The sequence below is a fragment of the Artibeus jamaicensis genome, unplaced genomic scaffold (assembly GCF_021234435.1).
Source record: "Artibeus jamaicensis isolate MK-2021 breed Jamaican fruit bat unplaced genomic scaffold, CSHL_Jam_final contig_384, whole genome shotgun sequence".
Classification (NCBI taxonomy): domain Eukaryota; kingdom Metazoa; phylum Chordata; class Mammalia; order Chiroptera; family Phyllostomidae; genus Artibeus; species Artibeus jamaicensis.
The window spans coordinates 4,490,085-4,562,173 of NW_026521810.1; positions in this window are offsets into that span (position 1 = coordinate 4,490,085).

Consider the following 72,089-nt stretch of genomic DNA (forward strand, 5'->3'; position numbering starts at 1 on the left):
TTTTGTTTAGAAATCAGCTGATAGCCTTATTGGAGCCTCATTGTTTATTACTAGGTATTTCTCCCTTGATACCTTTAGGATTCCCTCTTTGTCTTTAATTTTGCCATTTTTATTGTATCTCTTGCAGTGGGCTACTTTAGGTTCATCTTGATTAGTACCCTCTGTACTTCATAAACTCTCATGACTTTTCCCCTCACCAACTTAGGGAAGTTTTCTGTCATTATTTTTTCAAACAGCTTTTTTATCACTTACACCTTTTTTTCACTGTCAGGTATCCCTATAATGCTCATATTGATACATTTCATGTTGTCCTGCAGCTCCTTTAAACTATCTTAATTCTTTTTCTGGGTTTTTGTTTGTTTGTTTCTGTATTGCTCTGACTGGGTGCTTCTTTCTGCCTTGCCTTCCAACTTGCTGATTCATTCTTCTGCTTCCTCTAGCCTGTTCTTAATTTACTCTAGTATATTCTTCATTTCAGATATTTTATTCTTCATCTCTACTTGATTCTTATTCATAGATTTGATGTCTTTTTTCTGCTTCGACTCCATGTCTTCATGGGGTGCCCACTGTGGTAAGAGTCCTGTAGGACTTAGTTGTGCAGTCTCCTTGATCTTCTATGTTGTTTTACAGGTACGGACAGAAAAAACAAAACAGCACAGAAAACAAAACCCACACCAGCAAAAATTACCCCCACAACAACTGCAGTATCAACAACAAATGAACAGAGATTAATAAGGTGGAAAGTGAATTGTAATATCTCAAGAAAAGTAAAAAAGTATAGGGAGCAACTAAATGGAAGAAAATACTTTTGAGAGGGTAGAGGGAGGAGAAACAATAAGAGTACAAAATCGAAACAATAAAAAAGCGAAAATAAAACCTAAAATGTTAATAATTGAGGGAAGGAAGAAAGCAACAGAGCAAGAAAAGAGGAGAGTAACATATGAGGTTTGAAATAATAATTTTTAAAAAAGAAAATTATTTAAAAATAGGAACAAAATTGAGAAAAAACAATAGCCACAGCAATATCAATGACAAATGAATGTAGGTCAGCTAAGGTGGAGAATAAGAATATTATAAGACAGAAAAAAAATATGAGATGACCAAACAAAATAGAAATTATTTTGAGAGAAGAAATTAAAGGGAAATAATAAGAGTAAGGAATAGAAACAAGGCAAAGGAAGGGAAAAATAAAAGTGAAACTGAAATTAAAAAAGGAAGAAGGCAAGATAGAGAAATACAAGGGAAGAGTAAACTATGAGATATGAAATTAAAAAAGCTAGTGTACTAATAGAAACAAAACTGAAGAAAAAGAAAAATGTTAAAAAACTGCGAGAGAAAAAACATGTAAACAATGAAAAAGAACAAGATAAAATTGTTCTCAGCAGTCCAGAGCTTGGCTACAGGTCTCTCCTTCTGGATTTGATTTGGGCAATGTCAGACATCCTCCTTGTCTAGCTCTATGTAGCCTGTTTGAGGCTACAAGTGATCCACAGTCTGTGGCTGTCTCCTACAGGCTTCATTGCATCTGGGAAGGTCCTCACTTTCTGTGCCCTGCTGGCTTTTCATTAGCACAAGGTTCAGGTCATCCAATGTCTGCATGTACCTCAGTTACCACCTCCACCTGTCTCTATCTATGATCCTGCCATTAGTGTTAACCTCACCACTGCCCTATCTGTTTCTGAGAGAAATTCTGGTGCAATTGGGAAAATGGGGCCCCTGGATGTGCCCTTGAATATGTTGTTCAGACACCAGAGAAGATGCTGGAGCCACGCATCTTGATCTGTCCCAGGTTATTTCCAATAATATATAGTTTCTGATGAGTTAGTTGTCCATTTTATGTGAGGGGGAAATCTGGGCAATGGAGTCAGCTCTTTCCTGCCTGGCACTGATGTGAGAACTACATAAGAGCCAAGGCAGGGTGGGGACCTAAATTGCCCTTGTTATGCCAATTTCTGTACTCTTTACCCAGCTGGTTTCAATGGAATAGGGCCCAAGGAACCAGCATGTCCTGTTGCAACTGAGAAAGTTTCAGAAAGGCTCCTTGGCAGCTCCCTTTTCTTCCCCTGTGGATATGTGCCCAGCAGGGGGCTCCTGAGCCTGGCTGTACTATTTTACAGGGGCAGGGGCATGAGTACACCTTTCCCTTCCTAGATGGTTTTACTCCATGGAGGGGTGGGGATCTGCCTGGCTGCAATGACTCTCTGGTACTCAACTCTTGCCTGTCTGACTCCTGTGTTCTGCAACCCTCTCCTCCTGCTAGCCAAGCTGGATGGGGCCCAGCAAACCCCTTGTTGAGTATCTCACTGAACTCCCTGCCCAGCTGATTTCAGTGGAAACAAACTGCACTTTTAGTCTGGTCTCTTTGCCAGACAAGCAGCTGCATGCAGGACTTTGCCCAGCCACGTTTCAGCTCCTTTCTAAAAAGACTCTATGTAGTACCCATACCACAGTACTGAGTCACAATCTGGTTCTCTGCACATATCCCCTCCCCAAAAAGCAAAATGTTTTTCTTGGTCATGGCTGGCTGCAGTCTGCCAGTGCCTCTGACAGACCCAGATGTGGCAAGCTGATTGTTTTAGGAGATTGAGTCCCTATTTTGAATTCTCCAGGTTGGCACTACCATTGTGGATGTGTTGCTCACTCTGTGTTTATAGTCTGGGTTTCCCAGAATCTGTATGTCCTCCCAAGTCTCTCCCGATTAGGATTGGGTATCCCTGTGCAGGATTAGGACCCCCTGTTCCAAGACAGGAGGGAGCTCCTAAGTTTTGATTTCTGTCTATTCTCTCCACTGCTGCAGGTGCCATGCACAAAGTATTTCTCCTTCAACTTACTGGGTGGTACAAAGTGTCTTCTGTACTCCTTAACTTCTAAATTCTATATCAGCTAAGGTTCTGTTGATTGTTGGGGTTGTGGGAAGATCAGCTGAAAATCCAAGTTGGGAGCTAGAGCAAGCAGACTTGGCTTCCACCTATTCAGCCACCACCTTCAACCCTCGGCTGTTAATTTTGATGAGCTGTGTCTTGTTACTCTTTGTACTCCAGGGCCCAGCACATAATCCAGCACACAGAAGGTGCTTAATAAAGATTTTCTCAGTAAATTGATTAAATGTAAAAAAAAAAGAGAGAGAGACAGAGGAAAGAAAAGAAAAATGAATACCACCCGAATCATAGGAAAGAACCATTCATGTTTAAAAATGTGACCTTCATCAGGGATGTGAGGATGAAGATAAAATTCAAGAAACGAGTGAGGGCTCTAAAGTAAAACAGTGTTTAAGTGAACTAGGTATTAAGTTACTATGGGAAAAAATGAATTCATTTGAAGAAAAATGAGAAGGGTATAAAGAAGATTAATTAAATTTTAGTTTATCAGATTTTTCTCAAGAGATTGGCAATTTAGTCAGGAAAATCTTATTTAAGTGCCTAAGTATATTTTAGCTTCTAAGTGCAATGCATGATAAAATGAAAACAGAGAATACCAGTGTATGTTAATTAATTAGAGTTTGGGAATTTGATATGCTCTGAAATTCTAAATCTAGAAAATAAAAGTGTTAGAGTAAAAGTATGCAACTATCTCAATATGACAATTTTTTTTAAATACCAAATGCATGAGGTCACTGGTGACTCTTGTGTTCCCAAAGCTGACCTATTCATCTTGATATTTATCATACTTATCTCTCTAGGTGCTTGTGGGACTATTCATCTGTCAGAAGCATTTCTTTCTCATTTTTTCCTCTTAGTCTGTCATGGTTTTCCTCTTGGTCTCTGACCAGTCATTTTTTATTTTGTTTTCTCCGACCAGTCATTTTTTAATGGCTCCTCCTTTAACCCATTTCTAAACGTTAAATTTCTGAAGAAGCAGCGTTGGTCCCCCTTGTCTTCTTTATTCATATCCTCCCTGAGAGATCTGACCCTCTGCCCCAGTTTAACTCATATATCTGTGTCAAGAGCTGCTATCTGTGTGCCCCATTCAATTGAGGTAGTTAGGGCACAATGGAGAGTGTAGGCTCTCAAGTAAATGGCCTGGTTTTCAATATTGCTTTTGCCACTTTTGCCTCAGGACCCACATCAGTGAAATGAGGATTATCAATAATAACACAAGAACATGTAGGAGTTAACCCAGAATGGCAGAACCTGGCACAAGGTAAAAGCTTGATGAAATTTGGCCAGTAGTGTCACCAAGCTTCTCTGGATGCTGTGACTTATCTCCTCTCCCATTGATCTGTGGTGACAGTACCTAACTGTCCCACTCCTTTTTCTTGGCCCTTTTCACCAGGAAACATTCTCCACAAACTGGACAAGTTATGTTAACCAGAGTGCAGGTCAAGTTCCTCACCTGCCCAAATCCCTGCCAGGCTACTTACTTTTTCAGAAGAAAGCCCGGGAGTCTTCCCATCTGTTGACCTACCAGATCCACCCTTCTCCCCTCATCCTTCCATTTCCATGTTCTAGCTCTCCTTCCCTTTTTCCAGTTTGTTCAGGAATATCTGCCCCTGCCTCCTGCACCTAGAGACTTCATACAGCTGTCCATGCTGGTCCTTGGGTCTCAGCCCATCTCTCCCCACCTCTACCCACCTACAATGCTCAGGCTCCCCTTCACTCAGTGTTTCCCACACTAACACTGTGCCTGATGCAGAGAGAAAGTAACTGAAGCACCCACACTCCTGCAGCACCCATGGAGTGGAGACATCACTTGAAAACAGAGCACTGATACATAGTCTCAAGCCCTAATCAGCCCTTCGAAGTAAAAGTATAGAGCACTTTAAATGTGTTTCATAGTGATTGGAGGGGCCCTAGTTTTGTCTTACGATTTATTGCAGCTCTTAGGGAGGAGATGAGACAGGAAGGTAGGATGGAGTTTTCTCAGGAAAGATACTTGGGCTGGTACTGGATATCCAGGGCTGTCAGCCACAAGATCTGCTCCTGAAAGGGAATCCAAGTGGTGAAAATGGTCATGAATATTTTTGAGTAGATGAGTACAAACAATGAAATAATCACCAAATCTGAATATGGCATTCAAAATCATTCGTGTCATTTTGCCAAGAAAGGCAAAGCGAAAGGTTCTTTTACCTTCAATTTAAAATCCAAATTCTGGGGAAATAAGGATAAAGTAAGGAGATCACAATAAGCTTCACTAGTAGTATGCTGAAGTCTGCTCTCACCCAGGACACAGCCTCCAATATCCCACCTTGCTGAAATGGAGTCTTATGTTATCTAAAAAATTTTAAGTTTAGTTTTCAGGGTTCACATACAGTAGTAAGTGGTCAATTCATATGAAATGATCAATTTGAATTAATGCTTTTCCTGGTGACCTGAATGTCTCTGAAATTGCAGGATCATTATGAGTACCTAACAATGATCTTCGATGATGACTGAAATTTAAAACTGAATTTGTATGGAGGAAGGTTGCCTTTGTGAAGTGGTATCAGTAACAAGGACATGATAGAATAAGTGCTACAAAATATATTAAATGTGCTATTTTCTAAATGGTAGTAGAATGGTCCATTATGCAGATAGCTTTAGTGTTCTTGGAGAAAGTAAGAAAAATACTGTCTGGCATATGATGTCATTTACAATAAGGAGGGCCAACCAACATTTGTCAGTGCTTCCTTTTGTGCCAGGCACTGCTCTGATCATTTGGGCTGTGATTCTCTAATCAAGACCATGTGATGGGAGCCAGATCACCAGCAAAGGAAGATAAGCAGCTCCCACCTAGTGCAAAGACTATAGGTAAAAAGCTGAACAGAAAATCCAAAAGCCTAAAAAAAAATTTTTAATTCCAACACCAGTAGGATGTCTATGACTTCAAACATATCAGATAACTTGTCTTTTAGCTCCATTTCTCCTTGTAATTAGGGCTATAGAATAAAAATTATCTTGATGGGACACACAAGGGGAATGAAGGAAAGAGTGAGATTCTACTGAGGACTAAATTTTTTTCTCCACAAAAATATCAGGTTGCTCCTAAATACATAAATCCTGGAGGGGCAATAAGATATGGTTTATGGAAAGAGAGGCTGACTGGTTTACTCATCAGGAAAGCAAAAGCAAAGCCTGGCCAGTATTCATTGTAGCTTGACCTCTACAGGGTGTTGAAAAAAATTTTTTTCCAAGAAGGGCAAAAACCATAATAAGTGGCCACTAGGTCTTTGTTTCAGCTGAATTCCTTGGTAACACTAGAGGTTCTGTATAAAACATACCTTGGAAAGTCCTCCTCCCTATCTGAGGAATTTTTCCCACTGGAAATTCAGGGTTTTAAAAACTATTATGACTAGGTTTTTACCCAATCAGCAATGGAGGCTGTGTCTTCTCCCTTTCTGCAGATCATGCACAATCACACTTCAATACACACACTGCTATGAATCATGTCCCTAGTCATCTATCAGTCAGAAAACACTGAGCACAAAACTGTATATACTATATGAAAAATTCCCAACACTCCAAGCCCTTTATGACTTGATAGGTGTATATATATATATATATATATATATACTCATCATTGAATTATTGTCTTTAGCTTGAAGATGAAAAAGAGATCTTGATTTAGACTTTATAATCCATATATTTTCCTTAGGATCTCAAAAGTAAACCCTCAAATCATATTTCAAGCACTTCAGGGAGGAGGTAAGGTGTTAAATGCATTATTGCAATGAAGAATATTTTTTCCACTACCTCCACCTAGAGAACACAGCACAAATATTCCAACCATTCCATGAACATTAAACACATTTTGAAAACAAATAACAACAATGTGCTCTTTGTGCTAATTAAGAGCCAAATGGAGATGATTTGGTATGATTCTGGGTCAATATTTTAAAATAATTTCCTCCACTGTAGTTATTGAAAGATTAATAGAAAGATAAGATTTTTATTTACATTAATACACTAATAGACTCAACAAATATTTATTGAATGCCTGTGGAGTGCTGAACCCTGATTTGGGCATTGCATGAGCAGTGAAAGAATGTGGCTCAATTGCTCTCCTTTCCCTGACAACACTTAGAGATAGTCATTTGTTTAACTATCTCATCTATTTATTTCCCAAGAAGATGGCTCTACACAGTAACTTTTTTTATCCTCTCCCAAGGACATTTTTTATTACTTTTAGAGAGAGAGGAAGGGGAAGTGAAAGAGAGAGAAAGCAAAAGAGAGAGAGAGAGAGAGAGAAACATTGATGTGAGAGAGAAACATAGATTTGTTGCCTTCTTGTACTTGCAAAACCCAGGACCAAATCTGCAACCTGGGTATGTGACCTTGACAAACCCTCAACATTTCAGTTTAAGGGACCTTGCTCTAATAAAGCGTGCCACAGTGGCCAGGACTACACAGTAACTTTTAATACAAGGTGTGTCAGTATAAAAAGGAGCATGTAATTATTCAATTTTCTTCTACTTAAATTTTAATGACCATACTTACTTATTCATTCAATTTTGCAACTTTTACCCCATCTATGCTTAAGTAGTGGTTTGAGACCTGAGATTCTCCCAGATTAACTCTGAGTGATCAAGACTAGTTGGACCACTAATTATTTTGTAATAGATAGGTTTTCCTCAAAATGACCTTCCACTTGCATGGCCAATATTCAGAATAATTACCAAGCATGTGACCCATAATTTTATATTTAGAGAGTTTTAAAAATTCAAGAATTTTTTTACTATATATATCTCCTAAGGAACCTGACAAAATGAAATGATGAATGATTCCTGCCACAGGTTTGGCTTAACTAGCAGTCAAGTTAACAGTAATCTCAGACCTTGGCTATGAATAGAACTGGAGCCCAGAAGATCCCTTATAGTCAACCTGAGAATGTAAAAAACAGTTGAACAGGTTCCAGCTTCCTTCTCTCAACTGTGCTTTCAAATATATATTCATGTAATTGTTTTCATTTTTACAGGAAAAAGATTATGATTTAGGGCATCTCCATGTATAAATGAGCAGTTACCTACGTAATACAGATGCATTCAGTTTGGTGCTGTATAAAAAACAATACAGACTTTGGTTCCACAGCAGGAGTCATTGCTTCCACCTGTTTGTTTGCCAAGATATATTTCGGACTTTATTTTAGACCATTAGATCACAGCACATTCATCCTATCAAAATCCAACATGCTTTGTTCAACTTACTTTCTATCAGAACTCAGTAAAGAAACCATAACCATAAATACAGTTCTTTATTTAAAAGAACACATGTTAACTGAACAAAAAAATTACCAATGGTTAATACCTACTGATTAGATTATTTAACTTTATAGTTATTGTGGAAATAACTCTGAGTGAAAGAAAAGGTGACATGGGCAGAAAAGGTGAGTCAGGATATGCAGAGTCAAAGCAAGTGTCTTACAAAGACTGTAATTTACCTAACGCATGACTTTGACTCCAAAGATGCCTTTTCTTACCACATGGTCTTGCTATTATAAGAACAATGCTAGGTACAGACTGGGCACCTCTAAGGATCTTACATACAGAAGATCTGAATCCTCTAGGTCTGATTCAACTTCTGCCCTGGATTTGCCCATGTTTAATACAACATTGTATTATAGTTAGGATATAGTCAGGATAGGCTATGTTTTGCTGTAGGGACAAAAAACTCCAAAATATTTGTGAAAATACAAAAAAAATAGATCACACACACATATATATTACATATCTAGTGAAATGGCAGTAGGAAGGTCTTGCTTATTAGAGATCCTTGAGGTCCTGGTCTACTGGAGGTTTCAGGTACATGTATTGTTCTATAATCACCTTGACATGAAAATGTGAATATAGTAAATTGCACAATCGCTCTTAAAAATTCCCTCCCAAAGTGAGATAATTGTTGACTAAATCATGGACATAGTTTTGGTGGCTAAGTGTGCATGTCAGAGCCATTAGGTGCCTAGATATTTGCTCAAACATTGTAGTGAGTATATATGTAAGGATGTTTTTGGATAAGATTAACATTTAAATCAGTTGACTGAGTAAAGCACATTTCCTTCCCCAATGTGAGTGGATCTCATCCAATCAGGTGAAGGCCTGAGTAGAACAAAAGGCCAACCCTTTCCTGAGTAAGAAAGTATTCTTCTGCCTAATGGCCTTTTAATTGAGACATCAGCTTTTCTTGCTTTCAAACTGAAACTGAAACATCAGTTCTTCATGAGTCTCGATGCTGCTGGTTTTAAGATTAAAACTACAGTATCTGCTCTCCTGGGTCTAGGGTTTACTGGTTCATCCTTCAGATCTCAGTACTTGTCAGCCTTCATAATTGTGGCAGTCAATTCTTTGTGAAAAATTATGTGTGCACATGTGTGTATTTTATACCTACACACACATACATGCATCATTTTGGTTCTTCTTCTCTGGGAAACCTATGTATACCTGATTCAAAGAAGTATGGAAATACAATTCTACAACGTGCCCCAAAGAAGAACTAAGAGTATTTGCTGAATGGTAATAATGATTTTCGAAACATCAATAGGAGGATGAGTTGAATACATTTTGAATTGGAATGCATTCTAATATCATAAACTGACAATAAGTGAAAAATAATACAACAGATACAGCTGAACAAGACCACTCCTGCTACAGCCTCCATTTATGCTTTGCTTTATAATCCATATTAGAAGACTGAGTACAGGAGGATGGACTGGGGTGGATTACCTTAGAGGTACAAAGTGTTATAAATGACAAAGTTTCTCCCTGTCCTCTCCAAAGTCAAATTAGTGGGTCTATAAGAAAAATCAATGGTTGAATTGAGAGTGCTTGCAAGAAAGGATCACCAGTGTTTTACTTCCCAGCTGAAAGTATGCTGAGTCATTGAAAAGGTAAGCATGTATTTGAGCCACCACTAGAGAGAAGCCAATAAGAGTGTCCTCAAGAAAACTTGATATGAGTATCCTGGTTGTTATTGACCAGTATAGAGAATATCAAAACTGGTGTGTACAATTGACCTAGCCATTTCTGAGAAGGGGAGAAAGACTATAGGAGTAGCCTTTGGCAGCATAGTAGGCATGAGGTATGTCCTTCCCTAGTCCTCTGGACATCAAAAAGAAAAAAAAAGTGGAATCTAGCAATGGGCATGGCTTCATGGAAGGAGCACAGAGAAAAAAGGAGAGAATACTCTTCTGAGAGAGGGAGTGGGGGGCACATACCCCTGAAGGGACCCAAGAGACTGCCTTTCTCTGGAGGAGTCCACAGCTGAGCATCACTCTAAGAAACTCCTACACGTTCTATGCAGAGGCCAGTGCATTAAAAAAAGGAATACCAACATCAGATGAAATAAGACCAAGTGAGAGAGACTGAGGCCACCTCATCAATACCAACAGACAACTAACTATGTAAAAATATCTCTGACACTGATTCCCCACTCTGCCCCAAACTCAGAAGAGCTAGACCCAAAGCAGTGACAGGAGCAGAGGTACGGCAGAGCTGGACTCACTCCATGGAACTGGCATGTTGTGGAGTAAAAAAGCAAGAGTTTTCTATTTTATCTCTTTCCCCATCTTTCATAATTTTTAACATAACATGATTATTATGACATTATTAAATTGTAGTAAAATGCCCAGTCACAGCCACTTACCATTGACATTTAGTAATAGGCAAGGCCTTCTCTCTAATTCTAAACCACTCCCCTTTCAAATCTTCAACACTGGCCATGGCACTAAAAAGCCTGAAAAAATTGCTGTTGTAAACAGTACACATTTACTTCTGTTTTGAGTTCATTCCTATCACATTATATGAGTTCAAAAATATGGTGATAGTCTTACACCAGTGTAAATGCAGACTTTGATTAATCTCTAAATGGGCAAGTTCAATAGCATTGCACGGAGCAAAGAGATGAAGCAAGAAAATAATGGTAGTACTTCTGTTTATCAAAAAAAGTTTGCCAAGAATTTTACATTCTTAGTGATAAAAGGAAAATACCTATACTGTCTAATATTCATCAAATACATCCAGGTTCTTTCTACAACATAGAAAAATTACTAGATCCGGGCTCAAAAATGCAGACCTTGAATATTTTAATTGGGATTCACACAATCACACATATACTATATTAGATTATTTTTCCAGGAAAATTTATTACCTGAACCAACAATAGAGCTCTCCAAATATTTCAGCAAATGTCCAGGTGCTATTCTTCTATTTCATACACTTTGCAATTCATATGTTACATTGAAGGTTTCTTGCTGTGTTGAGTAGAAAATAAGGTCAGATATACATTTTTAGCCTGGGAAACGAATTTAAAATTTCTTTCAAAGTAACATTGAACATCTTGTGATCTATCAAATTCTGCTGTCATTTGTTTTGGTTCCTTCTACATTTTTACCCTTGTTCTATTTACTAGGGGGGAAATATTTTAGAAAATAATATTGTTCAGAATAAAGTCTTCCTAAAACACAAAGATAAAAGGTTACAATAGAACAAAAAGAAAAGAGCTCAACTGAATTGCATTTCCTTTTAGTCCTATCACCTGAATTCCCTAGAGCAGCACATCCAATAGAACATAATATAGGCATACTTCATTTTAGTTTGCTTCACTTTATTGTGCTTTCTGGCCATTGTGGTTTTTGAACAAATTGAAGGTTTGTGACAACGTGCACAGATCTATGAGCACCGCTTTTAAAACATAACTTGCTCACTTTGTGTCTCTGCATTACATTTTGATAATTCTTGCAGTATTCCAAAGTTTCCATTATTATTACACTTGTTATGGCACTCAGTAATCAATGATTTTTGATGTTACTACTGTAATTGTTTTGGAGCACCACAAATGGGGCCCATATAAGATGAAAAACTTAGTCCATAAATGTTGTGTGTGTTCTGACTGCTCCACCAACTGCTTGTCCCTCATCTCTTTCCCTTTCCTCAAGCCTCCCTAATCCCTGAGATACAACAATATTGAAGTTAGGCTAATTTATAACCCTCCAATGACCTCTAAGTGTTCTAGTGAAAGTAAGAGTTGCATGTCTCTCACTTTAAATCAAAAGAGAGAAATTATTGAGGTTAGTGAGGAAGGCATGTCAAAAGCTGAAATAGGCTGAAACCTAGATCTTTTGCATCAAACATTAGTCACATTGTGAATGCAAGGAAAAGTTCTTAAAGGAATTTATAAGTACTATTCTAGTGAACATAAACAATAAGAAAGTAAAACAGCATTATTGCTATTGAGAAAGTTTTAATGGTCTGACTATGAAGTCAGAATAGCCACATTTCCTTAAACTAAAGCCTAATCCAGAGCAAGGCCCCAACTCTCTTCAATTCTAGGAAGGCTGAGAGTGGGGAGGAAGCTACAGAAGAAAAGTTTGAAGCTAACAGCAGTTGACTCCTGAGATTTAAGGAAATAAGCCATCTCTATAACATAAAAGCACAACGTGAAGCAGAAAGTGCTATTGTAGAAGCTGCAGCAAATTATCCAGAAGATCAAGCTAATATAATTAAAGAGGTGGCTACATTAACAACAGATCATCAATGCAGTCAAAATAGCCTTATATTGGAAGAATATGCCATCTAGGTTTTTCATAAATAGAGAGAAGTCAATGTCTGATTTCAAAACTTCAAAGCACAGACTGACTCTCTTGCTAGGAGATAACACAGCTGGTGACTGCAAGTTGAAGCCGATGTTTGTCTAACATTCAGGAAATCTTAGGAACCTTAAGAAATGATGCTAACTCTATTTTGCCTGTGCTCCATACGTGGAACAACAAGGTCTGGATGATGAAACATCTGTTTACATTATTTACTAAATATTTTAAGCCTACTGTTCAGAAAAGTTTCCTTTGAAAATATTACTGCTCATTGACATTGCACCTGGTCACTCAAGAGTTCCGATGGAGATGTACAATGAGATTGATATTGTTTCAATGGCTGCTAGCACCATAACTATACTGCTAGTTAATAGATCAAAAAGTAATTTTGTGTTTCAAATCTCATAATTTTAGAAATACATTTCATAAGGCTATAATTGCCATAGGTAGTGGTTCTTTCTGCTGATGGATCTGGGCAAAGTAAACTGAAAACGTCTGGAAAGTATTTACCACTTTAAATGCCATTAGAAACATTTATGATTCATGAGAACATGTCAAAAGACCAACATTAACAGGAGTTTGAAAGATATTTATTCCAATTGTCATATATGACTTGGAAGGATTCAAGACTTTAGTGGAGGAAGTAACAACAGACGTAGTGGAAATAGCAAGAGAACTACAATTAGAAGTGGAGCCTGAAGATGTGACTGAATTATAGCAATCTCATGATAAAACTCTAATCAATGAAGAGTTGCTTCCTATTTTGATGAGATCCCATTTGTTTATTCTTTCCTTTATATTCCTTGCTCTAGGGGACATATCAGTAAAAATGTTGCTGCGTGAAATATCTGAGATTTTCTTGCCAATGTTCTCCTTTAGGACTTTAATGGTGTCATGGCTTATATTTAAGTCTTTTATCCACCTTAAATTTATTTTGGTATATGGTGTAATTTGGTGCTCGAGTTTCATTTTTTTGCACATAGCTGTCCAGTTCTCCCAACAGCATTTGTTGAAGAGGCTATCTTTACTCCATTCTATATTACTGCCCCCTTTGTCGAATATTAATTGACTGTAGAGAGTTGGGTTTATTTCTGGGCTCTCCGTTCTAATCTATTGGTCTATGTGCCTGTTTTTATGCCAGTACCAGGCTTAAATGAATAGATCAAAAAATTTTGATACATATACACAATGGAATTCTATGCAGCAGAGAGAAAGAAGGAGCTACTACCCTTTGCAACAACAGGGATGGAACTGGAAAGCAGTATGACAAGTGAAATAGGCCAGGTGTTGAAAGACAAATACCATATGATCTCACCTTTAACAGGAAGCTAAACAACAAAACAAACAAGCAAGCAGGAAAAAAAAAACAAAGACACTGAAGTAGAGAATAAGGGGACAGTGACCAGAGGGGAGAGGGAAGGGAATTTAAGGAGAAAAAGGGGGAGGGATTTGGAGGAACAAATAGGAAGGACACAGGGATGAGAACTAAGGGGGGTGGAAATGGGAGGGAGGTGGGAAGCAAGGGGCGGGGGAGGATGGGATGGGAGAAATAGACAAAAAACTGTACTTGTAAAATAACTAAATAAATTTTTTAAAAAAAGAGTTGCTTCCTATGGATAAGCAAAAAGAAGAAGAAGAAGACAAAGATGAAGAAGGTGTTTGGTTTTTTTTGGATGAATCTACTCCTGGTGAAGATTTTGTGAAAATTTTTGAAATGACAACAAACGATTTAGATCATTACATAAACTGAGTTGATAAACCAGCAGCTGGAATAGAGAGGATTGACTCCAATTTTGAAAGTTCTACTTGTGGGTAAAATGCAATCAAACAGCATTACATGCCACAGAGAAACAGTCTGTGAAAGGAAGAGTCAATCGGTTAGGAAACTTCATTAGCAAACTTTTTTAAAGAAATTGCCGCATCCTTCCCAACCTTGGGCCAGCACCATTCTGATGGGTGAGCAGCCATTAACATCAAAGTAAGCCCTCCACCTGTAAAAAGATTACAATTCACTGAAAGTTCATGATGGTTAGAATTTTTTAGCAATGAAGTATTTTTAATTAAGATAGATGCATTTTTAGACATAACATTATTGCATACTTAATAGGCTACAGTGTAGCGTAAATATACATTTTATACACACTGCGAAACCAAAAAATTCATGTGACACTCTTTACTGCACTGTTCACTCACTGGAGCGGCCTGGAAGTAAACCCTCACTGTCTCTAAGCTGAGCCTGTGTAAGCATAGGTATGAATCCCATTTTTAATTTTTAATTTTCTAACAGCTCCATTCAATTTAAGTAAAAAGACACAGGTGGAATGTTCAAGTTATTACCATTTTAATGTGTAACAATGTAAAATTATTGATACTTTACATTCTTATTTTCATATAATAGCTTCAAAATCTAGTGTGTATTTTACATATATAGCACATAACATTTGAAGTGCTCAATAGTCACCTCAGGTTACTGGCTACCTGAGGCCATCACGGCATTAAAGAATATTTTTTTAAAAACTGTATAAAAGATCTGATAATATGTGTAAAAGTAGCCTATGTATGGTGGTATAATGATGCGGGAAACTTTGAAAAACCTTTTGTTCTCTCAAACCCCAAGTACCCTGGGAAGAGCAATAAGGCCATTTGGGAAAGCTAACAACAGGATGTTCTCAAGGACTAAGATAACCCCCCCCCCCCAGTCAGAACTAACTTCTGCATTTGGCCTTTGTACTCTGCTTCTGCCACGTAGGCATAGGGAGCCCTGTAGCCAGAACTAACTTCCGCATTCCACTTCTGTATCCCGCTTTGCGGCGTAGACAGGAAGACCCTGCAGACTATATAAACCCCAAGAGCCCTTTGTTCGGGCCCAGAATTTGGAGTCTAACTCTTTTGGGTCCGCGCGCGTGAAAACAAACTTCCACTCCATATACCGGAAAGCAGCTGAGTTGTTTTCTGTAACAATAATACTTACGTTAATAGTAATAACTATACTAATGATAGTATTAGAACACCACTTACTAATCCCTGTTATGATTGAAGCTCGATGACAGATTTTCACAACAGTGTCTATAAGGTAATAAACACTGTTATATAAAATTTACAAATGAGGAAACTGAGGTTCAGAACTTTCTCAGTGGCACTGATTTTGGAAAAGCTCTGTAGCTGGGGTTTAATCTAGATCTAACCCCACAGCTGTATTCTTTCCAACACACCAATCTGATCCTCTTCCCTGATGTGGTCCTGAATGTGACCAGGAGATGGCCAGGTTTGGCAGTCAGAAACTTAGCCCTTGGGTAAAACCAGCCCTTGGCTTTGTGCAGAAGATACTCAAGAATTTCTCATAATAATCACAAACTAAGTGATATTATGGCTTCCTTCGGGAATTTAATCATCTCTGATGGAATTCCTGAAAGTCTGGATTAAGAGTGTCCTTTTTCTGAAAATCTCAGGAATCACTAGGGATTTTGACCCATTGGTACACTTAGCGCACTCAGTAATTTGACTTGTCTGATGTAACACAGATGATAAATGCAAGAGCTGGATATCACCCATGCCTGTCTGCATGTGCACTCTGTTGGGCAGCCCCTTATACATCTCTTATGATGTGCACCTCAGAAAATCATACAATATGCTTGTTAATTTGGTGTGGACTCCAGCCCACAGTGTCCGCGTCATTATGGATGAAATGAGACATTTTTACAGACTACGGAGTCCTGTGGAGGAAAAGGGTTGGCACAGCTTTTCTCTCAAGAGGAGCAAAAGCCGTAGCCCTTGCTGTGACCGGCCTTTATTGGGTTTCTGGCACCTTAGTAATGGTCCTCATTTACTATGCACAGGTTTGCTTTAGGTGGTTCCTTTTACAGAAAACAAAGGAGCCAATACTGCTAATCACATCACACAAGAAAGATATTTGCAAATGAAAAGGCAAAAGTGGTTGAACCCGGTTCAACTTGTCCTTGGAAGGTTTAGTATAGATTTTAGGAAGTTACTTTGCAGTAAATGTTTGCCACTGGAGGCTGGGCCCACACCAGGAAGAATGGTCTCCTACATTAATTTTCACCTCAAAAAAAATCCTAATGCACTATAAATGATCCCCTCATCCATGCAATTTCTTTGTTCAAGTGACATAAGAAAGAACACCTCAAAATGAATTGAGACTAGTCTCATAGGAGATATCATACCGACCACAAAGCATAGTTCATTGGATGCAGGGCATGTCCCAGCATCTATGTGGGGCTAGGAGGTGGAATTTATTGACACAAGAGCTGGAGAGGCCTATAGGGATATTATAGGGAAGGTGTCTTCTGGGATGTGATAAGAATGAAAGGCCATCTTGATACAGGGTGCAGCCAGGGGGCCCCCCCAAAAAAAATATTTGGAATGGTGTCCAGAATTCAAAGTGTATAGGAATAATGGAGAGACATGTAAGATGTCCTCACCCCACCCCCACAGGTGTGAGTTGGGGGGGAAGGGACAGTTTTGTATAGCCACAGCCTCGCAGCTAATCCATGGCATTGTCTTTTAACATATCTATAGCCTCTGGCGGTCACTTGGATATGTTAAATGGCTGTGGCCAGGCTTGGAGCTAGGGGGATGAAGTCACTTCCCCCCAAAGATGTAACTGGGGGCAGGTCCCCCAAGTTACAGCGCCTGCGTAGGGGCTTGGAGAAGATTGGCTCGAGGACATGGGATGATTACTACCCAGACTAACGATGGCAGCCCAGTAAACTTGTATTAATACAGAAATACTGGCAGGTGTAACTGATCTTGGGAGGAGTCGGAAATAGGGGTACAGAGGAAGATGGGTGCTGGGATTTAAGAGCCAGGCACGGCAGCCATTGGGAGAGAGAGCCACGCGGTTTCAGCAGAGTGAGGACCCCCTCTTGGTGAGGTGAAAGAGGGAGCCACGTGGTTTTGGCAGGGTGCGGACCCCCTCTTTCCCAGGTGAAAGGGAAAAACTACGCAGCTTTGCCAGAATGGAGATCCCTGCAGCCCAGCGAAGAAGAAAGCCACATGCTTTTGGTGGAGTGTGGACCCCTGCAGATTTGGTAGAAGAGGCCCACGCGGCTTTGGGGTGCCCCCTTTGGCTACGGGGCCTGGGAAAGCAAGAGAGACTTTGACTGCAACTGGGTACAAAGGACTCTTGCCAGTGGACCATGAGAGGGTACCACAGTACTTTGGATTAACTGGAGATCCCTGCACAGTGACACAGCTGACGGTGCCAGCGGCCTGCAACACAGACGTGTGCTCTTTTCCTGATTTACGGTACCCGGAGTTGGGACAGTGGGAGAAGGGAGCGCTGTGTGGGTGTAGGTGTATACCAGGGTGGAGGCATAGGGCCCCCGAAAAGCATTAATAGACATGTTGTGTCCATTTCACAAGTGTCTGGGAATAATGGAGATGACGTTTCCAATTGTCGTCGGACAGAAGGCCCAGAAATTGTAGTATTTGTTTTGGGGAGGGGCCAGTGTTGTACAGCACAGTTTTGGGCACCCTAGGTGGCCAAATATTGTATTGCCCTCTCCTTCAGACCTCCTCTTGTTTGGTACAGTCTCTGGCGACCCAGATGGGACGATAATTGTCCGTGGCACCGACCCCTCGGTGCGAGAGAGTGAAGCTTTGGAATTTTCCCAGCTCTGAGATTTTTGTACTCTGGGGGCAGGTCGCCTAATCACGCCTGGACGTGAAAAGAAACAAAGGGAAGGGAGCAGAGACGTGAAAGTGTTTTGGCTTGAAAGACATGGTATCTACTGCTCCTTGCAATAATGGCAGCCGGAACTTGTGATCAGTACAGGGGAATACCTGGCTGTAGATCTGTATTCTTTGGCTCTGAACTATGTTTACTTAGTTGGAACTGTGGGTAGTCTGGCGGTCTAAGTGGAGTCCACTGGGCAGAATCCTTAGAGATTGGGAGAGCCACGCGGTTTCAGCAGAGTGAGGACCCCCTGTTGGTGGGGTGAAAGAGGGAGCCACGTGGTTTTGGTGGAGTGTGGACCCCCTCTTTCCCAGGTGAAAGGGAAAAACCACGCAGTTTGGCCGGAATGGAGATCCCTGCAGCCAGGTGAAGAAGACAGCCACATGCTTTTGGTGGAGTGCGGACTCCTGCAGCTTTGGTAGAAGAGGCCCACGCGGCTTTGGGGTGCCCCCTTTGGCCGCGGGGCCTGAAAAGCAACAGAGACTTTGACTGGAACTGGGTACAAAGGACTCTTGCCAGTGGACCATGAGAGGGTACCACAGTACTTTGGATTAACTCGAGATCCTGCACAGTGACACAGCTGACGGTGCCAGCGGCCTGCAACACAGACGTGTGCTCTTTTCCTGATTTACGGTACCCGGAGTTGGGACAGTGGGAGAAGGGGAGCGCTGTGTGGGTGTAGGTGTACAACCTAAAGGACTTTGATATTTTAGTGGAGGCATTAGGCCTGAATAGCATTAAATAAACATTTTGTTTCCTTTTCACAAATCTCTGGCATTAAGAGATGTGTTTCCAATTGTCGGCGGACAGAAGGGCCCAGTAGATTTTAGTATTTTGGTTTTTGGGAGGGGCCCCTGTTGTACAGCAGTTTTGGGCATCCCTAGGTGGGCCGAATATTGTATTGCCCCTCCCTCGGACCACCTCCTCCTCTTGTTCGGTAACAGGTGTACAACCTAAAGGACTTTGATATTTTAGTGGAGGCATTAGGCCTGAATAGCATTAAATAAACATTTTGTTTCCTTTTCACAAATCTCTGGCTTTAAGAGATGTCTTTCCAATTGGTGGCGGACAGAAGAGCCCAGTAGATTTTAGTATTTTGTTTTTTTTGGGAGGGGCCCCTGTTGTATAGCAGTTTTGCGCATCCCTAGGTGGGCCAAATATTGTATTGCCCCTCCCTCGGACCTCTTGTTCGGTAACAATCTGAGCAGAGTACGGTGTTTGATACTCAGTGTTCCTCCTGCTCAGTCCTCATTAACTTCTGATCAAAACCGAGGGTGCAGGGTTTCAAAGTAGAAACCTAAAAAAGCAGCTGCACTAAACCTCCATAGGCACTGACAATGTAGCAGCTTTGACAGGAGAATCATTTTCAAGCCCAATGCAGGCATTGCTCCCACCAAAGCAGGCACAGTCTTCAGGAGCCAGGCCCTCCAAGGAGCTTCCAGGGACTTTATCACAGAAAGTAAGATCAGGAAAGGAACAAAGAGGTCCAAAGCTGAAGGGGAGAAAAGGGAAAGGAGGGAAGGGCAGGGGAGGGGAGGTGAATAGAAAAAAAAGCAGCGATTCCTTGGAACCCCTTAATGACAAGAGGGAATTTCAGGGAGACAGGGGCAGAGATAAAGCTTCTTGCTTTCTGAGTATATTAGATTAGATTTGACAGATTAAGCAAAAAAAAAAAGTACAGGACACTCAGCTACATTTAAATTTAATATAAGCAATAAATATTTTTAGTATAACTATGTCCCATGCAACATACTACTGAAGATACAACTAATTACTTGTTACTAATTACTAATTACTTATTTATCTGAAATTCAAATTTAATCAATGTCCTCGATTTTATCTGGAAGCTGTAATCTGACCTCCAGGCTAGTATGTATACAAGATATGAGTTTCTGATTCTTTCATTGTGAAACTTGGATGCAAGATAGCATGGTATTTAAAGGGTTCGGCCTGGATTCAGAGAGCCCATGTAAGAAATAAGCTCTGACACACAAGACGTGGCCCACACAGACAGAATCGTTTCTCTCAGCCAGTGTCCTCATCTGTAAAAAGGAGATCATATCTCTTCCTCTGGCTTTAAATTAGGATCTGATAAAATAATAAGTGCTCAGTAAATGGAAGAAATAATTGTTCCAGAAACAATGTCCCCTTTAACTGCTATGGGCTCTTCCTAACTGCCTTTGAATCTTAGTAATTTTTTTAATTGATAAAAGTGGGAATACTTTTAAGTGACTTTATATATTAAAATATTCAATATTGGCTCCAGCTGGTGTAGCTCAGTGGATTGAGCCTGTGGAGCAAAGGGTCACCAGTTCGATTCCCAGTTGAGGCACATGCCTGGGTTGCAGGCCAGGTCCCCAGTAGGGGGCGTACAACAGGCAACCACACAGTGATGTTTCTCTCCCACTCTTTCCCCTTCCCGTCCCCTCTCTCTAAAAATAAATAAAATATTTTTAAAAAAGATTTAATATTGACTACCTTAAAAACTTTAGAAAAGTTAATTAATTGATCTAGTAATAAAGATAACATTATGTCTATTTTTACAATAAAATATACTACTTACATTTAAAACAATACAAAACATTTTATTATTTACAAGAGCCTCCTGTAATGAAAATACTATACTATGGAAAATATTTTTTCAGCATTTATAAACTACATGAACTGCTCACTTAATTCTAGACACATCTGTAGTATGTGCTCAGTGTTCTGACAAGTTCAGTTGCTGATACAATCATTTATAAATTAGACCCAAACATAAGTCACCTCTAGTGTCTAAACACATACACACACATAGAGAAACACAAATAGTACATACACATACAAATGTACTTTTTTAAGCCATAGAGAATGTTAGAATTCTGAAAGGGAGAAGATGTGCCTCTATTTGACAGCCACACTTGGCAATGGTTCTGAGAGATTGAGGAGAAGCCAATCTCAGTGGTAAAGCCCTTTCATGGGGCACTTGGCTGGGACATTCCAAGAGGAATGCAGTGCACAGGGGAAGCGGGCTTGATGACAACCCGAGTCAAGCTTCATTCTGTTTATTCCTGCCGTCTGTAACTGTGCTTCTGGATGCATATACATCGTACCAGGCGTGTGCTGCTTCATGAAGCACAAACCCGGAACAAGGCGAGCACGACTGGAGAAAGGAGACGTGAGTCAGTCCTCCCTTTTAATGTCCGTTTTCAGAAAACTTTGAATTCCCCAAATGGTTTTAGTTTTACCAATATTGAGTACCTACTATATAGCAAGTATTATGTTAAGCATTTCCCCCCCATGTGCAAAACGCAAATAATAACTATATCTGTTTCATAGGGATGCTATGGTGATGTCATGAGAGAATGCCTAAAAATTGCTTGTCATGGGGTCTGGCATGGAGTAAACATTCAATAACTGTTAAGCCTAAAACTGAATAGTAGGTGTAGAGCATTATAATTATTGAACAGTTAGTCAGTGCAGATCCAGGATTCAAACCAGGCAGCCTGTCTCCAGAGCCGGCCCTCTTAATCACTATCTTGCACCGTCGCCATTAATTATCCATTAATTTTCATAGAACATTTGATAATGCATCATTGTGGTTATTCTTAATATTGATAAAATGAGGTGCACAGAATTTGAATGGGTTGGCTAAGATTTTAATGGAATGGAAGCTTCGGCGAACAGCTATGATTCTTCATAGTAGTTCAATAAATAAGCCTTAATAAAGGTTTCAACACACAGAATATTTGTAGAAAGTATTGTAGAAAAACTATAAAAGAAGTTGAAGACATGGTCCACTCTTTGAGTGGGTTTATATTCCAATCAAGAAGAAGGAGCAGACACCAAATGACTCAAAAAGAAATCAATGAATAGAAATCTATGCCAAGTGAACACACCAATGTGAAATGTGCATAAAGGATTGAAAAGAGGATATTGAGAGGGAACAGTCCCAGAAGCTTCCAGGAAAAGGGAGATTTAGAGCCAAGTTTAGGAAGAAAAGAGGAGTATGGGTTGGCAGAGCCAGCTCTAGCCATGCTGCCAGTCAACAAATCCACTCTACCCCAGAGCAGTTTCCAAAGCAAACTATCATGGCCTGTGTCCACAGCTTCATCCTGAAGCAGTCCCAGCAAGTTCCAGCATGACAGGTCATTGCTGACTCAGAGAATGGCCACTGAGAAATAGCAAAAAAAAATTATATATATTCCCAGTAAGGTAAAAGGTCACCTATTCAAAGGAAAGGAAAAAAAAGAAACTTTATAAAGATAATTGGAGTCCTGTAAAATTCCCAACTTGTTTTTTGTTTATTTGTTTATTTGTTTGGGTTTTTGCCATTGTAAATTATTATCTTACTAGTCTATGAACACAGACTGGCTTTTCATACTTTAATATCTGGATTTAAACATGCTCCACTATTGTTCACATTTATTACCCTCTGCCTTTTATGCTCTTATTCTCATCCAATCCTCTTCCCATATCATCCCAAAAGACAAATGAAAATAAAACAAACAAACAAATATGTGAAACTTTGTTCTTGGAATGGTTCAAAAGTCTCTATACTATTAAGACACTGAGTAATGATTGGCTCCTTTCCAGGTGCCTCTGCAGTCTGCTAAATAGCTCAATTAGCAAGCAGCTCTCTCTCACTCTTGCACTTGTTCTCTCTCCCTCCCTCTTCCTCTCCTCTCTCTCTTCTTCACCCCCTCCCTCTCCGCCTCCCTCCTTCTATTCCTATTTCCCTTCCTCTCTCTGTCTCTCCCACTCTCTGTCCCCCCTCTCTTTTCCTCTCCTCCCTCTTTCTTATTGAATTTGCCAAGTACACGCTGCATTGTTGGAAGAGGCCAAATTACCTTAGCAACATCCCTTTATAGCCCTGATGTCTAGGACACCTGAGAACAGCAGAGAAATTACTGTCTCCTGGCCCTGTGGGAACTACAAGGCAACAGAGAGCATTGTGGCAGGACAGTTTTTCCTTCTAAAGGGTGGCTAATGAGCAGTGTAGGTGAGGACCCTCAGGAGGCACCTGGGCATCCTGCCCACTCACATAGAAAAAAGCCATGTGATGATGGCAGCTGGAGCCTGAGCTGGAGCCCGAGCTGGAGCCCACAACCAGAGACAGAGGCAGACAAGAAGACCAGGGGAAAGTGCGCAGGCCAAAAAAACAAAGGTTCTGCCAATTCATTTGCGACTGAGTGGTGTTAAGTAAGGCCTGAATCCCTTTTTAAAGAAATGCAATTCTCAAGAATACATAAGCCCAAATGTCAGCACAATGTAAATCAGCTGTGGGCCCTTGGCATAGTTTATTCTAGTGCTCTGCCATTGAGTTCTCATTCCCTCTTCTCATGAGAAAAGGTTTAGGTACACACTCTTGACTAACAAACACACAGAAAGGGAGCCCTCAAATCTGTGCTGTATTTATGTCTATTTGTGGCTCAACCAGACATAAACAGTGTCAGAAGAACAAATGAGAAAGCTACATTCCACATAGAGCCCACAAGCCCAACATAACTCACAGTTCCTCAGTTCAAACTTCTTGCAGTGCTCAGAAAATCCATACAGAAAGCAGAGCATTCGCATCATAAGGTAAACATATAGAGTCTGTTGTCTGTTTCAGCAACACTTTTATTGGTATGGGTGATGTGATACCAATGTATTCATTACATCCTGGCATTTACAATATACAGTATTTCTTTCTGACTCATTACAGCCTTCATACCAATTAGGTGAAAGAAAATATTGGCTGCAAAAATACTTCTAGGGGATTACATTTATTCTGGAATATGTTGTATCACAATTTTAGAAGCATTAAGTCCCAGCATTTACATATAATTATTATGGTTATACCCTAGAGAAGATATTTAAATGTCTTTTCCCTATCTGGTGAGTATGTGTTTTCCTTAGAAGGAGAACCCTGTCAAACAATTACACTACTGAAATAAGAGAAAATATTCTCGGTTGCTAAATTGAAGAAAATTTGCCCCAAGATAAAAATTCTTAATGTAAAATTATAGTTTGATTTGGGTGGTTTATTTTTGTTATAACATTATGGGAATTTTTTAAAATTTTAAACATGAAATCAGGCAACTCAATTATCAAGATATTTGCATCTGAGAAAACCAAATACTGAAATTAGACTCAGATTTTTTTGTGGACTCAAATCTGTTTCTTTGTAATTTTAGTGGGTACTTAGAAATGTTTGGCCATGAATGCTAATATGCTTTGTGTTGTAAATAGTGTTTCTCCACATGCCAAAATAGACAGACAAACGAGCTGGAGACACAGGTGAATCTTTTTGTGGAATTCTGCTAAAGGAACCAATAAAGGAAGGTCTTTCAAAAATGGGTCCTCTAAATGTATCTTGCTTCAGATCAAAAGACAGTGTACCAGTGACTTTCTGCCTTTCTTTTAGCTGGCTATATACCTTAATAAAGAAAAAAACATTAATTTTAATAGCAGGTCCTCACTATCTTAGCACACACCCACATTTTTTAAAGCACAGATCAAAGGTAACGTCGATACCTGTGTAAGTCACTAGTAAAATTCTGCATTAGGATAACCTGTCATCCATTTCCATCTTTTTATGAGAAAAAAAAGAAAGAAAACGAGAGAAAGAAAGCAAGCATAATCAAAAGCCTAAATGACAAAGAGTTGACAGTCAGATTCTGTGGTAAATGATTCCATATCGCTGGCCTGCGGAGACGCTGAGGAAGTCCCCAGCAGACCTGATTAATTCCAGTCTCTCCAGCTGCCAGGGGAGCAGAGGGTAAGCAGTTTCGCAGAGAGGAGCCTATTACCACGACTAGGCTGAAATAGATCTAATCAACTCACAGCCGCTCAAAAGAAAACTTTACAGGTTTAGCTCACTAAGGCAGCGCTTTAAAATGATGACTACAAAGGATCATGGGAGTCTGAAAGCATTTAGTCTTTATTGCAGCTCAAGGAAATTTTCTGCTGTGGTTAGGCCATGCTAATTTACTGAACATGACAAAGCCTCCTAGACTGTGTGACATCATTTGTTTAAAGGCCCCAATGCTCAAACTGGAGTATTTCAAATATTACTTATTTTTCTTCAGAAACAGTTAATTTGTTGATATTTCAAAGGTGTTTGAGCTAATTACATGCACCATTATAAATGTCTGGACTAACCTACGTTAACATTTAATTTAAACAACAATGCTCTCTAATTTGTCTTGGTGCTCACAAAGTGGTAAATATTGCAACTTTGTTTTCTAAGCAATCAATATTTTATCAGTGCATCTTAAGAGAAAATTTCTGACAAGAGGGAGACCCTGAGAAACCAATGTAGTATTCACATCCCCAGCTTCAAAATTCAACTAAGTTATATGGCAATTTGTATCATAAATAATAATAGAATCTGGATTAAAAATGGTATGAACTAATGCACACTGTCAAAGAAAGTTCTGGATCTTTATAAATATCCACATTGCATTGTATAACCATCTCTTTTTAATGGAAAATAAACAGAGGAAAATTATTAAGGGCAAAAAGATGCACATGTTACATTGAAACCAAATAACCATTTGTCTGGTTTTTTCTTTGGTTGTGAGACATCTTTGTAAAGTTTTGCAGAGGTAAAATCTGCTTTTGTTTAAATAATCAAGATTTGGAAACTCTGGATGACTTACATGATAATGTTGAAAGCACTGTATGTGATAGCAAATGTGCACAGACACACATATTAACTATATTGATTACTAATGAATTCACCGATCATAACCACCAAAAGAAATAAAAGGGATTACTAAATCATTGAATTTAAGTTAACTACAGATGATACTCTGCAAACTGTTTCCTTCAGAAATTTTATGTGGAAGGAAAATACAGTAGACACAGAAGATGAACAGTGGAGAAGCAGAGATGAGATTAGTGATGGATACTGTAGAATTTTTCTTCTGAGTGTCTCTGTTAGGCATTATTTCAAGCATAGTCCTTTGAGTAAGGGTATGTTATCAGGGGGAAAGGGGCAGTGAAGCATGGAAGGCTGCTGGACACACCGCAATTTTAGAAAAAGCAAAATGCAGTCATATGATATTCTAAAAAAACTTCTACAATTTATTTGGAATCTGACTTCTAGATTTGGAAAAATACCCTAGCCTACTGAGCATTTGCAAAAACCTTATCATAACAATACCTAGTTGCTTTTTATAGCACTATTATATTGTCTGAATTATAGTTAAGTTATTCAGATACTTAGAGCCCTTGATGATCAGGTTTCCTTCTTGAAATGGGATTTTAAGTTATTTATGCCTAGCTTATAGAGAAACCAAAATGATGCCTGGGTTCTCCTTCACATGGAGTTCAAGATAGCATCACAGACATCTATATCTAAATATGATTTGTAAATTTCTCTCATAAGAATAGTATCTTTGGTTGTATAATATTATTATGTGGTTGAATTGCACTACAGGAAGTTAAACTGGATTTGTGTTTTAGATCAAAGCAACATTTTCTTTTCTGAGGTTTTCCAATTTTATATCATTTGGGTAATGTTAAGCTACTTAAAATTTCAATACAAAGAATCCAGCAGCACCCCTAAAATAGATACAAATGCCTCTGGAACTGTAAAACTGAAGAGGTCAATCCCCAGCAGAACTATGAGTTCATCATAGAATCTCAAAGGCTGGATTTACTTCTGGCTCTTTCAGTGACAGTTTCTAGTGTCCTCAAATGTGCAAGCAATTAGACAGCTGTACATATAATTGGTTTACGCGCCTGTTTTCTTCTCCCAGACAGAGAAACTACCTTTAAAAATTCCGTGGGTGAATTGTTGACTATATAGATAACATTTAAAAATGTTTTGTGATTCTGCAAGTACATGAGAAAAAGTCAGATGAAACTATGAGAATTTTAGAGAGTGTTGGATGCATATGGCACCTGTGATTGGATAGCTCCATGAACAGAGGACTCTGCATTTGTGACCCAGGTCATGAACACTCTTATCAAACCAGCCCCGTTTGTTTCAGTTTGTTACAAAGCCTAATGACATCAAAATGCATAAAAAGTAACAGCTGAGGAGGACAGGCTGACCAGGTAAGAGAAACACAAAACAGTATAAATCCATCTGGAAAAAGAACTCAAAGCAAAGAGTCTGCTACTAATCAGTAGCATAATTTTCACCTACAAAGCAGGGGCTCTTGGAATTTCCACTATTATTTATAAAAGAAACCCCAAATTACTAATAATTACAATCTTCAAATTAGAGAGCTTTAAGTGTAAAAAAAAGAAAAATATATTCATGAAGTTAGAATATTGAAGAAATGCAAGTGTGTTAAATGATGATAGATAGAAAACCCCTGAATAAAGTGAATATTTTATTGATTACATGTGACTTTATAACTTTAAGAAGATTGAGCTACTGGCCATCAAATGGCAGAAACACTAAAAGGCATCAAGATTGACAAGTTCAAAAACTGTTTTGAGCAGTGAAAAAAAGTCTCAATAGGTATATTGCATCAAATGGAGAATACTCTGAAGGTGACTGAAGTTTAAGCAAGTAAGAATACATACGCAATTTTTTATAAATAAATTCCATTTTGGGGAGTCTCTACTTGCATATGTTATTGGAGGATTTATTTAATATAGATTTTACCATGGCATTTACCTGTGGGTTTTACCACTTTAACACCATGGTTGTTAAAGTATATGTAGTGTGTCCATAATGAATGTCATGCGTATCCCAGCAAGTCATTAAAGAACAGCCCTGTCACTGGAGCCTCCAAGGCACAGAAAATGAACCACAAAAGAAATGAGAATTCATGCACACAGGCTCCATTCACACAATCAGAGCTTGGGACAAGAGGAGCCCATCCCTGCCAGGAAATAGCAATGTTCTAAAGAGCATGTTTTATACCTTGTTTTTGAAGAAAGTAGAATGGTTCTGAAATCACCTGCATTTGTTTTATTATTTTATTTCTTCTGAAAAGATCAGAGTGGTGTCATATGTGATCCAGCAATAGAGATATGACTATATTGTCAGATTTTTAGATTACATTCTAAGGGCTGTCCTTTTCTGACTGGCTACCTCCATGTGGTTTGGCTTTTTAGTGTTTCATGGGCTTTACATTTCTTATTATGGTTTATTTTGAAATCTCTATGTACTATGGTGTTTGTGCTACCGAATATTGCTCTAGTTTTCTTTAAATGCCAAATCCTCAACATGGAATTGTAAAGATGTGTTGATTACACTCAGTCCATTTTACATCCATTAATTCAGACTGCGTTCTCTCATCATATTTCATATGTTAAGTAGGATTTAGGGATGGTCAACAGATGTAAACTGTTCAGAAATGTGGCGAACAACCAACTCCAATGACCATTCCTGAGTCAGATTTTGTTTTTACTTGTTCATTTGCTAAAAGATTATATTTCAGTTTGGCTAGACATTTGGCACAAGCAGAGCAAACTACATTTTATTGCTCCACTGAGTGTATATCAGTTGTAGCTTTTTACTTCAACATTTAATTTTTCTCCTGAGTGGCCACTCTCTCTTTGATCTTGTCATCACCTGAGTTACCCATAGTAGACAGACTGAGGAGAGCACAAGATGGCCTTATATCCCATCAGTACATTAGGCACGTCCCTTCTGTTCACAAAGCTGTTCATGTTCCGACCAAAAACACAAGAAGGATACTGTCACATACAAATACAACAACAAAACTCCCTAAAGAGTACAAAGGGACAAAGAATTTAACATTTTGAGACCAGTTTCAGTGAAAAATTCTGTATAAAATAGTAGGCATTAAAACTTTTAATAGTATTCTCGTATAACAGTAGCAGAGTTAAAATGCCAACAAATATTATAAACACTGAAATAAAATGCATTCTTTGCCTCAAAAGATAAATCTGTCAAAATATGACCACCAAAGGTAAGGCCCAGCACCTTCATCACATCATCACTTTAGTGTAAAGAAAGTTTGTAAGTAAAGTGGAGTTCAGAGCTCATCATAGAATGTGAGCTTTCTTAGAGAAGTCTATGCAAATAAGTCCCTAGTGAGTGATATCTGACAGTGAAAAGGCTTTACAAATTACAACTATTCAGAACCAAGTTGAAATCCAAACACCTCTGGTCAAAGGGTTCCTTTGTGCCCCCTAGTGGATGGAGGTGCATTTCCACATGCCCATTATGTCCTTTGTAAAAGGAGACTTCAGTTGGCTTCAGAAAGTAGGTTTCTGGAAAAAGGCAAACTATGATGTGGTCAGATTTAACCAATTTTATTTTTAGTGAATGCTTTGTAACAGTAAGCATTTAATATGGGTAATTTTGTGCTTCCTATGTCCTTTAACATGAGAACTGACATTTCTATTGCAATAAGTGGCTCTGTGTATTGTGGTCTTCAGTTATCCCCACCATGTGATGCTCTCTTCTATAGCAATTTCTTTTCCATTCTCATATGCTTATATCTAAATCAGAAGTAAAAAGAGAAAGGATACTTTGATCTTTCCTTCTTTTCTTCCCTGCATTTTTTCTGGTATTCATCCTTTAAAATTTTCTCCTTTTTATTATTTTTTAATCTCTTATGCCCTTTGTAGTATTTGGCACACTGTTGCTTTCAACATATTAATAATTTTCAAGGACAAGCAACTTAAAGTTTTTTATGTATTTCCCGGGTCAAATAAAATAAAAACAGTATTAGAACAGATTAATACATGCATGATGGTAGGATACTCAGAGAAATTTTGTTTCAATTTTTGTCACCCTTATAGAAGCATTTTTGAGTGTGATATGCTCTGAAATTTTATAAAATTCTTGCCAAAGGTAAAAATAATATGTAGTGATGACATTCCCTTTTCACAAATGCACATATTGTAGAACCTATGCCTAGCCACAGGATTTCACAATCTTCTGGGTTTGGCAATTCACACAGTGCAAAATCCCATTTGCAGCATGGCTTTCCCCTATCCCGTGGGATTCACTGTGAGAACATTTTAATATAATAGTTTTCTTATAGTTGAGAACTCTAGAATGATAGCTTCTAGTCTAAGACAGAAGGACATTAAGCAGGGCTGATATAATGAATGGATGGCATTAAAAAGTTCTCTTTTACTTTTTATATCCCATGTGTGTATTTCTTATCTACTTTTCACTGAATTTTTACAATTTCTTCTATTAGAACACAGGAGCATAGACTCTAGATTTCTTCCACATCCATCTGTTTCTTTAAGGAGATAACTGGAATAGTACTACCTTAAAGCACAATTATGAGAGACCCTCTTGCTGCCTTATACCCTAGAAAATCAACTTTGTTTCCTTGACCCTGTGAAAAAATGTTTTATAAAATTATATAATATCTCCCTTTCTGTGCATACTTCTTTTCCATGTAAAATGTTGTCTGAAGACTGATCAATATTCTTTTGTAATCAAAATCTCCCCAACCCAGGTTTTTTCATTTTTATTTTTGGAGCTATCAGGTTCACATGAAAATAGTTCTTTCAAAAATAGCTCACAAGTTTCCTGGAACAAATTCCAGAGAGGGTTTCTCATGTTCACCTTCTAGAGAGTTCATACTTTGATATGTCTAGTGATCTCTGAAAACTGAGCAGACTGCTTTTTGCAGTTTAATCATGGAGTAAATATTGATGACAATACTAACCTTGACATGTGGACATGAGTAGTAAAAAACATGAAAGGTACAAAAATGATGCAGAAGCTTCATTAACTAAGAATAAGATTTTTTCTCAACTTTTAACACTAGGCTGTGTAGTCATATATCATACTCAGAGTAAATCATCACTTTTAAAGTAAAATTTTTGATTTAAAGGGAAAAAATCTGCACTATCTGTATTTAGTGGTTATTCAGGAGTTTAGACATGAATTCTTTCAAAAGAGCCTTCTTTTTGCAGTCATCAAGATTTGTGGTTTGTCCAAACCCTTTCAAGCTTTGTCATCTCAACACATACTTAAGTATTTAGATCTTTACACAGCTGTAAGTCATAAACAAAAACAACAGAACTTTTTCCCTGAAAAACTATTTTAGATCCTAAAATTAGAACATATTTCAAATGAAAGGCATCAAATGCAAATAAAAAAGATCAATTCAGATAAAAGCAAAAAGGTAAAACCGACCATGCGCCTTTTGACTTTGTATCTTTCTCTTTGGGTAAATAGATAACTGACCTTAAAACCCTCAGTCCACAACATTTTAATTCAGTCATTATAACTGGAAAAACAAAAATGAGGAATAAATCAGAGCTTATTACCACACAGGACAAAAAGTAACCCAATTTAGTAACAATTGTCCAACTTTTTTTGTCAGGTGAATTGTCCTTATCTGTGATATGCCTTTTAAAATGAAACTTAAATTAGCCCCTTAAAGTGGTCCTGTGACTTTAATTACTCAAAAAGTACACAAATTTAATGAGTTTTTAAATATTAAAACTCTTCTCTATTGTCACTACCATGAGCTCTTAATTTACAGAGCAATTAAGTCAAGACCCTCATTTATCAGGACATGTGAATTTGTTGAAAACATAGTCAGTTTTTATTAATTGATGCTATAGAAATACTGAAGTGAAATTAATGCATGTCTTCAGAGGTCGCACTGCTGCTGGTGAGGACCTAGCAGGACCTAGCAAGGAGCAAGATGTGAGATAAATAAGCCACTGTTATTTCCTGATTACTCCACAAGAATGCTGAAATATTAAATGGCATAATGGCAAAGGCTTGCAAGAAAATGCCCCCTGAGTTTTTCTCTGGCAAACATCTGTCATGGGTAGTAGCTGAGAAATAGGGAAACTTCAAAGCAGTAGTTTCTGATTATTAGCAGAGTGTAGAGTGTAATGTTCTTACATTTTAATGCAAACCAAGTGTTGATGAGCTGAGAGGGTAGAATTAAAAAGTAACCCAAATTTCCTTTGTTCTCCAGGATGGGGCTGACAGGAACTTTCCCAGCCAGTGTATTCCTCAGTCCTTGTCAATTTGAGAGGCGTAAGAAATTCTAGCTCCAAAGGCAGATGGTGGGAGTATAGCAGGGACCTGGCAGGAATTATAGACCAACTGACCGCCTATATTCACACACAGTAGCTCTGCCCAATCGTCTATAGCTGACAATCAGCATAAATTATTTATGGATAATCTTGTTCCAGAAAGTGGCTATAAAGGAGCTTGACTTGACTAAGTTCAAATGGAATGTACCGGAGCATTTGCCTATAGAGGTAACAACTGCCTCAAAAAAAAATTTGCTGTTAAAGTTAATAAAGTTGTTAATGACTTTCTGTTTTTTGAAATACACATATAAACACAGAGAATGAAAAATATGAGTCATTTGGTCAATACTTTCACCAATTGTTGGAATGATTTCTACATTTAAGACTAAATTTTTAGTTGATTGGTAATGGGTAGACTGACATATTCTTAGTATTCTATTATTTTAAGAGTAGATTTGATACAACTTCAGTCTCCAAGCACTCTTCAATACTGGAACTTCACGAACCACTCTGAAAAGAAAAACTACACAACAAAAAAACCACAGAAAAACAAAAAGGCACTTCCTGATAATATCCACTGGGTTGCTGATCTCTATACACTTGTAATTCTAGCCAATTTTAATTTTAAGTAAGTAAGCATGCAGTCATATTTTCCTATCTCCTCCCTGAGGCTGAGGTTAAAGAGAGAGAATTTCACACCTAATTTCTTGTGCTCTAGACCCATGGCCTCTCTAGCACCACAAGTTTGATGGAACCATGTCATGTGGCCCCCTGTAACTGGGACTTGGTTCATATACTCCCATTTCTCATTTAGACAGGCAACAGAGGTGAAAAAAAAAGGCAAGCAGCAGGGCAACGAATGCTGTCTTCTGCAAATGTTCTGCAATAAATGTTCTTTCAGCAGTGCAGAAGACAGATATTTCTTTCCTTTGCTTCTTTTCTCCTTTTCTGAGAAGCCACCAATGGGAAGCTTGCTTTCCCACCTGGCTCCGACTGCCCATGCCCATAAATTTGCCTATGTGATGCCTGTTTATGGGTCGCTGATGGAACATGGAGACAGTGCATTTTGTAAGCACTGGGTAGATAATCATGGTAATTGATGTTTGGAGCTGTGAGTTCCTAGGAGCACAGGGTCTCATTCTCCCAGTGAGGCCCTGCTCTCTGTTATCAGTCCAGCCCATAATTAAATATCAGTCTTTTACAATATGTTTCAGGCTCCTTAATGAGTCTGAAGCAGAAATAGTCACCTCTTTCCCCTCTGAGCTTTATTTGCTTGTTATTAAACAATGTTATTGAGCTGCTTTCTTTCCCTGTGTTGCCAAACCTGCATCATTTCCGTTTCATAATTGCACAATTAGAGCCCAGGCTTACTTTCATACATCAGCAGGCCTTGCATGTGTGTGAAGGAGGGAGAGAAAAAGAAAAGTCAGGTGTTCACATAGACCACTCAAATGCATCTTATTTTCATTAACTGCCAGATTTTGCAAAATGGAAAGCGATTCATCATGAGCCATTTTCTCCTATCAACCAGCTCCACCAGCCAACACCATGACCTTCACCATGACCTTGTGCTGTGTTGCAGAGGGTCCAATTTGCTCATTGTTACTCACTTAATAATCCTATCCCCCTCCCCTGCAGCTTTTTTTCCCTCCCTCTAATAAAATCTAGTCATTTATCTTCTGAGGCTAAACAGTATTGTTTTTGCTCCCAAAGCTGGCAAGCAGTATAACACTAGTGATCCCTTCTAAGGAATTTCCAGAGACATCCTTCTCTTACACCTGCACTCTTTCTCTTTCTCTCTCTCTCTCTCTCTCTCTCTCACACACACACACACACACACACACACACACACAGAGTCACATGCATCCCCTTAAGCTGCTCTAAGCAGTGTATTAAGTAGCTGAAGAAAATCCATTCACATTCTGCTCTGTCGCTTTCTTCTTAAGTCATGAACCCGTCACAGACTTTTCCTAGCTGTAGGTTGCCACGGTGAAGATTTACAATGCCAGTTATTCATACATCTGCTTTCTCTCTCCCTCCCCCATCCCCCTTATTCTTAAATCCCTTGGGCGAGGGCAACCTTGATACTGAAACTCGTAAAATTCATGCAGGCTTATCATCCTTGGTGAAGGCTCCAGGCGTGCATTCTTCATGCGCCTGCCTGCTCACCACCATGACGATGGGCCCCAGGCTTTTATTTCCAACTATGGGGAGGTGGCTAGGGGAGTGAGGTATCATTGTATGAAACATAATGGAAAATTTACATTTTAAAAAATAAAAGCAGTTTTGATTTCACTAATCATGTATTAATTTTTAAAAATTACTTTTGGGTCTCTTGAAGCTAGTGTTCACATTTGATGGTGGAATGTTGAATGCCAAGTGACCTTAGTTTGAGTAAAGTAACATTAGGAAGTCTACTTATCCACGTTTAAGAACTAACAGAACAGGGACACAAACTTCTTTCTCACTCAACATCAAAGATCCATTTAAGAGGAAACTCAGTGGTTTTGTAATATATAATTACTAAATTCATTATTTGTAAGGAATATGGAAAAAAGAGAAAACAAATATTTCCAGTAGCAAATATTAATATATTAATGAAGTCAATCTGAAAAAGATTGCTCCTCTGATAACATAATAAAGAAGTATGTTCAAATTATTTTTTTCAAAAAAGATTTTTAACATATGCTGGGAAATAATTGCAATCTTAGCAAGTGATAATCTGAAACCCCTTTTAGAAAGTTAACAAATTACTTTTAGCTGAATTGAAATACAATTTTGTTTCAGAATTGTAATTTTTATCTGAATTTTTTCATTTATTAATTTTAAAAGCTGTAAAATATAGCCTTCCTGGTTTTCTCAAATTCCTTAGTTTCAGGTGTAGGTTTCCCTTCATGGCCTCTCTGTCTACCTGAGGGTCAGTGGTGTCTTTCGATGCTGCTCCTGGGTGTGAGTGCCCTAGGTTCCAGGCCTGTGTGCCTTGCATGTGCCCAGTAGGTCTGGGCAGCCAGAAGACTTGACTGCCAGAGAAAAAAGTTAGACACTCCTTCTGTGCTAATCCCAGCACCACCCTCCAATTTAATTTAAGGTAACTATGAGTGTGCCACAGGCTTCCCTTCAAAGGATATTCAGCTTTGGGAACAGCTGTAGATTTCTTCCTCTCTTCCAAGAATACAGTAAGGTGTTAAGAGAGAAAACCAAGCCCAAGTAGGGAGGGCCCTGACTTCTACTGATGCATGCGTGTGTGTGCATGTGTGTAACTTTGAGCCTGTTTCCTTCTGTGTAAAAGGTGAGTGTGCTATATTGTTTCTAACAGTATTTTCTAGTTTTACATAATCTATTTGTGATTGAATTAAACACAGGCAAATACTAGTTTAAAATGTCTCCTCTTCTGGTTTAAAGTGTGGCTGCAGGGCCCAGTCTCCCCAGGGTGTGGTTCAGGTGTGATCTGAGGTACCTTAATGTGGGGCTCTTAACTCTTCAGGAAAGGAACCATTTAGGAGATTACCTCAGTACAGGAATTCTGTTGATTTAGAATTGAAAGGTTTTCTTAGGCTCCCCAGGGGAGAAATGCTAATCAGCCACAAAGTTAGGCAGTATAGAGCTTTGTTGGGATTTGTGCACCCGGGCGAGGTTCCCTGGTCTGCAGAGTGGGGCCAGGGAAGACAAGCCCAAGCAGGGAATGTGGCCGGGGTTTGTTTTGGTTGGCTCTCTTTGTGGGAGCTGGGGATTGGTCCCCTTTGAACAAAGCGGCAGTATATCATTGGTGGTTCTCCTCGGGCTCAGGTTGTTATGCAGATATTCATTTTGGCAAAGCCTGCCATTTCAGCTCCCTGGTTTCAGCTCCCATCTTTTCCGGATTGTAGTTCAGCCGCCATTTTGTCCTACCCCGCCCATCCTGACAAGAATACCCCGAAGCTCAAGGTTTTTGATCCAACTGAAAAAAGGATAACATGTATAAACAGTTGCTATACCTCTGAGATTACTCCTGGAAGTAAGATAAGCAACATAATGAAAAAAGTTATGTTGTATTTTTTCATCTTAATTTACATTGTATTTTAAAGATTTTACTTAAAATTGTTTTCTGATCCTTTTCCATTAGGAAAAAATTTTCTGCTCCAAATCATCCCTTGGCCTACTCCCATACCAGATCTCCTGGGCACCACAAGGTCCCTAGTTCAGGGGTATGAGCAGGTGGATCCAACTATCTTCATTGGCCTTAGATATACCTCTGAACTTTGTCACCTAGAGCATTTTACTGAGGTGTAGCCTCACTTCTTCTTAGAAAACCATCTCACCTGTGTCTTACCCTAGGAAGATTAGGTTCACATCCAGTTAAACTTTTAAAACAATCCACAGATGATCACAAATAAAACATTGGATTTTACTATATGTATCTGTCTTTTTATCTACCCAAATCCTAGATCTGGTAAAAGAACATGTCATCAGGCCATCGTACCCATCTCAGACTCTGTTTCCTCATCTGCCTGTCAAGGGTAATAATCCCAATCAACTCAAGCAAGGGTTGAATACACACATACTTTTAAATATTCTGGAATGTACCATTTTGATCCATCACTATCATCATTTATTATCATTAGTCAAGTATGACTATAGACACAATAACCTTCAAGTGTTTTTGACCATGACCTAAGAGAAACACATTGTATGTGTTAGGTCAGAACACACCTGTGTAATCACAGCTGATACAACAGTTTCGCAAAATAATACAGCTTTGCTATCAGTGAAGCATTCTGACATTTTCTATTCTATAGATAGAAAATGTTCATACCTCCAAATGGTTTTAGACTGCAGTTCAAAAAGCAGCAGTGTAAAGTACTATGTTAGTCCAGGTAGGAGCCATTGTGGGGCTACATTGAGCCTCTGTTTGAATTAGGAAGAGGCTTCCCTTCATCCAGGGCCAGAGACTTCAGTTTAAGAGTGGATAGAACTGGATTTCAACCCCGTCTCGTGCCCTCAGTTGGAAGCCTTTGTTTAGTGCTTTGCACACACAGCCCTGCACTGAAACCTGGTCAGTGTTGATGTTTGGGGAAAGGGAAATAGTCAAAGCCTCAAAAGGCACTATGCAAAACTGTGTCAATTCAGGTGTAACATGAATAGTACAGGATATTCCTAAATCTGCCCACATACCAGCCAGATGCAGCCCACAATACAAATGTGGCCTAGAAAAGAAAAACTAACATGTATTTTGCTAATTCTAAAACATCGTAAGAAACTAATGGAAAATAAGAAATAGAGTAATGAAATGAGATCTATCAAAAACTTGCCTTTAAGTACATTATATAGTTCTGCAAATTAACGTCTTGAAGTGCATCATATTTCTGGCTCCGCTGCAAATTCTGAAAATCATCTCAATCCATCCCCAAGCATCCAGCTTCACTATACATTGAAAAACCTAATAAGCAGTAATTTAAGCTGGGAGAAGATCTTCAAAAGCTTCTTGTTTGAAACATTTTACCTCCATTGTCCCTATTGTACAATCAGAAAAAGATGACATGGAAGCATTTCAGAATTCTCCAGAGGGTCTTTCTCACTAGGCAATTCATTGGGCCATCCATCTTATTATGGACTAGGTTAAAATTAAGTTTATTCTTTTTCTTCAAGTTCTAATCAAAATTAACCAGTTGGAACCTCTAAGAAACAAAAACAAAAAAAGAGTGATAACTAAAAAACGAGCCAGTTCCATCCTCTCTTTCAACTTTCAGAATTTAACTGTCTTTAATATACAGGTCCCCTTTCCTATTTAATATAATATTTACTAGGACCTTGTCTTCTGCTGGGTAATACACAATAAAGAATTATTTTCATTAATGTAACATAGACTAATGGAGAAAAATAATAAAGCAGCAAGTGTGTTTTTCCTGTTTTTTCTTATACTTCTTTCTCAACACACACACACATAGGCACATACTACTAGATGGTGGCCATTTTTAGAGTAAAGATTTGAATTTAAAGAGAAAGAAAAATATTTTATTTCAAAACATTTTGTAAGTAAATGTTATACTACCGTGATCCACTAGTTTCATTTTCTCCATTCATTTTCTTTTAATAGCTATATTTTCTGGTTTTATTGAGATATAACTGAGATAACATTGTATAAGTTTAGAGTATAAAATATAATAATTTCATATATGTATATTTTGTAAATGATTACCACAATCAGTTAATATTCATCACCTAAGTTGCACAGTTCCTTCACTTAATTGGTTGAAGAATTAATCTCTTAGCAACTTTCAAATATACAGATGAGTATTGTTAACTATAGTCACCATGCTATACATAATATCCTCAGAATTATCTTATAACTGAAAGTCTGTACCTTTTTATAACTGTTCTTAAAACTCACAGTAAGCACTGTTTAAAAAATAGTGACTATTTTGTAATGTCTTATAACTTCAAGGAACTAGCAAAATAACTAATTTTTTATATTCTTCAGATGAATCATGCTTTTCTGATGATGTGACTTTGTTATGTTAATAGCTAAGGATAAGTATCAATAGCACAGAGACTTATTCTACATTTGATATACATGGACACGGGGATGGCACCCCCTCTTCTCACTTGTATGGAAAAAAATAACAGTAACTTCAACACTAAATTACCTAAAGGAAATGGAAGTATAGGTACTTGGACAAATCCCACCTCATTATCCACTTTACCCCTTCTCTTTTGTGGATATTCTTACCTTAAATTTATTATGCTTTCAAAAATGTCTTTTCTGTCCTGATTCTCAACCTTTTGACACTCTCAAGACAGTGAATGGTATTAGAAGAAAGTGGGCATCTCCCTTGTGCAGGCAAAACCTTCCAGCAGTGCTTGCTTAATCGTGGGTTGTAAAGGACCTTGACCAATGTCCACACAGAGCAGTGTGCTTCACTTGGCCTCATCAGACTTTAACTTCTTTTTCAAATTTTTCCTCGAATAGCATATTAGCAGTCAGAATTTTTTTCACAGTTGTCACTGAATAGGTTATCTTTTCTCTCTGCCCACGGCCTCCTCCACCTGGCTGCCCACATTCTTACATAATCCACAAATCTCTTTCTCTTCAGAGAATCTTTCCTTCTTTTTCTCCTTATTAAATTTTAAGAAGAGATGAAGAAGAATCCATGGGTCCTAAAGTATGTAGGTCCATTTATGGAGATGCAGATGGTGGCTATACAAATTTTAATATCAGAGTGGCTGAGGTCTGACATGGGTTTAGGGCATCCTCTCTGTGGGTGTAGCACAACCCAGAGTCTCTGGGCAGTAATGCTACTTGCAGTAGGGTGGAGGAATAGAGACTAGTTCCTGGGATTACATCTGTGTTAAAGCAAGACCCACTTCATCCACTTTGTAAGTCTAGGCCAGGTTTCAGCTGCAGCTCTAGAAAAGGAGGTTGCTATGGGTGGACAATCCCCACTATATATGCTGAAACAGGGCTTCCTGTAAGAAAGGTTCTGAGAGTATACAACAAGGTATGGGGTTCTCTAGTGCATTACCAAGCTGCATTTTTCCTGTCGGTGCCTCCACATCCATGATCTAGTTTTCCTACTCACATATTATTCCCTTGATGACTCTCTTGTGTCAATTTCTCATCCTTTTATGCCCATACCTTTTACTTATTTCAAACTTCTGGATGCCAGTTTCTTAACCAAGATCATGATTGGCAAATAAACATCCTGGACTCAGAAGATGGTTTTTCTGTGTCTAAGGTACCTGGTTATTTCTCACTCTGATGGCCAACCTCTCTGAACCTGACTTCAAGCTGGATATTCATTGCTTACTACCAGCAGACTATCTTTTCTGACTTCAAAACTCAGGACCTTCTTCTTTGCCCTCATAACCCCCTGGATGTACCTCCATTTTCACTCTTCCTGCATTATACCATAAAGACTTGTTGAAGCTATAGTCTATCTCATAGACCATGAGCAACATGAAAATAGGGAAAACCAGAAGGGCCTTCTATTGTCAGAAATATACAAGGGACTATTAGCTAATTTTAAATAATACTGTTTAAATCAGATATACGAATATGTTATAGACATAAATTCTATAACATCACTACTGTTCATCTTAGATGAAGTCTTAGTCATCACGCTCATTTAAAATTAAACTGAATAGCTGTATGTCAAATGACTGTGCTATTAATAAATGTATCTGTAAGCCTGTTATGTATTTAACATTTAGAAGATGGCTAACCAGAAGAACTAATTAAGAAATTAATGAGACCTAGCTGGTGTGGCTCAGTGGATTGAGTGCCAACTTGTGAACCAAAGAGTCACTGGTTTGATTCCCAGTCAGGGCACATGCCTGGGTAGTGGGCCAGGGGCATGTGAGAGGCAAGCACACATTGATATTTCTCTACCTCTCTTTCTCTCTCCCTTCTCCTCTGTCTATAAATAAATAAATACATTTTAAAAAATGAAATATATGTTTTATCATAAAATATACAGATTTAAAAGTTTTCAATCATTATAATATTTGATCTGCATACTTTTTTATTACTGGAAATTAAAGAAATAGACTCCTTTTGACACTTTTTGGTGTTATTAAGTTCCTAGGGAAGACTCGAGGAAAACTGTTTTTACAGTTGCAGAATATTGAGGTAAAACTTTGCACCAATTTCATAACCCCTGTTGGTTTTTATAACTGAAAAAAAATTCTGTGTCTCATTTATCTCTGTGACCCATTGGCAAATGAAAATAGTGCTATAGCCTCTTTATAAGGAGGGATATGCTAGGGATACTATTTTGGAAGGTCCCAATATCTCACTATTTGCCTTTCTATCCAAAGATAGAAATTAGTAAAATCATAGTTCTGGCTTGTAGCCATGATTCAGTTTTTCAGATGAGGTGAGTGGAAGAGGGTCCAATGTGAAATTCTGCCTTTCTTAGCATTACCTCTGGAAGGGCTCTTCATTCCATGACCCTGAAATGGCTATTTCAAAGTCCTCTTAGTAGATTATAAAAGAATCATAGCCATTTTGTGTTTATTCTATCTTCTTTATTCTTGATTTGGGCAGTACAAATATTGTCCCGGTGGTCTTGCTCTAATTTTCCCATTTGTAAAATAAGAATAATAATGTTTTAATCAATTGCATTCTTTTAAAAAAGATCTGTAGTTTATTGCCTCTTTGTTACCTTAGGTTTTGCTCTTAATTCAAGCTCACATACCACATATGCCCTTCCCTGGGCAGAATTTACAGGTAGAGGAATGGTGTGCCCCAAAGGGGCACATCTCTATATTATTAGAGCACAATTTTAGGGCTTTTGATTATAAATCAATTTCAATTCAAATCCGGCTTTTTGTTTTTTCTTCCTTTCTTTCTTTCTCTCTCTCTCTCTCTCTTTTTTTTTTTTGATTCATGGAGAACATGGACAGACATTATAAAAAAATTAAATCAACCCATTCAAAAATAGATAAAATCCATTCTTTTCTTCCATATATTTTCTTCAGATTCTCATGCTCTAAATTAGTGAGCTTCAGAAATATATCCTGTCTTTTTTCCAAGGGGCATTACTTTTTCATAAGTGGCAGTTTTAAAGATAGTTTGGCTAAGAAAGAATCCAACACAACCATTTGTAAATTAAGAAACTGAGGTAGAGGGTGACTAAGCGATTTGTTCAGGTCCATTCATGACTAAGCACAAGCTTACTTGGACTTTGGAATTTAATTTATTCCTAAGAAGGGCCAAGTTCCAGACTATAACACTTACACATGGAAAGGCAACCCAAACAAAGCTACTTTTATGAATTTTAAATAGAAGTTTTAAATTGCTTGCAAGAAAGCATAAAATTCCAAGTTTTACTGTGCAAAATCCTACAGGATTGGCTCAAAGATTAACAAATTAGCAGAAAAATAATACAGTGAATGAGAACAAAATCTCACCTTTTTCACATTAAAATTGCATTGTTGGATGCATTGTTCATGTTGGTAGATAAAATATTTTCACTCGTGTATAGATTTCATGGTCTGCATTTCCAATATATAAAGATATGGATAATTCCCTTTTATGTATTTTAAGTTCAATTAGGAACATTTTTATTGTTCTGGGATTATCTGTGACTCTTAGAAAAATGTTACATAAGCAATGCAGATCTGAACAAACCATTTATAATCAGAGCATATGTTTGCATCTTATATTACCGTTTTCCACACATTTTGCTGTGTGGTATATTTGATCATGTCTTATACACTGGAGTATATTTTGCATTCCACAATTTCTTTTTATTTCCAGAGCAAAATATGGGCAACATTATAGCAATACAAGATACCTGGATGAGACCCCAGGAAGTAGCCCCAGGGATTAAAATCCCAATGATTGCTAAAAGGCCAATGCAGGCAAAAATCAAGAAGTTTGCAGCAGAAATAACAAAGGTATGTATACCCACAGATTCAGCCAAGATGAGCCGAGGGGAGTACAGAGTGAAGGAAAAATGCCTCCAACACAAAACAAGTCTAAGCTTAGACCAAATACCATTGTCCTGTGGTCTGTTTCTCTTGTAGGGAAGACTTGAGTGATCATGCTGGAATGTCCTGGCCCAGAAGGTGGAAACAGGATTGAGAGATGGACAGAAAGTATTCTAATGCAGCTGCAGGTGAAATAAAACCTATAGAAGTAAGATTTAAGTAAAGAACTTATATCCAATAAATAGAATCAGTGATATGAACTAAATAGATTTACAGGTTTATTCCCCAAATCATTTGAGGCAATATCATAAATGGAAATATTTTGTATGAAGACTTTTTCCCCCCAGAACGATATGGACGAATTAACACCATAAGCTTGAAATGGTAATTTTATGTGAATCATCTACATTTCAGAGTACATCACTACCTTTGTGCAAAGCTCCAATATACTCTATTGTGTATGTGTGCATTTGTGTGTGTATATATATATATATATATATATATATATATATATATAAATTCTGAGTCTGCTTTTCACATACAGGTAGGGCTCTTCTTAGCAAATTCCAAATGAAAAAATAAATGCCATTGACATTTCATTTAATAGACAGTGGGTGGCACCATCTTAAGGAGTAAATGATGTAAGGTTGCATTTGTCAGTATTTTCTGTATTTGGCCTACAAACTCTATCCAAATTGTGAAGGACTTTCCACATTAGTAATTAATAGGGTCCCATTATGGTAACTATCATCCAACTTAGGATATCTTAGAGGAAAGATAAGAGATGAATAATTTGAAGTAATTTTTTGTAATCATGCCAATCACTTGAGCAAAGTAGTTATTAAAAGAAAGAGTATTATAATGAATTATAGGACATCTAACACTGAATACTTTTTTTATCAGCTGCTTATAGTTTCTGATACTTAAAAAAAGGCAGACAAGTAGGAATCTATTTGAATAACACTCATCTTACTGTAAATAATGGTTTGTTTAGCAAACCTAGAATTTTAATGAGGCTTGAAAGACAGACTTTTCCTTAGTTTCCTGCTCATCTCCTTGGAAAGAGTTCAAGTTGGTCTGCTTTACTTTCCCCTTCAAGGTAGTTATAACAAACATGAGTCGCCTTTGATGACAAGGATCCTTCCAGTTCAGATTTGTTGAAGTGATTAGACATTATTTATCTAATTAAATGTTCAAAACACATCATTATTGAAGGGAATAAATTTAGTACATTTGTTGAGCAGTGCTAACTGAAATGTAACTGCACATCATTTGACTTTTTAACATTTTATTATATCTATTAAGTCTTTCTGTGCTCAATTAAATAGACAGTTTTTACAGTTAATTTAATGTAATTTCATTTTCAGTAGAGTTTAAATCAGATATTATAGAGAAAGCTAACTGTATACACAAATTTTGACTCCTCAGGTGTTCTCTGGTATTTCATTCAAATCTGGCAGCTTCTGGAGTTACTATGATTTTGAATGGATGCTGTTTTCATGTAGTAGAAAGCTTACTCTTCATTTTCTTCTTTTTTTAATGCAACAAACTTTAAGATTACAGAATTATCAGGTTTATACTATCTGCATCACTGATCATGGCCAACATTTGGAAGAAATCATTTTTTCAGTGCCTGGGAAAAAGTACATAAGAACAAAAAAATTAAAGTATAGCATTAGTTGCTACACACTGAGAGCTGTACATCTTAATTGTCCCTCTAGGAACAATGGTGTCTAAATAATAACATCATAGTTCTCTGAGAAGGCACAAAGTATGTGAGTAGCAGTAACTAGGAGTGGGCATCATGGAGGCAGTTATTTTCAAATGAGTGCCTCTCTGTGATCGATATTTGGCAGCATTCTTTCCTTCACAAGAACCCCAAACTATCAAGTGAGGGTGAGAGGAGGACCAGAATTAAAGCCGCAAATGTTTGATGCCAATCAACTGTAATGAATTGCGAGACAGGGATGAAGGGAGTGATGTGGTACATTCAGATTTACTCTGAAAAGTGTTAAAAGGGAGAGCATGGGTGGAAACAAATGAGAAGAAGAGATTCAAAAGTTGCAAGTGGTAGTGGAATATCCTAATTAGACATTTACGTCAGCTTGCAAAGCTCCTTGTTTTTCCCAAATGTTGGAGTGTTTCATGTTCTGTCAGTATTTGATTGAAAGTATTCGATTTGAAAAAAAAGGGTTTCTGAAGCTCTCCTGGAACTCTCGGCGTGGTGAATTAAAAAGGTGGCCACCAATGCCTCTGCTTGAGATTATCCCAAACCAGAGAACAAAATGAAAAAATAAATAAATAATTTAAAAGAAGAAGAAGAAAAGAATGTTCTATCTATACATTCTCTCCCTCCACTCCCCCTCCCAGAGGCCTGTGAGGTTTACCTGAAAATGGTTTGCTTCCTGTGCTCCAGTGCTCACTTCTGGCTACTCTGTGGCTACTTGGACAGGCTAACATAACATGCCCCCTGGGAAGTGTTCATGATCGCAAATTTGGCCAAAAGATTTCTTTCATTACCCTCCAACATTTCCTTTCACCTCCAACCTCAGGCAGGGCCCTGCCTTTTCCTTTGGAGCCAGGAATATAAAGACGTGGGGCCATCTGGGCTGACCCAGAGGGCCCTCTGTCAATCACTGCCTCCCCATCTCTGCTCTCTTTCACACCAGGCAGCTGGACCCATCGCTGTCAACCAGGTAACAACCCCCAGACAATAGAGGCCTGAAAGCTTGGTCTAGACACTCTTTTAGCCACTTATTTGCTGCTCTTGGCAGCTGTTGAAGCATAAATAAGCAGTTTGTAATCAGAAAGCTGACATCATCGCAGCCCGGCTGAGAGGGGAGATTGTTCCTGAGCACTGAGCAGCTTTTTGTGTGTGTGTGTGACAACAGATTCTGGGGTGGGGATGCAGTTTTGTGCCATGCTAAGCTGGTCTTTCTTTGATTTAAAGAAGACTATTGGATCAGGTCCCCAGATCCAGGGCACACCAGAATTATTTTTTCATGTTCAATTCCTGATGACCAGTAAAATCAGATAATAAATCGGGTAGAAATGTGTCATGAGCTAGTCCTGGGTAAGAAGATAGCAGGGTACATGGAAAGTTTGGACTTGGTACATTTTCTGGGTCACAAGACATGCATCTTGTCAGCTCCTTGAGAGTGTTTCCGCAACGTGGTTTGGGTGGGAGATAACAAGGTGAGGTTTGGTACCAGATATCTATGTCTGTAAACTTTGAGAAATGAGTAGTTTCACAAAAGACAACAGGGAAACCAGTATGTTTATTTCTGCTTCCCAAGTGTGTGTGTGTGCATGTGTGTGTGTGCATGTGTGTGTATGTGCGTGTACAAGATCAAGTTTGTCATTCAAAGTGATTGGCAGTTATCTTTGTAAAAAGGAATAGACGTGAGCTATTCTCTAGAAATGCTGACTCTCCATCAACTTTCCAGCTGAGAAAACCCCTCTGTAGGGTTTTTTTCTGAAAAAAAATTTTAAAACCTGACTTTGTTATTGCAAGGAGCAGAGATGCCATGGTGGCAGACATTATTTATTTATAATAATTGATTTCTTGTAATTGTTTTGAGGATGTTCCCAAAGAAAGGAGAGTCTATCTGGTTTCTTCTCACAGTGTGATTATGATTGCCCTGTTGTCTTCTTAGGACATCTAACTCAAGTTCTATTGGTAAAGGATGGATTGAATAAATGCCAGGATTCCAAAGAGCACAGAGCTAGCTAGCTAAAACCCATTCAGGTGGTTTTGCCTATCTTCAGTTTCACTTACCAAAAAAAAAAATCAGTTCACCAAAAATCTTGATTTTCTATCTCCCTAAGGGTTTCTGGTACTACTAGTAGCTCATAATTTAGAGTACAAAGGCATTTCCAGAATGCATGTTTAACAAAATGACATAGCAGATAATTGAAATTTATTTGCAATTTTCAAACTACAATAAACACAATTCTCTTTTTCTTTCATTAATAATCGCACGGCTAATGCATAGCAATCCCTCTGCAGCTTTTACAAGCAAACTTGAGCTGCTGTGTTGTAATAGCTGGAAAAGTTAATGTAGCTTGAACAAGGTTCCTAATTGTCCCTGTCTCTGTCATATTTGTCTACTTGAATGGTCCTAAATACCACAGCGATTAATTACTACAGAGCAGGTATTACAAGATGTTATCATCCTTCCCCAACTGTCTGGGTGAATGGAAAAAAGCAAGAGACTGTTCCAGTGTTTCATCTTTGCTCTTCCTGTAAGGCACTTTAACCAGAAGATTTAACGTGTCAAAGTTAACTGCGTTCTCTAGCAGATATTCACATTCTAATTAAAGATTAAGAACGTAGTACATTTTGCTGTGATTTGTCATACATGGCTTGTTAAATAGGAAATCTACCGGGATCTTCTAACATTTTATAAATATTATTCAGGGCTTTTAGTGCGGGTGAAGAGAAAGATAATTTTCCTGTGTTGCAGTATGGAAAGCAGGTTGCCCTCTACCCTGCCCCCCCAATAAATATCAAAATAAGACAACTTTGGCAGTTTGAAAACTGTTTTTCTGTGGCGATTCGTTCAGCCCATGAATCACTTCTGGTCTGTATTTGGTGGCAAAAGGTGAAGATCTTGATTTATTATCTTTTGGCATTTTTTCTTTTTACTTTTGCTTTTTGCTGTCAGTTAAGTGGGGGAAGGTAAGAGTCTTTGTTTGAATTAGAGTGCCAAAGGACAGAATAAAGATGAAACAGTATTTCAATATGCAGGCTGAGCTCTCAGCTGATTCTCCCAGCGCTGATCGGCACCATTTCTAGTACTAGTGGCACAGGACTGGTTCACATTCCATGATTGCCTGAGGAATAAATTAATGAGGTTACCAAGACACTGAACATTTGCATATTCACAGATGATTATTAGGTAGAAAGTGAATGCCAGGTGCACTGAATTGGGGGGATATAGGATTTGTTAAGAATTAACATATTTCTGTTCCCCAGAAAGGAGTGTCTTGTCACTAAAAATAATATGCAGACAAAACTCCTGCTTAATAACTCTCTAAATAATTATTATATAACAGCAAGCCAATATAGGGGCTTGTCTGTAAGCAGCAGAGAAGCTGCAATGTTGCCCTTGTTACAGGAGACCTGGATGGGGTGGTCCTGTAGCCGAGGGGAATAAACGCCTTCCTTGCTCAGTTCAGATTTTAGGCTTTGATTATGCTGGTGTCATGCACACACAACATGGTGCATCGTGCCGATGCAACATTATCAATTTAAGGAGACCTTTACAACTGTAAATATTATTATTGACAGATAGCCAATTCAAGCTGGAGCAGGGGATAGCTTTTCTAAAGAATATTATGTCTAAATCTGAATCACAGAATTAGGCTTGACTTCTCAAAGGGGTATCAGTCAGTCCATGGTTCTGTAGTTGGGGGTTGCTGCTGGGTCTGCATGGAAGCACTTTGCGTGAGTGAGCTATTTGTGTCTCATTATTGAAAGAAGTTTCTATAGTGTTCTGTGTGGTGGCTTGGAACGTAACTCCTCAGAGTTCACATGGGCAGAATTCATATTCCTCTTAGCCTAGGAACACTTCCTAAAGCAGAATGATGACTGCCCATGTTTTCAGAGCATGCATACCATTTTATACAGGTAGGTTTTCTTTCTTTCAATTTTCTTTTTCTTTTTCCTCTTTAAAGAAAATGATGGTCAGCACTCAACCTCAAGAAACTTATCTATCAAAATCAAGCTGGGATAAGTATTTATTTGAGAAATAATGTATATTTACCAACAGACTCTCTTCTGTACCCCCACCTGCCATCTCTCTGTCTCTTACATACCACTTTCCTTTCCTGGCAAGGCCAGTGAGAACCCTGTATAACAGTCAGTATATCTGTATCTGTATATTTTTTCAAAGATTCCCTGCTATGCAGTCTGTATACACTTTATAGTCTCTTTTTTAATTTTAAAAATATTTCCATTGTCTAAAAAGCCTTCAGAAGCACTTTCCCTATTTTAAAAAATAGCTTTTAAATATGAATGAGTTAAGTGTCTTCCCAGAGAAAAATCAAAAGAACTCTCAGTCTTAATTTCAGTATTACATCAGGCTTAAGCTTTTAATTTATTTTGTTGAGGTTCAGAGGTATAGTAATTGTCAGAATAACACCCCACCAAATAATCTGCACGTTTTAAAATTCAATTGTTTTTTCACACATATTTTCAATGCATTCATAAATATTTTAAAAATCACTATTATTTTGATGTGGTAGAGTTTTAACCCTACACATTTTCATAAATTAGAGTATTATAGACCTCTTAGTATTTGTGGTTAATACTGTAAAAGAAACTTTTTAAAAACATATTTCACTCCAAAAGGGCCTGAGAACATACACTACAGTAAAATCACTGGAGTCCAGGGTTTCTGTCAAACACACAGAGCACTGATTTTTTTTGATTATGTAGATTTCTTTTCCTACTGTAGTTTCATATGCAAAGCATGCATCAGCCACATCCATGCTATCTCCTAAAGCAGTCACTCTGAAACCCAATCTGGGGACACTGCAGACTAAATAAAATTTCATTTTGATTTGGCCTCCTGCTGCGAATGGGACTGCTTTGTCTCAGCCGACAAAACCAGCAAGCTAGAAAGGTACGTCCTGTTTTGCATGGCCGATGGTGTGTACTGAGTCTCAGGCAGGCCATTCTTCTCCAGCTCCACAGCCCCTCCACTCTTGCCTCCATTGCTTCCCCTTCCATTACTCCCGGCTGCCTGCCGTCTACCTGCAGGGCAGACCCCTGGCACATGGCATGATTGTTTACTTTGGCATATGCTTAATGGCTTGTGTGACAGTTTGCTTTTTTTTATTGTCTTTGTGGGTAACGGTTTATTTTCTATTTTGGTTTTTGTTTTGTTCCACTTTTCTTGCCCACATTTGATTTTCCTGTATCTCAAGGTGCTGAATACTAAAATTCGAACTTAAAAAATATTGTGTGAGTGCTGCTATGAGGCTCCAGAGATTTTACTGGAAGATTTGTCAGGCTGACTTTTATTGTAAATTTAAAAATGCATTTAACAGCTTTGAAGGACTTCAGTTTTCATGGCCCTATTGAGCCTTATTGGCAAAAAAGAAAATGCCCATTTTAGATAAGGAAGAAAATATAAAATAAAGACTCTTTCACTGAAACTGACCTTTTTTGCAATCATGGTGTTTGCCTGAAGAGCTGCTAAATATTACTTTATTTTAAATGATGGTTATCTGGAGGCTGAATTGTACCAGGTGCTCTTCTTACACTTGTCCCACCTTTTAGAGACTGTATTGGCAATCAGGGGACAACCTGCTATAATGTTCTCAGAAGCTTTAAGCACAATGATGGAGTACCAGGGAGTTTGAAGATGGTAGACTCAGTTCTCAAGGCCAGATTTCTCATTGGAATTGTCATCGCCCTTGACCAATTCATATGTTACTGTACAGGAAAGTTGTTCTTTGTTTACATATTGGCATATTATTAATCTAAATTAGATAGTAGCAAACTAGTAAAGCTGGATATGAAATAAATGAAAATAAATCACTTAGGAGAAAAGCAGGAAATGACTGTAGTTTGACCCTGGGTTTAACATAAACAATTCCACATACAATAGAGAGAGAGAAAAAAATACTAATTAGCCTAATAGGAATTTCACCCACCCTCCCAGGAGCAGACACAAAATAAATCATGTAACTTTGTTGAGGGTCAGCAATTAACTATCATAAATCCATAATGTTGTAGCCATACTGATGTTTTGTGCTGAGTGGTCCCTCCAAGGGTTGCTCTTGACACCATTTCTGAAATGTTGGTGAGGTCTTTGCCATGACAAGGTAAATTTTCCTTTCACCACAAAATCTTTAAATTTACTGTTTGCACTTGTTAGCCAAGAACCTTTGAAGAGAAGATTCATCAGAAGCTTCAGTATTTTACCAAGAGCCACCTTACCTATTATTCACAACAGGTTAAAGAACAAAGTAAAAGTCATTGAAGAAGTTGAAGAAGACCTTGTGAAGAAGAAGAAGGAGAAGAAGAAGAAGAAGAAGAAGAAGAAGAAGAAGAAGAAGAAGAAGAAGAAGAAGAAGAAGAAGAAGAAGAAGAAGAAGAAAACATTGTGAAAACAGTAGCCTGGAAATAGCATTAAATGTTGTTTGGTAAAGTTGGCACAGTCTCATGGAAGAAACAGGAAAATGCCAGTATTGGGCAGCCTGGAAAAGTTCAGATTGACATATGTATGGTTTCTAGTATTAACCATAGTAAATTTTACTCTAGCCTCACTATCAAAACTACATACTTATTTTAAACTGTTAGTTGACAATATTAAAGAGCCCAAATTTGTTTTTTGTTTAATTTGTAAATGCTCCTATAGGAGCCACTTATCGACATTATGGGTACTTTTTTGATAACTAAGTCAATGTTTTAAAAAGTAAAATCTGTTACATTGTTACATAAGCTTTTTAAAAACTACAGTTGTAAAAAGCAAGGTACTTGTGGAGTCTTTAATTGTTCATAAAAGACATGGATATATGCATATGTATTTATATTTACATTATGTAAATGTAGCATGTCCTTGAATAACATCATTTCATTCAACATCACTTCATTATAATGTTTATGACATGTCCTAAGAACTCTTATGTATATTAACTAGTTTGTGATAGAATTGGTTTTGTTATACATCATCTTGCTTAAAGTAACAGAACCTATTGACAATATTGAAGACTTATAGCATATATATATGTGTGTGTGTGTACACACACACACAATGCTATTCAGAAATGTTGCAATGCTTATATTGAGGATAAAAAGCAATAAATATATGTAGCAGACAGAATTCTACACTATAATTTGACTTATCATATCATGTAATATACACCAAAGAATTAAGACTTGAGATATTTAAAAAAGAAAAGATGTAATATTTGTACTAATTTGTAAGTTTATTACCAAATGTAAATTGTGGCCAAAGAAAGAGATTTCTATTTTCTGTTGACCCTCCCAGCTCTTGGGAAACAGTGGATACTTAAGAAATCTTTTTTGAGAGAATGAATGAGTGACTGAATTACTAAGATTGAGTACAGGAATAAAGAGGAACAGGAGGCCCTTTCACTAGCTGGAGCCTTTCTCCACACCTCTTAGTTATCAAACATAAAGGAAGGAAAGAGATTTGAAGCTACCTGGGGCCCACGGTCTTCTTATGTATGTGAATTCACTAAAAACACATGTGTATGTTTCTAAAGAAACAACTTACATGACATGCTCAAACAGGTCCATATGGAACCCCCAAATGTTAGGGATCCAAGAGTTCTAAGATCTAGCCAGAGCAGGGTTACAAGGGGCAAGGAAAGGATAATCATAACGTTCTCGGAAAAGTTCAGTATGAAAATAAGAAAAGAGTTCCAATTTATTTATACCCTGTAACTACTTCCTGGTTATGAAGAAAGCACACTACATACAGAGACTAAAGAAGAGCATATTTTTAAAAATGGTTATATGAAAAGTTTATTTTACATTTATGTTTTTATAAGCATAGGAATCAAACACTGGAAAAAATAAAGCAGTTATAAGTTAGAATCCAGACACTGGACTCTGGTGAGTTGCTACTGACAAAACATCTGTGGGGATATTAAGGCATCACACTGGACTTGGATAAAACCAATAATGTTGCTTATATTAAATAGTTATATTTAATAGTTAACTTTACTATATAAATTTACTATACCATTTATTATACCAATATTAATCAGAAAAAATGCTCTGCTCTTTATGCCTATGTGATAATAATAAAAGACATTCTAGATCCAGAAACTACATCCAGAACTATGAACATTTAGATTTTCTGTTAGGACTGAGATAGCCCTGGAAAATTTTGAGAGTACAGCAGACCAGGGAAAAGACTCAAGTAAGGTTAATCCTTGAACAATTTGAAATCTAACTTTATTGATACGAACTCTTCTCCTTGACATACAAAATCAAAAATTGTATGGTCAGAGAAACTCTGTAAACTGTGGCTTTCATACATACAGAAATAATCTTAGACATCAATATTTTTATTTCATGACAGTGTCCAGCAAATTGTAATGTCAAGAAAAAAAACAAGATTGAAGTGTTAAATATATAGAGCTCGATATTCTCTATACAATGCTTGTTCTTAAAAGATTGAAAAATTTTTGTTTTTTTAGAAAGCTCACATCAAAATGGCCACTGCTCTTGTCACATGATAAGGCAAAGGGATACCCCATGGTTGAACTTCCTTGGCAACTCTTAGTTACTTGTTGTCACAGGACAAAACAATCCCATAGCAAGCCTGGTAATGAACTGAGCACATGGTAGGGACTTGGGGTTGTACAGATGGAGATAGCTGTGACCATATCCACATTAGCTGCTGTATAGTCTTCTCCTATCGTTTTTTGGAGGTAAAAATAGGTAATTATGAATGAATTCAGCTCCAAACTGCTTCCAGGAATACAAGTGATGAGGAGGTCCAGAAGATAATATAATGTTAGCATGTGAATCTGAGAATTTCTATTTTATTCTCAAGGCTAGTAGAAATCTTAAATCACACCAACTTTTCCCCACATACTAGATTGCCATCTTAGGGGAAGAAGCAAGGTCAGGGATAAATAAGTAAGAGATTGGTCATGTTATCCAAATGAAAGCATGAACACCAACTGAGAAAGACTTAAATTATCAGCCCTAACAGCTTGAAACTTAATTGGATATATACCAGTAATTAATTTTTCTCCCTTGCCCTCACTCACTAATGATTGAGGGCTTAGGAAGAAGCCAAGATGAGCTGCAACCAAAATGAAGTATGTAAGTTATAGTTTTGCTTTATATACAAGCTGTAGTGTGACTGGAGTCTTGCAACCAGCTACACTTGAAAGATCCTAGATTTTTACATAAACATCTTTCATCCATGACCCAAGGAAACTCTAAAAACTTCATATGCCAAACTCAGCAAAAGGTGGGGAGTAAAACTAAACAAGTATTGGTTGCCATATGTCAAATTAATCATCTTCAATACCTACTATGCCATATAATTTTGACTCAGGGGATTTAACCTCTCTTATGTATGGATTTCTCACAGGAATTTCTTGATTTCTAAGAGGAATCCTTTGTGCATAAAGATGGGCCTCCAGATACTTTGAAAATAATACTGAGTCCAAGTCCCTGACATAGTTCATGAACCAATCTCAATAGGAACACAAATAAAGTTTGGTTCTCTCTCCCAGAATTTGAAAATTGAAACAGTGAAGCCCACTCGCTGGGAGTTGTTGGTACTGACTGATATTAACATAAACATGGCCGAAGACACATGAGTTGTATGCCTCTTTCCAGAAGACCTAGAAGCAGACTGTCTTCCTCTCCTGCACACTTGATTGTTCCACTCCTTAGGTTTAGTACCTCACAATGCCAATGTTACCTCAATCAATTCCCCCTTTCTGCTTAAGATTTCTAGAGTCTATTTCTGTTCTTTTCAATTTCAAAGAATCTTATATGTTGCCAACAAATATGTGAACAAGAAATTCTTAGAAATCAGTTCAATGTCCTAGACAGTCAACCACATAAAGTAAGAAGGAAGTTAGAGACAACAAACACTCACCTAGTCTGGGACTGGTGTCTACATACTGAAAATGAAAGGTTGTTGCATTTGGTAATGATTTCAAATGTTCGTGTTGTCAGCTAGAAGTGTTCAAGAAAAGCACATAGATATATGCAGAAATGCCAATAGTTTATAGCATGAGGGTGTCGTCTGATAGGTTTAAGTATTCCAGGGTATGGTTCTTGGAACAGCTTTCCAAAAGTTATGCAATACTCCTTCTGTTCCTTGGGCTTGTTTATTCATGTAAAATGTGTATTAGGCATCATGAATGCAAGTGGCAAACTAGCTTAAAATTCAAGATAAAAGTCAAAAGAATTAAAAGCATTCATGAATAGAGGCAGAACCAAGCCACTACTATAGGAATATGGATACAATAGGGATCTAATTATTTCTAAACAGAAATCTCAGGTTTTTTAAATATTATTTTGAAGGTTTGCTACTAACACATGGTTCTTTTGACTCTACCAGTAAATAAGTTGATGAAGTGGTTTCAATATAGAAAGGAACAATTAGTGTTATCAGTGAGACATAACTTAAAGCTTGGTTTTCATCTAACTACCACCTCGTAATGTTTTATGTAATTAAACAGTAACGCAAAGTATTAGTACTAATGTCAATGTTTTTGCTAAATTAATGATTATTGGTAGAGAATATATAAACAATGGATGTTTTTGTAAACAAGGAAAAACACTCCTTTAGTCCATAATATGAAAGGATAATATTATTTTTAAAAAACAGTATAGAAATGCACAACTTTGGGGAAAGATTCCATCCAACTGTTTAATGGTTTAATCTGTATTTGTGGAAAGTAGAAAAGAAGGTGACTTTAGCTATACCATTATCATCCACCCACATTAACCATGTATTTATTCCCTTCTAGTCCATTACAGTCTGCTACACTTCTCACTTATACACTCTTTTTTTGGCTATTAAAAATACTTGAATTTTTAATATTAAAATATATTTCAAGGAGAACAGTATATGTGGGAACTGAAATATTTTTCTAAGAAGTAACTGTCTGTGGTCTAGCCAAATGATGACTGAGAGTTTGTTTGTTTGTTTATCAACTACCTATTAGTGTGTGGAGAACATACACACTAATGAGGGTGAAGAACTAGGTGGAACAAGGGGCTAGGACTTGGAGTAATGAATGAAATTAAGAAAAGGGAAATTTAGGTTGATTACTAATTACCAATTGAAAATCTTCTTAATGTTGAGGTTCATTAGACTGCAGGGTAATATTCCAAGGGAAGTGCTGGGACTCCCATTGCTTAGATGTTTAAAATTAGAGTGGACAGAGCACTATCAAAAACATCCCATGGTGAATGAACCACCCATTGTGTGGAATGAGGGAATTCACCTTGGTCGCCTTCATAGTCTCACACTTCTGCATGACCTGAGAAGAGAAGGAAAAAAAATATTACCTCAGGCTGTCCCACACAGAACCAACATGCCTAAGTGATTGGTTGGATAATATTAAAATATTTTTCTGCATTTCATGCAGAAGAGTCCTCCTAACACATTAATGGAAACCCAAAAATGGCAGCTTGTGTTGACAATACAGACCTTCCCACGACATATGTTTTCAACCTAGGAAGCTGACGCCTTCCTGAAACTCATAGAAACCAGGGTCTTGTATCATGTAGTACTCTGCTTTCAGTAAAGTAAAAACTGGAGTGACCAGGCAAGTGATATTTAAATAATACTGCTATCATGATATTTGTGTATATATTCTCTCATTCTTAAAAGACAAAGATTTGGAGAGGACAGGAAATGAGGAGAGCTAGAGATTGAGTGAGAACAGATTGTTCTCACTGGAACTGATAAGCATTTTCACCACATTTTAGGGCCCTATTAAAGTACATAGCATCAATTACATGAGAAAAATGGGCATTTCCTTTTGTGCCCTGAGAGCCTGTTGTGGTAACTGAAAACCAACTTCAGAAAAGGGTCTTTAACTTAATGGAACCATTTCTGGATATTAAAGTGTTAGATAAGATACAGGTATTTCTTCTAATTCAATGAAATATTATCTTGTACTCTGATAGGGGTTCTGTCAATCATAATACAATAAGAAAGAATATTATATTCATGTGGTTCTAGATTAGTTTCTTCTCAGAATCTTTCCCTACTCTGGTTTAAATAAACATACCCAGGCTCACAACAGTTAGAAAGAAGTGAGGAATGAAATAATATACATTTCTGAACTTAGTGAACAATGGGAGTCAAAGACATGAGGGATGAAAATCAGGTATTGGGAAGTAATATCCTCTCATTACTAGAGATGACACAGAGGGAGGCTGGGTGTCACCTGAAGTCAGGGAGAGCCTGTGCACTGAGTTGGTGTTAAGTAAAACAGTCCCTTCAACCAGGAAGAATGACAGCAGACCCCACTCTTCTTCACCTTCTTAGTAGTCAGAACTTATCAAAGTAATCCTTGGTCTTCAGAGAATGTAATTTGGGAAAAGAGGAGATAAGCATAATACAGGGTTTAAATTTCTCTTCTTAGTGTGTGTGCTAGAAGGGAAACAGGTAAGAGAAATGATTAAAATTTAGCTGAGAGGAAAGGTTTGCAGGAACAAGTATAAAGGACATATGGACAATAACAAGGGGGGGTGGAAATGGGAGGGAGGTGGGGAGGACTGGGGGGTGGGCTGGGATGGGTGTAAAAGGCAGAGAACTGTACTTGAACAACAATTAAAATAAAAAATAATAAATCTACATATACATGATAAAAATGTATCTGATATACTCATATATGTGTGCTGTTCTTGTTTTTCATTTCTTCTTCATGATAAATTTCCTCTGTTTTTATGAGTTTAATATTTTACTTGATTACAAAAATCATTGTAGTCTTAGTCAACAAAAATATCTCACTATTACCAACTGGTTTCACACATGGAATGAACATTTTTCAGGGGAAAAAAATCCTTTCTCTCTTATAGGGAAAAATCTCTTCAGAAACTTATAATTGTACACAAGGAAATCTATGTCTCAGAGTTATGACACTATCTGTTGCTTCAACTTGCTTCTTGAAACACATCCATATGATGCTCATTTAATGAGAATGCTATTTGGAGGTAAGTTGGTAAGCTGTGAGTTCAAGGTTCTCAGCAATTGGCAAATGTGTGCTAACCTCTAAGATGCAGTCAATATCCAGAGAGCTGTGCTGTCTACTGCATCCACCCTCAGGAGTGCCGTGGCCTGCAGCACAGTTTTCACACTGTAAGCGAAGGAAAGATACCAGGTTAGAGAGGAAGTACAAAAACACCATGTCATTTCCTTTTCTTCACTCTTAGCCAAACTGACAAGAAAGTTTGATAGTTGACAAAGTAAATTTTCTAGATAAGGTAGCAAGTAATTTGCTTTCATGAAAATGATTGGTTCCAGTCAAGATTATAGCCTCTCAAAGGACATATGTGCTCATGTTCTGGGAAATCCCAAAATTACCAGTTAGAGTATCTTAAAGTCAAAATATGAAATCTGAGCAATGTTACTAATCTAAGATAAATAGTAAAATTTTCCACTACCTAAAAAGCAACACTTCTGAGAATGTTTCACAGTCACTCAATTTTACCTTGAAAGTTCAGTGTACACAGTATTAAAATATCTGAATGTTCACTTCTGGTGTTCAATTAAGGGGTGATTTTTTTCCTAGGCCCAAACATTGAAATTTACTTTTAAGACAATAATATTCATATGTAACTATAATTTCAAAGTACTTTCATCAAATTATTTCATTTTATCTCTTTAAAAACTCAATTATTATTACCAAAAATAATTTAATTTAATTATAAAGTAGTTTCATTCAACTAACTGATAGAAGAAAAGTACAGTTGAAGCTATACATGAATAATATGCACAAACAGCCCTGGCTGGTATAGCTCAGTAGATTGAGCGTGGGCCTGTGAACCAGGGAATCGTGCTTCAATTCCCAGTCAGGGCACATGCCTGGGTTGCAGGCCAGGTCCCAGCAGGGGACACATGAGAGGCAACCATACACTGATATTTCTCTCTCTCTCTCTCCTTCCCTTCCCCTCTAAAGATAAATAAATAAAATCTTTAAAAATAGTAATAATGATATTCATAAACACAACAGTAATAATAATTGATCATAATAATAGGTTCTAACAGATCATGACCACTTCATGTTTTACATTATATTTGCTGAAGTAGGCTTTCAAATGGGACTGGAATCTTGATATCACATAAAAATTATAAGCTCTTCTTGGAAATAGACATTAGAGATACACCAACACTTTTTGTTTTGTTGTCTGGAAGAGTGTTTAGGTTCTATTTTTAGGAGATAATTTACATTACAATCAGTCTCTTGGAGTTCAGGCTTCTCCCAGTCATTCACTTCTACACTATAAAAAGTCCTGGGTGAAGCAGGGTTGAGTGGTTGAGTTAGTGCTTCTCAATAACTAACTCATTCTCTCCCCTCCCCATCATTTTACCAACTTTAACAGCTAATGCTTTAAATGACTTACCCATGGAATCATGTTCAAGTCCCAGTACATAAAAAGGTTCCAGTAGTTTTGCTTTCTGGAAAATTCTTTGCAGAATTTTTTTCACATGAGCATGAAATGATACGCAGTCCCTGCAGAGCAGTGGGCAAAACCAAGAGAGAAAACAGAAGCCCTGTGCTAGGTGTAAGCATTTCTGTCTGATGGGATTCCAAGCTATATCTCTGTGGTCCCTGAAACTAGGTGTGATGAGTGAGACAGAACATTAGGCTGGCCCCTGAAAAGCCCCGAGTTCAAGTTCAGTGAAACTTCATGTTGACTCAGCATTCCAGCAGTTTCAGTCAAGTTTGGTGCAGCCCTGGAAGGTAGGCAAGTCAAAGGAGAAAAAGGAAGGCATTGAAGGTAGGTGTCATTTCCAACATCATAGAAACCGTGAGAAGCATAAATTGGCATTCAAACCAAGTGTTTCACTTTAGGATACTTGTTATTTCAGATCCTGCTTACCTTAGCTAAAACATGTACTACTACTTTGAATAACAAGGGAGAATTTGAGTTAGTACATATTTCAAAAGCAGAGAGAAGCTTATTAATGCTAAAGTTCAGAGACTGCCTTAATCAAGTTTGTCTTCCTACCCATTGAATTAAGTGGCATAAGGGCAGGTGTGAGGAAGAAAGCACACAAAACAGAAAAAAATCCACAAATTAAATTTGTTTTCAAACAAGACTCAAAATACTATGTAACTCTACTGACAAGATATACATATGACCAAAATAAAATAACCTCTGAAGCCCCCAAAAGACCGTGCTGCATGAGAATTGTTACCAGTTTCATATCAGAAATCACAGCTGGCATCAGCATCAACTGCATAACTTGGGGGACCCAGAGCAAAATGAAATATGGGGTCCTTGTTAAAAATGGTCAAGAACTTTAACACAATGACAACAGACCATTAAATCACACATGAAGCCCTGTATGAACAGATCCCACACCCACCAAGGAGACATTGGTTGGCACTGACTTTTTCATGTTGGCATGTTATCTCATTCTGCTTCAAAATGCCAAGATACCAGCTCAGTGCAAAGGAGAACTATCTAACAATTAAGGCTGTTTACAAATAAAGCAGACTGCTTTGGTAAGCCCTGCAGTGGAAAGTTCTCACAGAACCCAAAAGGCCATCTGCCAAAAATGTTGAAGGAGGGAGTGATTCCTACATTAGGACAGAGCTGGGTTTAACCCTGTGAATCAAACAATTTTTATTCCCTTCAGATTTTTGGAAGGAGCCCCTTTATATGATTTTTTAATACCACCAGAAAGCACACCAAACTTCTTTACACTTTCACTTTGAATAGATACAATAATTTTTAGTGTCATAAAATCTTGACACTTTGGTCACTTGACATAATTAAAGGTGGCTGTAAATACCTGTGCATTATGAGCATTTGCATGACTCCACTCAGCATGGAAGAAGCTTGTTATCAACAAGAAAGGTGAGCAAAGGCAGCACAGGTATTTTTTAACTTGAGACCCACGCATCTGTCAGTGCTGTGCAAACCTTATGGTCCATTCCTTAACCATCAAGTATTACAACCTTCCCTTTTATGGCCACTGTAAGTCCTCATATAGTTGTGATGATAATAAAAAGTTAGGCTAAGGTAAGAAGCGACTACAACATATCTGAAAATGTTGGAGCTATAAATTGAGATGCAAATTAAGATGATGCTGCAGGGATGAAAAACAGCTAACATGGGATCACATGCCTTCTAGAGTTAATCAACAAAGAAACTGGTCCACATGTACAGTAGAGCAGAAAAAACAACTCAGACTCTCAACTCCCATTTCATTCAAGGACAAGAGCAACATGGGGAAAACGAAACTACCAATATCCTATTGTTTTGCCTAAGTAACAGAATTATTAACAATGTTAATATCTTGGCTTGGTATTGAGTCCCTCTATTGTTGAGTTACTTCAAATCTACTTAACTATTCTGGCTAGTAGTTAAGTTGATGTGCTCCTGTTTCCTTTCCAGCTTTCATTCCATAGCATTTACCATTGCCATTTTGTTAATACACTAAGGATGACATTGGTTTCCAGCATCCTGAATTTTTGTTTTGCAAAGCAGCATGGTGTATCAAAGGCATGTCAAGAGATGTGACGTAAATGGAAATCACAGGGCATCATAATGCAGCACAACAGGTGCACAAAATTGATGTTTAAAATGGTTGCTATTATTTGGCTTTTTTGGAATCAAATCAGAATCAAGAACAATAGTGGCCATTTCAGATAAATTACTTCTGCACATTCTTGCAGATTGAGCAGCTGTAAAGGAGGGAGGGGGAAGAGAGGGTGCTTGCTATTCGGAAGGTGGATGCAAATACATTTGTAATGTGTATACAGTATATTCAGTATATTAAATTTTGCCTTTCATGTGCAATGATAAAAGTAGTTTTCTTTTCAAGATTGCATGTTTCATTAATACTATATTTTAATAATTAAATACCACAGCTCCAGAGGCAAAAGCTAAGATAAAAGTTTGCAGACAATCCATTATTTTTCAGACAGCTCTTCTGAAGAGCCCATGGAGAAGCAGTTTAATGATTTAATTTATAAAATGAGTTGTTTAATAAAATCTTGGGTATTTATGTAGTTTTTTTCCAGGAGACAATATCATTTTTTTGTCAGGTGTGGTGTTATTAATGATAGGAGATGGGTAAGGAGCTTGTTCTCCCCTCTTTACATCATTATCCACTTCAGCCCACTCTCTGACTATTTTTCTTACATTATAGTTGCTATTTGTAATTTTTAATGTTGGAAAGAGAGCCATTTGTTGTCTTTTTAATCCTCTCTCTTAGCATATTCTATTTTTTTTAGACATAATTCAGAAAAGGGAAAGAAAAAGAGGCAGACACTGGTTAAGGGGTATGTATAATTGGGTGTAGTGGGATTACACTATTATTAGTATACACTTCTCTTGGATGCCCTGTAAAGAACCTTTGGCAAAGGCATTCATGAGTTATGAAGAAAGACTAGTCAAGCTTAACAGTGTTTCCATTATTACAATTCTACTTATACACAAATGTTTAGCAGCCACTTTAAAGTCATTCCAGGCTCCTCATGTATTTAGGCAGAGAAATGTTCCCTCTGAATTTTCTGTTCTTTCTCTTTGTAATACAATTTTCAGGATCTTTCTTACATGCCAATCCTGTCATTTAATTCTGCTCCAACATTGTGCCTTGAATATTTTTAAAATTCTCTGTGAAATTTAAATCTAGTAGAGAAATATATAAGTATATATATAAAAAAACAGGTCTGGTCTTGATTTAAAACACACACACACACACACAAAATGTGTGAATGCTGATGTCCTCAGGTGATGAGTGTGAAACATGATAAAGAACATTACTTTTAGGTATAAATATTCAAAAGTTTTTTTAAAAGTTAAGTGTAAAAATTATAAATTGTTTCATGTCAAACTTATAAAATATCAGAGTCACATCATCTTGTAGATGTTGCAGGTGAATCTCAGAGAAAGTGAAAGTGTATAGGAGTTCACAGTTGTATCAGATAACATACTTACATGTATCTGATGGATTACTCCTTGGTTTAAGTGTGTATCTGATGAATTACTCTCCACTTATATTGTATAAATGTGTACAGTAAATCTTTGCCTCGTTATATTTTTCTATTCTTTTTTCCTCATAATAAATTGGGTTGTTTCTGTTCTCCAAGGAACATGGTACAGATGGATAGCCACAGCAGAGAGACCGTGACTTCTGGTTCAGAGATATTTTTGTGATATTTTTAAAAACTCACAGACTTTTGAAATAACTTTTGTCTTAGGTAGAATTACTGTAGAATTACACCATACTATAATTCATAGAAGGGGTATTCATAAAATGCATTTTCCCCAATGAAACCATTTAAGAATTATTATTTTGAGGCATCTTTATTTTAAACTTGTATAAGAATGTACTTGAAACCCTGTTTAAATGTAAAGTTTGGGATAATTTCTTCCCCAAGTGAATATATTTTTAAAAACTATTTAAATTTCATGGCTGGCTGTGTTTTTTTTTATGGAACCTGTCTACCTTTCTTCTGTGGAAGTCTGCCCAGCCTGTGTAACTTGGAATGTATTCGCAGAATATGAAGGAACCAAGGATGCTGTCTGATGGAAACTGAGCTTCCGAAAAAGAGTGAAATGTTTCTGTAAGCAATTTCACATGATAAGGTTTACATTGGAGGCACCACACATCCAAGATCTAGGATTTAACCTTCCAAAAATGTACAGTTTCACTTTTTGATGTATTTTTCACTTTTATAAAGTGGATTTTAGTTCTCATATATCAACTACTAGGCAGTGAAATGAAAAGTTCTTTGCATGAGAAATAATATCCTAAGGTATATGAAAACTTGGTGTTGGCAGTAATTTTCATATTTTTCCATTCATTTTTATTGCTTTCCAAAGTGAAAACTCCATAGACTCCGAAGCTAAAGGGCCTTTTGAAAAATGCCACTTTCCGATTTCAGCCAACAGCCACAGCTGAACCGACAAGGGAGGTTTCTAACAAGACAGTTGCTTGCTGGCGGCTACAGTTCCTGCTTTTGTTTCCTATGGAAACTAACACAGGACAATTTGAAAGACTGATTATTTTAAGGCTCCACTATCTTTCCTGATCCAGTGTATACAGTACGTTCATAGAAAATGGGAGCAGGAAAAGAAGGGGGACATGTCAGACCTTGTCAGTTTCAGCTGTTGGCTGTTGGCAGAGAGCTGAAAGTTCTAGCTTTTCAAATAGGCTACAGAAATCTCTGCTCCTTTTAACTTACAAAGAAAAAATGTTACTTTAACATCAACTTCACCTTTACCTGTCCCTCCTATACCTTCCTTTCACATTCTGATTCTTAAGGGAAAAAATAATAGAACAATAGATCATATGGGCAGTTGAGAGGGGAAATTGCACTGCCAAAACTTTGTTCCGACAAATAATCCATGAATAATGGATTCACTCTAACCACGGACCACTGTATCTATGAATGTAACTGGTTTATCCAATTGGTGATTTATTCAGACCCTTGGTTTTCTCTATTGTTCCCTTCCTAATTAACATATCTTCATTTGTGAATCTCATGTTTTATTGGGTAGGAAAAAAGGCAGAAGGTACAATAAATATTACATTCAGAAACATGATTTATTATAGATGATAATACTGAAACTGACAAAATAAGAATTAGATTGTCTTTGCATGGATAAAATCTACTCTACCCTTCATTACTAGATACTTCTTTAGTATTCTCAAACTATTTAATAAATCACATTTAAATTTTACAAATTCAGCCCTGTCTGGGTGCTCAGTTGGTTGGAGCTTTGTCCCATGCACCAATAAGAGTGAGGGTTCATTCCCTGGTCAGGGCACATACAGTTAGTACCCGATTAATGTTCCTTTCTCACATCGATGTTTCTCTCTCTCCCTCTTCCTCTCTCTAAAATCAATAAACATATTCTTACGTGAGAGTTAAAGTTTAGACAGATAGATAGATGTTAGATGGATAATACAGATTTATTTTAGGAATTCAATATACTTCCTATTTTTGATACTCCAGTGATGGGCAATTTTTTTTGTAATCATATGGTGGTTTAAATGTGTTTAATAACACTCTATTTTAAGACATCAGGATATATAATTAAATAAAAAATGGGGTTTTTGAGTCCTTTATGTTATCATAAAAAGGGAGTTCTTATGATTATGCTGCTGATAATATCTATCATAATTGTGCATTTTTCTATTCACCCAGCATTTAAGATGCATTTTTCCAAATAATTCTCCCAATGACATTTGAGGTAGTTGCTATTATCCTTATTTCACAGGGGAGGAAAGGAGAGCTAGGTTAAATAACTTTCTAGTGCAACACAGTAAAAGATGAAGTGGTATGCAGGCCCAGATCTTTCTGACCCAAAGCACACATTCTTAACAATTGTGCTATATAACATTTGTTTTTATTTCCACTTCCTCACACAGGAAGAGGAGAGGGTGGGTGGCAAATGACATGAGATGAGAGATGAGATAATTGTCAGGGTAGACAAATATAACACTCAAAATTGTTAAGGGGACACTTTCGAGGGCACAGTAGATATACTCAATACAGCACTGCAAGGTAAATAAGAAAAATGAAAGCTGTTTACACAAAGAGCTGTAGAGATTTGTTTGTCTTCTCACTATGAAGCTCCCAGTGTCTCCATCCAGCCTTAGTGTCAGCAGCATTCCACCCTGCTCCTCTCCTGAGCATGAAGGAGGAAGTCCTAGTTCACCTAACTCTTTCCCAAAGCTGCCAGAGCCTATGAGACTTATTTTGTATCTGGAGGGTAGAGAAATGCAGAAGACATGTGACCTCTGAACCATATTCACCAAGTTGCTGGCATCCAGGCATGTTGGACAAAAAAGAGAGAGATTATGTTTGCAACAGGGAAAGTGTCAGATGTAGACATTTTCTCTTGTTTCCAAGGTCATGGTTCCCATCTCTATGTACACACACCCTGAGAAAACCATATTCCATATTATTTCAGAGTTAAGGGTGCATCTCATGTTCAGGCTCCCTTAGCTCAAAATTGCCACTATGCCCTTGATAAGAAAAAAAACAAAAAAAATTCATTTTTCTTATGCCATTACAATTCAGATATTTGTGAACTTTAACAGTGGATGTAAATGTTATATTTGCAGTCTCAATGAAGACCAAAAATTATTTCCCAATTTGATTAAGGTGGAGAGGGACACGAACCCAAGTGTCATCAAGACGTGATGTGGAGGAAAAGGACAGAGATGGAGCTACCCTTGAGTAGAAGAAGGGCAAAGCTAGAAAATCAATCCCACTCTATAGCAAATTGGGTTTTATGTGTACTGCTCAGCAATTATAAACATTTTTGTCTACCCTAGTTTATTTATAAAGTTGAAAAGAAAAAAGAAAGAAAGGTTGTTCTATATGCAAGAGGATTTTCCAACTTAATCACTGAAGTAAATTGCCAACTTCTTTTTTTTTCAGAGAAAGAAAAGAAAGAAAGAAAGAAAGAAAGAAAGAAAGAAAGAAAGAAAGAAAGAAAGAAAGAAAGAAAAAGAGAAAATCTGTTCTTAAGTACCTAAGGACTGAACTCTTACTGATTCCCATTAGATAATATTTGTGAGATAATTTTTATATATGTATTTCTTAATAGAATTATTTTAGATAGCTAAAGTAAATCCTGCAAGTTACTTTGTCAGCTTACAAATTAATACTACATGGTGTTAGGTATTTTCTCTCCCAGGAGCCTATCAAATGTAGTCCTGGTTCTTCTATAGGCATAACTTCTACCATATATTAATAAAACAGTATTCTGGATTATACATTAATTAATTAATTAATTGAAAAACATAGAATTTTCAAAAAACAAATGTCCAAAATCTTCCATCTAAAAAATCCTGATTATTCTACAAATCTGCACTAGTCTTGCTGGTATACACACATATATGTATGTATATAAATACACACACATGTACACACATGAATATAGTATATATCAAGAGAGGGTATATAATGAGTACAAACTCTGAAGCCTGGCTCAGCAGTATGTGTTTGAGTCCTAGTCCTGACATTTGCCAATGGTAAAAACTTGGACAAGTTCCTCAGCCTCCTTATACCTACCTCAGTTTCTTCACTTCTAAAGTAGACAGAACCTGCTACCCAAAGGGTTGCTGGTTGGATTCCCAGTCAGGGCACATGCCTGGGTTGTGGGCCAGGTCCCCAGTAGGGGTTGTTTGAGAGGTAACTACACACTGATGTTTCCCTTTCTTTCTCCCTCCCTTCCCCACTCTCTAAAAATAAATAAATAAAATATTTTAAAAATAAAATAGAGGGAATGACAATACCTCTGATCCTGTTACATAGGACCACTATGTAAGTGTGTGTAGAATTAATAAAATGCCATTATAATGATAATTCTATTTGCAACAATTTGATGAAGTAACCACCACTATCATAATTCAGGCTCTCATGTTCCATTCTATCTCAGTTAAAATACCATTTTTCTGCTTACTTTAGCATTCAATATTTTATTCCTGATGTAGCTGTTCTTCAATAATGACTGTGAATGGTAGACAATAAATCTTAGTCTGAAACGGACTAAATTTTAACTCTAGTCTCAAATGATTATTTACCTGCATTTGGAATCCTATGATAAAAACTTAGTTATGATGTTCCAGTCAACCTAAGGTACTATTCTTTACTTCTGGCACCTGAGGAGTTTCCACTTTAGAGCTCAGCAGCTTTAAAAGAGTCTTCATTAAGTTATAGCTAGACTTTTTGATATTTGTACCCAGAGGGCCTTCATGTTATTTAAACTACCATGCTACTAGAACCAGAAATCTAAGTATTTTTATTTCCGTGTGTTTTTATTCCACTTACAAAACAATTGCTGGATATTTGGCCCATGGCATCTGTTGGCTTTCCAGAGCATTCAAATGTTAAAAAGTAAAACACTTCAGGACAAGAACCCCTCTGAACTTAACCTCAGCCTACCATGCTCATCCTTCTCATTGATGTTATCCTCACCTCTTGATTCAAGCAGACCATTAACTCTTCAGAAAGTGAGCTGTGTTCTGTACCACTCCATATCTCTACACCTAAGAACAGACTGGCACATAGGGAGGGCATTTTGAAGGCTTGCCAAATAGAGGAATAATATAGAGGCAGGCAGAAGCAACAGGAATAAACCAATACAAGTCAAGCAAGATTCATAAAACACTGCATTTTTACATACAAAAAGTTACTTCATATGGGGGAGTTTTACTTGATTTTAAATATGTTTTTTTTTAAGAATGATGTTGGAACTAAGATACTTTTTTTGCTAAGAAAGAAAATGTCAAATTGTCCATGGGTAGAGAAATATATTTAGAGAGTGAATTGCAAGCAGAAGGGACAGTCCAGTTCAGAGAAATGGAGCATAACAGAAAAAAAAAGGGCATTTTCAAACTTTAGAGGATCACAAAAATGGATTTCTAGTTAGGAATTTTGATTTGATTCACTTATAAAATTTAAGTCTGAGAAATATTATCAGAATAACAACTCTGAGGAATTACTTACATACCACACATATAATATGAATACACCTTATTTGAGAACCATCACTATTGTGTATATCAAGAGCTCATTATTTTGTATTGCTGAGTGCTACTACTCCATTGTCAAATATACTATATTTTGTTCATCTATGAAATATTTTGTGAATATTTGGTTTATTTCCAATTTAGGACTATTACAAATAAACTTGGATGAACATTCATATACAAGTTTTTGTATGAATTAAAGTTTCCACTGTTATTTTATTCCATAAATACATATCAGTGAGAGGGCTGGAGCATAGGACAGCAGTTTGTCTACTTTATATGCCAAACTATATTTCAAATAGTGATACCACTTTATATTCAACCCACAGAATATGTGTTCTAATTCCTATACATTCTCATTATGTGTGATTATTGGTGTTTTTAATGTTAATAAATCTACTATGCATATATGTGGTATCATTGGTATTCCCTAATTATTACTGGTATTGAGCATATTTATGCAATTATTTGCTATCTATATATCTTTTATGAAGTATCCATATCAATATTTTGCTCATTTAATTTTATTTTTTTGTTTTTCTATTATTGACTTTTGAGAATTCTTTATGTTCTAGATACATGCCCTTTTTTAGAGATATGTGTTTTGAAAACATCTTCTCCAATATGTGGCTTGTCTTTGCATTCTATTAATAGAGTCACTTGGAAAAAGAATTGTTTAATTTTCATAAAGTTTAATTTAAATTTGTCAGGGTTTTTTTTTGCATAGTCATTTTGCTTTTGTATCTAAGAAATCTCTAGGCAGACAAAGTCACAAAGATATTTTTATTGTATTTTCTTCTGGAACGTGTATAGTTTTAGGTTTTACATTAGGTCTAAGATACATTTTTTAAATTTTATTTTTTTTAATGTAGTTCAGTTATAGTTGTCCCCATTTTTTCCTCATTACTCTGCCCCACCGTACCCATCCCCAACTTCCACATTCAATCCTCCCCACCCCCATTGTCTTTGCCCATGGGCCCTTTAGACATGTTCTTTGATGACCCTTCCCCTTCTTCCCCCATTATCCCCCTCCCCCTTCCCCTCTGGTTACCACCAGTTTGTTCTTTATATCCATGTCTCTGGTTCTATTTTGCTCACTTGTTTGGTTTGTTGATTAGGTTTCACTTATGGTATTTGTCTTTCACCACCTGGCTCATTTCACTTAAAATAATGCTCTCCAGTCCTATCCATGTCGTCACAAAGGGTAGGAGTTCCTTAGTCCTTTCTGCTGCCTAGTATTCCATTGTGCAAATGTATCATAGTTTTTTGATTCACTCCTTTACTGATGGGCACTTAGGCTGCTTCCAACACTTGGCTATTGTAAATTGTGCTGCTATGAACAAAACCAGATAAAGACAGAACAAAGAATACTACAGACCAATATCATTGATGAACATTGACGCTAAAATCCTCAAAAAAATATTGGCAAACTGCATCCAAAAAAACATTGAAAAGGTCATGAGCCATGATCAACTGGGATTCATCCCAGGGATAAAAGAATGCTACAATATTTGCAAATCAATGAATGCAATACATCACATAAACAAAAGGAAAGACAAAAATTACATGATCATATCCATAGATGTGGAAAAAGCATTTGATAAGGTACATCACCCATTTATAATAAAAACACTAAAATACACTTTGAGTTAATTTTTTTACTTGAGATCATATGGGTCAAAGTTTACTTTTTAGCTATGGATATCTAATTGTCCCTGCACTATCTGTTGCGATGTTTATATTATTTTGTTGCATAAATTTTTCTTTTAGCTTTTTGGTTCAGTTAAACATATCAGTCATTTTTTCCCTTTTTGCTTTTATGCTGAGAAAAGCCTTCTCCCACCAGAGATCATGCAAATTATATTTTCTCCACCAACTTTCAATTTTCTTCTTTATCTCTTTTATTCTTCTATGTTTTAATCCAATTGGGATATGTTGTTGCAAACAGTGAGATTATACACACACATATATAAACATATGCTGTAATTATTTTTATGTAGTTAAATATATACCATATATATGTAATTTTAGTTCATTAGAACCCTACAAGATATCTTACACCAAAACGCCTCAAACTGGGTTTAAAGTTTGCATGGAAACACTGAAACTGAAGGAAGAAAAAGAACACATAAATTTAGGTTAGGGTAAGGTGGAACCTGAGACATGAATTATTACTACATAAACAAGATGTAAAAATTGTAATATAGTATCAAATATAAATTTGATGCTAATATGTTTTGAAATATTGAAGAACCCCAGAAAACATGAAATGACAAAATTGGCTGAAAAATTGACAAACTGAATATAACAATAAACATGGAAGAAACGAGTCATTTTCAAAGCATTATCTCCATGGAATGCTGTAGGTCCAGATAGTGTTATGGGTGAATTCTTTTTAAAAAAGTTTCATGGGAGGTGGGGAGCACAAGGCGGGGGAGGGGGGCTGGGATGGGAGAAATAGAAAAAACTGTACTTGAAAAATAACTAAATAAATTTTTTTTAAAGTTCCATGGTATATAAACTGAACCAAAGCATGAAGAGATGGAAAGTTTTCTAGTTACATTTTCAAAGCTCATACAAAGAAAACTATAGTCTAATCTCAGTGTGCATATAGATGTATAAATCCTAAACCGTATTAGAAGATCAAATCAAGCAATACTTAGAATACAGAAAAAAATTAATATGCCACATTCAGTTGGACTTTATTCTCAGACATCATGGATGGCTCATTATGGGAAATCTATTAATATTAAATCAATATATTAAAGTAATGCAATTACCACAAAACATCACCAACAATCTCTTTAAAACATTTTTCTTTTGTGATAATTGTAGATTCACACACAGTTGGAAGAAATAATATAGAATAAAAGTCTGTAAATAATTGGCTAAATTTTTCCAGTGTTACATCTTACATAACTGCAGTACAACATCACAATCAAGAAATGTGTATTGATGAAATCTATCAGCATTATTTAGATATCACCAGTTTGCATGCATACACTGACTTATTTGTGTTTAGTTATATGCAATTTTATTTTAAGTGTAGATTCACATGACCACCACGACTGTCAAGATGCATAACAGTTTCATCAAATCAGTGCTCCTTATGCCATCCTTCATAGCCACGGATACCTCCGATGGTAACCACTGATCTATGGATTTGTCATTTTATTTTTTAAGAATGCTATATAAATAGAATAATATAGTATGTAGCCTTTCTGACAGTGATGTTTTCATCTCAGTATAATGCCCTCGAGATTCAACTAGGTTGTTGCACATATCAGCCATTTGTTGAATGTTATTACTGAACATTGCTCCATGGTATGGATGTACCACAGTTTGTTTGTCTGTTTCTTTTTAACGATTCATCTGTTGGAAGACTTATGGATTGTTTCTAGTTTGGGGTTATTATGAATACAGCTGCTCTGAAAATTTATGTGCAGGTTTTTCTGTGAACATAAGTTTTTATTTCTCTTGGATTAATGGCTCATTTTGTCCCAAAATGTTTTTTCCTGCAAGAGTGCAATTGCTGTGTCATATGGTGTACATGTTTAGTTTTACAATCAAATGCCATACTCATTTTCATTTTGCATTACCACTAGCAATATATGAGTTCTGTGGTTTCTCTGCATCTTCACTGACATTAGGTGATTTCATTATTTTTTATTTCAGCTATTCTTTTAGGTGTGTAGTAATGTCTTCTTGTGGTTTTAATTTGCATTTCCCTAATCACTAATGATATTGAACATCTTTTGATGTGCTTATTTGCCATCTGTGCATTCTCTTCAGTGAAATGTCTATTCATGTATTTTGCCCATTTTCTAACTGGATTCTAAGTTTGCAAATATCTTCTACCAGTCTGTAGCTTTTCTTTTCATTATGTTAACAGAATATTTGCAGAGCAAAGGCTTTATTTTTTATGAAGTCCTCTATCAATTTCTCCTTTTATGGTTTGTGCTATTGGCATCATGTATAAGTACTCCTTGGCATACCCAAGCTCCTGAAGGTTTTCTGCTGCATTTTTCCCTGAAAGTTTTATACTTTTACTACATGTAAACATGTCATCCAGCTTCAGTTATTTTTTGTGTAATGTGGGAGACTTAGTAAGATGTTCATTTTTTTGTTTTGTTTTTGCATATGGATGTTTATTTAAAAAGCTATTTTTCTTTTATTGAATTGCTTTGATATATTGGTCAAAATCAGTCAGGCATATCTGTGTAAGAGTAATTCTGGGTTTTCTATTTCGATCCACTCTGCGTGTCTCTCCTATGAATACCAGCACTGTCTTAAATTACTATAAATTGAGATCTCCCACTTAATTCTTCTTCAGAATTCTTTTTAACTATTTTTGGGCTTGT